Raw genomic sequence first — 72,089 nt, 5'->3', positions numbered from 1 at the left:
TTTTCTTTATTATTAGGGATTTGTCCCTTGCCTTTCCCTTGAGGACTAGTAAGACCCCCTTTGCTGAATGTTGTGATTATAGGCATATTTAGGAGGTTAAGTGTATTTTTCTACGACATAGTTGACCTTCCATTTTGTTTCCCCTTTGAAGGTTTTTCGAAAAAGGATTTCTCTTCCATCATTCTCACCATTCAAGGGATTGTGGAAAAGGATGGGCAAGCTTTTTATTTTGATGGTTTTGAGTATTCTGCATTTTCCTAGGAGACTATATGGCTTTCCTCCATAAGGATTGAGGGTAACAATCTGCCCTCTTCTTGCATTAATTTTGACCATAAGATAGGCAATGGTATTAGTTCTTCATCTTCAAGGTCTAGATTTATCAACTCAATAATTTCAAATGCAAACCCTTGAGTTCCTAGCAGCACTATCAGATGTGGTTCATGCATCAAAATCATGACTCATTCGTGTAATGTTGCTTGTAGTGCATTCAAGCCCAGTGTTGTTGCATCTAGTCATCTTCGTGTTTGCCTTCTGATGGTGTTATATCTGCTCAAATTGAGTGCAATATAAACAAAATTTGCAAGTGTGCTTGCATGGTCCATTTTCCCTTGATGGCTAACATGGCCTATTAGAGTGCTATGGTCTTTATTTTTCTTATATTTAAAGGTGTGGACTCTTCACCCTTTCACCTTGTGGTTTTGTTCAAGACCTATTGCTAGGTGTGCTTGTTTTCTAGCCTACTCTTTTCAAGAGTTCTCTTACTTAGTGTGTGTTTCCTTGAGTGTTCTTGTGGCATCTTTGTTCTTCTTGTACCTGCGTTTACTTCGATTTGGTTTGTTATTCCCTTGCTGTTGATTTGCAATTATGGCTCTCTCTTTTTTCTTATCTATTTTTTTAATACAACCACATATTATTTTCCTCCTCTTGTGTTCTTTTTGAGCTCTTGGTTGAATGTGTTTTTCTTGAAACAACATTAGTAGTGCAAGTTCTTCTCTTCCTAGGATTTTGAGATAAGTGAGTGTGTATATAGAGTGGGTTCACCTTCCCTAGCCAATGTGTTTAGTTGCAATTTAAGTGATTTATGTGTTTCTCATGCTCAATAAGGCCACTTTAGACTTTCAAATCAACAATGTATCAAAGTCATGCAAATTTTTTTATTATAGCATTGTTCAAACAATTTTTATTGCTTTTTAACTAATTGTGACATGTTTGTTAGGTTTTTTCCTTCAATCAACATTCCCCCTTCCACTTAGTATACCTTCACTTGCTATTAACAATTTAGTTTCCCCTTCCTCACAATTTGACCTCTTCTTAGGAGTTATGGTAACACAATTGACATAGAATGTAATCTTGTGGGGCTTAATAGGTTCTTCAACGTGACTATACACAAGTCAGACAAGCACTTGATCTTGACAATTTAGTCATACGGAGTCCCAAAGGTTTAGTTGTCCTAGTTAGCTGATGTGATACTCAAGGGGTTTGCACTAAAGGACTCAAGGTTTGCAAGAGGTGAATGTGCAATCAACTCCAATTGGAATGCTCACACTATAGTGAAAGGATGGAAGTTCCAAGCTCTTACTACACTATGTTCTTCAACATGTTCTCTGGTGTGATCAATAAGGGTTTTCAAGTGTTTTCTCTCAATGGTGACCTGGACTCCTTGTGTCCCTTGCTTAACCTAGCGACTCCCTAGAGCTCTTGGTAATGCACTAGTAGTAGGAACACTCTAAATTTTAATTTATCTTGTGATGCACATGGCAGCTTTTAGTTTTCTTTCTTTTTTTTTGCAGAGTCACCGATATGGAATCCTAGGATTTTTGCAACTGATATATATTTTTGCTACTTTTGGGGGATGGATGCAAGTACAATTATTATAATCACAATTCTCAATTATTAGGCTTGTTTGGGCAATCCTTTGGGTCACTAGTCTTTGCATTCATTTGGACCAATTAGTCTAAGTCTTGTTGTAGGTCAACTTAAGGCATAGTTCCTAGGGCATATAGTCTCCACCAAATCTTTATCTTCTAAGTTGTATACTAATATTTCCCCCAAAGTGCTAGTTGAATCTTTTTTTGCCTTATTTATTTCTTTTTGGTATGCCTAGAGGTGCTTCTCATCTTTGGATTGGTTATTCCTTCCCAAGTGCAATGGCCCTTATGCCAATTGTTGTGCTAAGATGTGGGGGATTTTATTCCTAGGGGGATTCATTCAAGTTCAAAGCGATATTCACTCATGAAACTTGTGAGAGATTTTGGATGAGGAAAGTTGGTCTTACATGGCTTCACCACATATATACTTTGAGGAAAATCCCATGGATGCAACTCAAGTGACTCCAAGTTCCCAAGAGAGGTTTTGTGTAGTTGTTTGAGTTCTAGAAGGTATGCTGGCAATTTCAACTCATCAAGATGTTCATCTTGCAAATATCCATAGGGTATCTAATAGATACCTAGCAAAGATCTCATTGGTTTGCACAACAATAGCTTGGAGAGGCCTAGCCTTAAGATTTTCAAATAGGTTCCTACCAATCCTTCATCGATCTTTCCTTGGGTTGATCATGTGTCAAGATCTTTAGGGGTTTTGAGGCATTTTCATAGTTCTTGATGGTATTATGTTGAGGGTATTTCTTTTGCACCTATGCTTGTCTCCTTTTGGGCTTAAATATGTATGGACTTGAGTGCTTAGTTTCTAGGGTTTGGGAGGAAGGAAAGGCATGAAGAGAATACTCTCAAATTACTAAGTGATGGACTATCTTGATGTGTCTAATGCCAAACATGCTTAAGTTATGTTAATCATGCATCCAATCATAGGAAAAGCACTTTAGGTGGTTTACTTGGATTATGAGCCCACCAAGGGCAAGTGTGATGTACATAGCCAAAATAACCTATGTTGAGTCATTTGGGACCTTTATTATTTAAGGGCCTTAAGGCCTAAAGTAAGGTCATTTCCACAAGGCAAGGCCCCACATGCCAATGTCAAAGGCTAGGTCAATTGATTGTATTTCATTGTGACCCTATTCCCTTTGGAAAATACACTTTTTTAGCCAATTTTATTTTATAAGGCCCCCACATGACTGGTGGTGGAGGAGTAGCAGTAGTAGGAGTAGCAATAGCAGTAGCAGTGGCGGTGGCGGTGGTGGAGGCGGAGGCGGAGGCGGAGGCGGAGTGGTAGTGGTAGTTGTAGTGGTAGTGGTAGTGGTAGTGGTAGTGGTAGTGGTAGTGGTAGTGGTAGTGGTAGTGGTAGTGGTAGTGGTAGTGGTAGTGGTAGTAGTAGCTATATAGGTTAATGCATAGTAGTGGTGGTGGTGGTGGAGTAGTAGTAGTAGTGGTAGTGGTGGTGGTGGTGGTGGTGGTGGTGGTGGTGGTGGTGGTGGTGGTGGTGGTGGTGGTGGTGGTGGTGGTGGTGGTGGTGGTGGTGGTGGTGGTGGTGGTGGTGGTGGTGGTGGTGGTGGTGGTGGTGGTGGTGGTAGCAGTAATAGCAGTAGTCATCATCATCAATATAGCTTATGGGTTGTTAAATTTATGCAATGTTATTGGCTCAATGTGATATGCATGCCATGATAGGTTCAATGTAAATAGAAATCACCATTAAATGTGTCTATCTTTGAGAAATTTTGAGAAATGGTCATAAGGGTTCCTTGGAGATATAGTTTAGTCTTGATCCTGTAAACGTTGTTCTTCCACCCTAGCAGTAGCAGTAGCAGTAGCAGTAGCAGTAGCAGTAGCAGTAGCAGTAGCAGTAGCAGTAGCAGTAGCAGTAGCAGTAGCAGTAGTAGTAGTGGTGAATAACTCCTCAAGGGCAACACCTTGGCTACTGTAAGTTGCTAGGGACCCTTGCTTTTCCACAAAATAAGGCCTGTGAACAGGAAGAATATGATGTGACAACCCATAAAAGCAAAAATTAGTTTGAATAATTAAACCTTGTTTTCGAAGCACAGAGACTCAAATTTATGTCTATCTTACCAAGTAGAAAGTAATATCCTTTTCTCCCTAAGCTTCCTTGATTACATGAACAAGATTTAAAATTGAACGTTTGTACTCTTCCGAATAATTGGATGCTATCTTTTGTTCCTTGAGTACTTTTAAAATATGTCAATATGTCTTCAAACCTCCATTCGTAGGAATGCCACTCGTGGTGTACTAGCACATTTATTGTGATTAGACATAACTCTCTCCAGCACTCCCACAATGCACTCATTTGTTTACCTATATGATTTCCTAGAAATCATCTAGCTTTTGCACCCCCCATAGAGACGTCTACTAAGACATCTCTTGTTTTCCCTGAGGCTATTGGATCCTTTCTCTCAGGTGAACTTGACCTCCATAAAAACTCTTTTTTGAGAGCAAAGCCTCACATTTATCAATGCAATCATATGACAATGATACTGGTTTATTGAATATGCATAGCCAAGATGCAACCTAAGCAACTTATCAATTATTCTAATCTATGCGTGCAATGTACAGATATGAATGTTCCTTAAAGAGATTGGAAGAATAGAATCCCATAAGCCATCCACATTTTTGAACTTTCTCAAATCTATGGAGTTCCTAGTCAGGACTCTTCTTGCTGGCCGCAAAGTACTCCATTCTTTGGATCCCAAACTCTCCATGTAATAAATACAAGGATATTATGCATTGGCCACATTACTTACTCCAAGCATACATTTGATAGTTTTCAAGTCAGCACTCATATGCCACTCAACATTAAAACTACCAACACCATTAACTATTAACATTTTTCTTTCACTTTGAGACTTTATAACATCAGGAATACATGTATGAGAGAACAACCATTTTAGGATTTCATGACTTTCAGGTTAGTACTTGGGCTGCACTAATCCACCAAAGTTCCATCCTGGATTGTAACTTAAATTATTGTTCTTGTCCCCTACCATTACTATAATCCAATGCCTTGTTCATGATACAAATGTTAACTCTTTCTATCTTTTGTCCCTTTTGAATCTGTGCTTCATCTAATTTTAGTAAGAACTTCAAAATACCATCACATTCTTGAATACTAAATTTATACAATACGGACCATTGCAATTTGGACTCTTTTAAGATCAATCCAAATCTTACTAAATGTTTTGTTTTCAAAAAAATCATTTGTTTTACGCATTTCATAGGGCATAGATCCTTCTACATGAATATACTCCCCAAAGACATCTAGAATCCTATGAATCATGGCTGTCCTAGCAATCAAAACTGCAAAAGTCTGAGGCAAACCATGAGGCAAACCAAATGCACCACTATTTCATTTCCTTTCAAATCTTTTACTAACTCTTTCATAGTCGGGCTTCTTAAGTCTACATTTTTAGGTAATTTTAGAATCCTAAAAATGTCCTTCTTTGTCATGGTTTCTTTAATAAGCTTAATTCTCTCATCATTCTCTTGAATATTAATGCATGAAATATTAGATACACATCTCTTCGCAAGATTGAGTCTCCTATACAAGCCCATTATATTTTTTAGTGGTATTTTTCTCTCTCTAAATCCTATTGGAGTTTCCTTCAAGCGTAGTAATTTTTCTTGCAATGACTTGTTAGAATTTTCTAGAACATCATTCTTGTTTGTCAGCTCAGAAATAGTTTGTTGTGCCGATGTTAATGATTCCTTCATTTCATGTATATGTTCTCTAAATGCATAAGATGTAGAACATAACCTCATACAATAGCCAAGCATCCCATCACAACCATCTCCAACGTACCTTATGAAGTTGCGAATATTGTAAAATGGAGGATGTTTACCTATAGAAGGGTTTGGTGAATAAATATTTCCATCCATCCATATGTCTACATGATTCTTTCCTTGTAATCATAACATGTTAGCTTTGTCTTTTTCCAACAATGCTCAATGGTTTATACTCCTCCAAATTGAATAAACAGGATCTAATTGAATAGTAATTTTATACTTGCGTGGTGAGGCTGCGCTTGCGTTGCTAGAAGAGGTATTGGTAAACATTTTGGTGGAGAACCCTTAACGGGGCAATAATGTCGCAGAGAAGGAAAAAGAACAAAGGTGTAGAAAATGAATGTTGAGGAACAAACGAGTGTCTTTTGGTGTGAAAATTCATAAATACGAAATTTTGCAAGTTCCAAGAGAATAAGACTAAAAAGGTGACCCTTAACGTCCATTAAAGAATGAAGATATTTAATGGCTGATCTCTTCAATGAATCATATATTCTCTCATTAATCACATATAAGTAGCTAGATTTGGATTTTCTTTCAAAACCTCCTCTAATTAGCAAATTAATCATTTTCTTACAAGTGCCTTTTTTAAAGCGCTTTTGGCTCTAATGTGGATGAAGGAGTTTCATGTGCACATTAATGCATCTATAGAAGGCTTAGGTGAAATCTTTTGCTAGAAAGGCTCCTCAAAGCTGGACCAACAAATTTATTATGCATGCTGAAAAGTCACTAATAGATAGAGGAACTTTGCAATGACTGTTTTAGAGTGCTTTGCAAAGGTGTTTGCCCCAGAGAAGTTTTGACACTACCTGTTGTCAATGTACTTCAAGTTTCATGTGGATCATGAAGCTTTGTCCTTCTTGATGAATAAGGTAGATGTTAAGGGAAAAATGATGAGATGGCTTCTTCTGTTCCAAGATTTTGATTTTGAAGTGGTTACCAAGCTTGGTCATTCGCATGTTCTAGCCGGTCATCTATCACGGATCCCTTGGATTGCAGAAGAGGGGCAGGATGATCTAGACCTTCCTGACACTCCCCTATTCCTAGTTGAAACTGTAACCCTCTTTTATGCAAACATTACCACCTCTTGGCCGCCCAACACCCCATAACACCATATTGGGGAATATGGGAATTTCCCATAAGTTTGACACACATGGTCAAATCTTTTGATTTGTCATAACTTGAACACTATAACTCCAAATCAAGCGCTCTATAGCTCCATAGATTCCATTTTTCAAGCACTTTCCAATAATAAGTTAGATCATATGGTTTTGAGAAACTTGTGGGCATCTTATCCATGTGCCACCTTTTTAGTATTCAAAAAATGGGAATTGGGAGATTCCCAAACTCACTAATATTGTGTTCCATGGTATCTCTAGTAGAGAGAAAAAGAATCTTCAGTTGGAATCAGTCCCCTACACTCTACTAGGTAGTGTGCTATACAAGCGAGGCAAAGACAAAGTGTTGTGAAGATGTGTTGCAGGAGATGAAATTGAGATCATGTTGTAGTCATGCCATGATAAGCCATATAGTGGACACTTTGTATGAGAAGAAATTGCCAAGAAATCTCTACTCATAGGATACTGGTGGCCAACCCTCCACAAAGATACCTATGATTATTGTAGATGCTGTGATGTTTATCAGCGAAGGGGGAAGCCTACCAAATCTAGTGACATATCATTGTAGCCCATCCTTTCCCTAAATCCGTTCGAGAAGTGGAGCATTGATTTTGTGGGCCGCATTGACCCTCCAACCAAAAGGAAGCATAACAAATACATTCTGGTCTATACTGAAGATTGTGTAATGTAGTGATGTAAAGCCAAATCTCTCAAGCATGATGATTGTAATAACATGGCTTTATTTTTGTATAAGAACATTATCACTTGCTTTGACAGTCCCTTACACCTTGTCAGTGATAGAGGCATTTACTTTCAAAACAAGATCATGGAAGAGCTAATTGAGATCTATAAGATTTGTCATCGTAAGTCCACATCCTATTATCCTAGAGCCAATGGCCAAGTCAAAGTCACCAAATTCATCCTTTGCTTGATCCTGACAAGGATAATTGCTGCACATTGATCTGGGTTTTTTACAAACTGTATTTCTACCACAAAATTTGGCCAAAACCCCTATCAAGAGCCTTACCATATCACTTTGGGTTTACTCGTCAAGCACTAGGTATGCTACATTGCTTCTCGACTATGATAACTCTAGCAAATGGGAGGAACAAGTTCTTAGGAGGGATGTCAATGTAAAGGGTAAAAGGGATGGTTATCTTAGTGAAGATGGAAATGGATTATACCTAGGAGTTAAGTGAGTGCATAGATTTTTCAAAGGACTAGCCTCCAACTACGCGTGGATTTTGCCTGCATCACTAAGATTTGGAATCTATCACCATCATTAGAGGGCACCTTACCCTAGTACACAAGTCAATATCCACATCGTGGTGTCATTTGGATCTTACACAAAAGCTTACAAGCATGGACCCCTTCTGTCACATGCTTATATGTATTTATATATATATATAAGGAACTAAATTCAAAGTAGCTTTTGGAAGCCCTTTTTTATAATCTCAATAACTCCCAAGGGAAAGCAAATTTCAAGAAAATTTCCGTGCAAACCTGATCAGTTTTGACCTGTCTACAAAGTTGCAGAAGAAACGTTTTTCAAATTCTTCACCAATTTTAAGTTACAAAGGCGCAAACTGCTAGCTAGATGCAATTTTCTTCTCTATTTCACCACATAAACTTTCCATTCTATCTTTCTTGTAAATATATTATAAGAATGTGCTTTGGGCACCCACCTCTTGTAATCTAGCTCCCTTTATCTATTTTGTCTACCACTACCCTTGGCTTCTTGCATGATGACCAAGGTGGGGACTTGTCCCATCCACTATTCTCCATATTTTCAAAGATGCCATACATCACCTAGGATTATGTTAATCAAGAAGATTAGCTTAATCTAATCCCACATGGAGGCTATATAAGGAGCCCATGGAGATGTAAAGAAGCATAAAGACAAGCACATGAGAGCACTCTAGAATACCCTCATGCTAGTCCATCTCTTTGAGGTAAGCTATGAGTGAGTTTTTTTATTATGTAGCATAATGGCAAGCTTCCTCTACCTATTATCCTCTTGTCTCCCTCTCTTCTCATCTTCTCATTCCATGAATACATAATAGAAAGGTTCCTCTACCTATTCTCCTCTTGTCTCCCTCTCCTCTCATCTCCCTCTCTCTCATATTCTAATATGATGTCTAGTACATATATTCTCTCTTGTGAAGTTGTGTCTTGGTTCTTTTGATTCTCTTTGAGAAAAGGGATGTCCTAGCCCATCCTCCCTTTGGCTAGGTGGTGCCCCTCTTTAGTTCTCTTCGTGAGGATTGGAGGTTGGATGGATAAGAGGCAACCCATTCATCATTTCAACCCTCATTTTTTGTGCCCCAACTGAGGAGTTCTCAAGCTACGCTCTACAACTTCTATGAAAGAAGAAACATCTAAGGAGTTTTTCTATTCTTTAACGAATGTTTGTCAAGGGATCACTAAGGAGAAATCTTCATCAAACCCTATTCAAGGGATTCATTGCTCAAGAGTACCACTACGGCCTCCAAAAGAAGCTCAAGAGAAAAAGAATCTTTATTGGCAAATGGCACGTATGTGGGTAAAGCAAGTTAATTACACATACCCTTATTTGCTTCAAGAGAAATCTTGCTCTCATCAAGCTCTAGGTCAAGGCATTGTGTTGAGTACTTGGTGTCTAGTGTAAAGACACTCCCTAAGGAGCCTTGTCTTCAAGTGATGAAGGCACTTTCAAATTCAGGGATTAACAAGTTTTTGGAAGGGGAGCTACATATCAATGGTGTGTGGTATTGGCGAGAGGCTACATATGGTAATGTGCTTCAATTACTACTAGCAAGAAGACTCAAAGTAATTGAGAAGGTAGCTATTGAAGCCTATGAACTTTATAAGGCTAATGATGGTCATACCAAAGCTACGCTAATCAGTGGGTGAGAAAATCCTTCGCATCTCTCGAATGGTGGGATCTAAGAGGCCAGAGCTTCAACAACACGCTTCATGAAAGTTTGTAGTGGAAATTTGTAGTTAATGCATAAATGACTACTTCTACTTTCTACAACTTTCAATCGGTTCAAAACATTCAAGTGGATGTATACATTAGTAGAAAGACATATTTTCAGCAAAGATTGGTCTTCTATTTTGCAGCTGAGAGGTTGAGAGAAATCTTGTTGTCCTCTGATCCCATAATATTTCCTATTTTGGATTATAATATCTCATTTAATGTGCACATATTCATTCTACTCTAAGTGTATCCCATGAACCATAGGGATTTGTATGGACCTATCCATCCTCTTGCTAGGCAAACCGTGCATATAATAGTTAGCACAAAGCTCAGGTTTCAAAATATCATAAGGGGCTTATTGGGCCATCGTCGATTTGTTGAGATTAATGCATCTGTGAATCCATTTATTCTACCCTTAATAAGATATGACTTGGGCCTAGACGTGTTCATCTTTATTTTGTATTAAGCTAGATCAACATCTTTCTATCATGGATTTTCTAAGTTTTTTTAGGCACAAAGGGGAGAAAGCTCTAGACTTTCTAGATGACTTAGAAATGGCCTTCCTAGTCACAGGTCAGGACGATAAAGCAACAAAAGTACGAGCCTTCTCTTTAGTTCTAAAGGGTGATGCTCGAGTGTGGTATCAAGCTCTGCCGGAGGCTACAAGGGGTAACTAGGAGGATCTCAAGACCGCATTCATGCATGAGTACCAAGATACAGAGCCTCCTGAAGATATCTTCGTCAAACCTTACCAGGGGAGTACCAAGCATATGAAGGCATGTTTATAAAATTGTGGGATAAATGGACAACCTCCTTAGCAGAGGGAGAGAGAGTACCTGATTGCCTTAAGAAAGATTGTTTTTTGGCCAGACTCCACCCTCTATTGAGGGAGAAGATCAAAGGAAAGTTTCCCACATCCTATGAAGATTTAGTCACTTATGCCAGGGAGAAAGATAGAAAATTGAAGTATCAAGCCCAGTTAAAGGGGGGAGTTGAGCCCATGCAGGTTTTACCACCATACCAAGGCCTAGAGAAATAGCAGAGGCCCCACCCGAACCAGAGATGCCACAGCAAGAGCTCCTACAATGCATTATTAATCAACTTAAAAGCCTTTCATTGAATTTGGTGCAAGGAGTACGACCCCCTTCCCTCACAAATGAAGGCAATCGAGGTCTAAGGAGACAAGAAAGAGTGTATGTTTGCTATAATTGTGGGGAGACTAGCCATGGTATGTACTTTTTTCCTCATCCCAGGTGTTTGCCAGGAAATGGGTTCCAACCAAGAAGGAGGGGACAACAAGTGACACCACTTAGGGAGAGGCTTGTTCCACCGAATCCAGGGCCTCTACCACATCGGCTCAAGTTCTCCAGCATCCTTGACCACTTGTAGAGGTGCCGCCCTTGCCTGTCCAGCCGCCAGAGAATTGTGACGTCAGGATGATCAGTTTGGATGAGAGTGATGTCAAAGGGAAGGCCAAAGTAGCAGAGGTTGAAGCAATGCCAGTGAAGAAAGCCCGTAGAATTGAGAGGATGGAGCTTACACCACTAGAGGAGGTTGAAAATATGGAAGAGGAGGCAGAGTCTTCAAAGGCTGCAAAGACACGCGACAGTAAAAAGAGGAGGGCTCACTCACGCCGACACATTGAGCCAGACGATTTTTCCCTAGGTAAGGGTATTAGAGCTTATGATTTGCTTGCTGATGTGAGGGATCAAGGGCCAAAAATTTCATGGCCACAATTACTACATCTATCTCTAATAGTACGGCGACAATGGTTAAAGATGGTAAGCATTAGATCCATGAAGAATAGACATGTGAATGCAATCCAGGCTAGAAAGACGAAAGATATTGTGCCTCTAGTGGAAGCCGATATCAATGGGTAGAGAGTATCAAAGACATATGTGGATGGGGATGCAGAGATTTGTGTCATGATGTGAAATTTGATGCATCGTGTGGGATTAGAGGTAAATGAAACTACTGAATTTGGGGCCAAAATGGCTAACAGTGTAGTAGTAAGTTTGGGAGTTATAAAGAAAGTCAAGGTAAAGGTGTGTGGAGTGCAATTGGAGCTTGACATGTCTATGATGCCAGTGAAGGGGGATGACTATCCACTCATTCTCGGGTGACCATGGCTAATGGGAATGAAAGCTAGACAAGATTGGGAGACAAGGGCTTTAGAGCTAAGGCCACAGAAGGGGCTGCATAAAAAATGGAAGAGCACTATCTATAACATGAAGGAGGGCCAACAGGAGGATCTTGTGTTAGAGACCACCACTGATGAATGGAGTTCCAGTGAGGATTGGTCATCTACGACAGAGGGGGAGTCTTCTAATGAGGAGGAAGAAAGCTCTCTAGAAGTGATGGGGATTACATTGAAAGGGCCTTCTAGTAGTGAAATTCCACAGCAGCTTCCAAAGGTTGAGAAGGAGAGTTTAGAAAAAATTTTGGCTAACGATCTATCAGTTGAGGAGAAGGTAGCCTAAATGGAAGTGGTGATAAAACACTCTGCACTTTTTATTTCTGATTATGAACACATCACAGGTGTGACAGCAGTATAACATCACATTAATCTAAAAGAGGGAGCAAGGCCAGTGGTGTAGCGACTACAACGGTTGGAAGTAGTTCAACAAAACGCTTTACTCACTAAGGTGTAGCGACTTTTGAATGCAAGTTTCATCTATCCAATAGGGGACTCAGTGTGGGTTTTACCTGTAGTAGTAACACCCAAGAAGAATGGAGGATTTGTGTGGACTACAAGCCGCTAAATGCTGCAACAAAGAGAGATCACTTTCCTCTTCCTTTTCAAGATGAGATACTCAACGAGGTGACTGGGCATGAGAGATACACTGTTTGTGATGGGTATTCAGGTTATTTTCAGATTCAAATAGTTAAGGAGGATCAACGGAAGACCACCTTCATCATGCCTTGGGGGTGTTTTGCTTACAAAGTAATGCCATTTGGATTAACAAATGCCCCGGCTACCTTCCAGTGATTCATGAATTATGTCTTCCAACCATATTTTGGGCATGTTGTAAGTGAGAGGGTCATTGAAGTAGATCCAAACAAAATTAAGGTCCTATTGGCGGTGCCATCACCATCTTTTGTGAAGCAACTAACCTCTTTCATTCAGAAGGTGCAATATATGGGGCGGTTCATTCATCTCCTCTCTTAATTAGTATTTCCACTGCAGCAGTTGACCCACTCTGAGGAGCTCCTGTGGAGTGACAAAAGCGAAATGTGCTTTCACGAGGTGAAGAAGACTCTTAGCACCCTTCTCATAATTTTACAACCTTGCTGGGATATCAAGAGTTTTTTGTCAACCCGAGTTTTGGGGAAGATGCTCTAGGGGGAGCACTAATACAAAAGGATGCTAAAACTGGCCTGATGAGGCCAGTTTACTTTTCTAGCAGAGTAATGACAGCATTAGAACGAGGGTACAAGATGATGGAGGTAATGATTTTGTCTCTAATGTTTACTGTAAGAAAGTTTCGTCTATATCTTCTCCCTATACTGTTCATAGTGATCACGACAAAAGAGCATTTTCCCTATGCCTTACAACACATGGATGTTTCAGCCAGAATCGCTAAGTGGGTGATATAACTCCAAGAGTTTGACTACACCTTCAAGGTGGAGGCCTCTACCAGCCTGCCTAGCTGATTTGTTGACCTATAGATGCCATCAAAAGAAGGAAAAAGAGAAGGAAAAGGTAAAAGAGGAGACACCTCCTCTTGAGGAGCCGCCACGGGTGGAGAATGCCCATGCCCTCTACTTCAATGGGGCCTACAAGTGTATTAAAGATAGAGCGGCAGCAGGAATAGTGGTGTTCAATTCTGAAGGTGACAAACTTTATGGAGAAGGTATCAGCTTGGAGGATGTCCATTCTAACAATGAGGCATAATATCAAGCCTTGCTTTTAGGTTTGGGATGGTGTCTCTCACATGGTGTCACTTGACTTAATGTTTTTGGGGATTCTATGCTAATTGTTAAGCAAGTGAAAGGAATCTAGGCTTGTAAAAATGATAACTTAGCAATGAAAATGAGAGAAGCTAAAACTCTCATGAGGAAGCTACAGAAAGCCCAAATCTATTTTGTGCCAAGGTACACAAATGGCGACGCAGATGCTCTAGCAGCTGAAAATTTGAAAGAGGTAATGGTGGATATCATCGCAGTAAAGCTTTCCTTGTTTTAGGGTAAATTTCAACTACAAGATGTGCTTTATTTTCTTGAGCATGGTGAGGCACCTACACATATGAGTAAGAGTGAGAAAAGGTGGCTGGCTACTAAGGCCACTAAATAACGCTTGATAAATGATGTGTTGTATTGCAAAGGAAAGGATGCAATGCTTAGAAGGGTGCCAACAGCAAAGGAGATTATGGATATGATTAAGAGCTGCCATGAGGGGGTTTGTGGCTGACATTTTGCTCAAGAAATAACCAGCAGAAAGATTCTTCAAGCTGGTTTTGTGTGGCCTAGTCTACATCCAGATGTACAACATTGGTGCCGCACTTGTGATGATTGCCAAATGCCAAAAGGCCAGACCAAGGAAGCTAGTACATGAGGTACAAAATCCCATAACTACATATGGCCCATTTGAGAAATGGGGGATTGATGTAATAGGGCCACTCCCACGAACTCAGTCTAGCAAGGAATACATCATAATGGGTGTGGACTACATGACGAGGTGGGTAGAAGCTTCAGCAACAACTAGTAGGATCACAGCCCAAGAAGTGGGAAAATTTGTGTTTGAAAACATTTGTTGTGGGTTTGGCACACCTTTGGAAATTATCTCTGATCGGGGTCCTGGTTTTAGGGCCAATCTAGTAGGAAAGCTAATGGAAAGGCTAAAAATCAAGCACATGCATTCTACTCCCTACTACCCACAGTGTAATGGTTTGGTCGAAAAAAGTGAATGGGCTGGGAAGGATCACTTGTGCTATGGTATGATAATCGCTTTGATAATAGAAAGGATGCTAAACTTGTGTTCAAGTGGGAAGGCTCATTCACGATCATAAGGAGATATCCAAATAGCAGCTATAAGCTAGGTGACATGGATGGGAGGGTTCACAAGACAAGGGTAAATGGATGGCAACTCAAGCCTTATTTTCAAAGAGACAGGGACACTTTGGAGCAATCATTTGATGAAGAGCCACCAATGAGGGGGTGCAGTCCTTCCTGCTCTATTGGACCATCATTAGCAAGCTAGAGACATGAATGTCTCTAGCCTAAGGGGAGGGCTAATGATCTGGGTTTTTTACAAACTGGATTTCTACCACAAAATTTGGCCAAAACCCCTATCAATAGCCTTACCATATCACTTTGGGTTTACTCTTCAAGCACTAGGTATGATACATTGCTTCTTGATTATGATAACTCTAGCAAATGGGGAGAACAAGTTCTTAGGAGGAATGTCAATGTAAAGGGTAAAAGGGATGGTTAACTTAGTGAAGATGGAAATGGATTACACCTAGGAGTTGAGTGAGTGCATAGATTTTTCAAAGGACTAGCCTCCAACTACACGTGGATTCCACCCTTATCGATTAACAAAACTGGTTTGAAAAGTTTTAAGTATGGGGACATTTCCTTGCACATCTCTTCTACATAGTCTCTTGACAATGCTACTATCTGATTGTTCAGTGGTTCAATGTCTTTTCTATATCCTATTGGGATTCCTTCCCCACCCACCTGTCTTGTTCTACCCATACTTGGGGCCTTACTTTTCCTATGTGTCCATTTCTCTCTTTTTTTCGTCTTTTCATGTGCATGCATCCTCACTTCATTGAAAATGCCTTTTAATGCTATCCTATTTGTCCCTTCAAATTGGACTTTCCCTTTTACAATCCCTTATTTCGGGTCACGGTTCATTCGTTAATAAATTTTGAACCCTTTTACTCTCTGTGGATGTATTTCTATGTGAACGTGCCCTCTGTTTATCAAACCTAAATTGTAAGTTATTAATTTTTGAAGGATTTTATGTGCATCAGATGTATTTCCATGTGAAGGTGTCTTTTCATGCCAGACATGCAGTTTGACCTCATAGCCCCACTCCTCCTCTTCCCCAAGACATTTCTCCCTTTTACCTCTTGTTAATCTAATGTAGGGATTGTCCGTTATTAATTTTTGCGTGTTTTCGTGTATTTTTCATTAGTGTTGTTACCATTTTTTCCATGTGAATACTCCCCTTTGTCATTGGAACCGCGTTTTAATTTTATAGCATGCCATTTTGTCAAAGTAGACATTTTTTCTTTTTATTATAATTCGTTTTGGCAAACAAATTTTTTGTTATTAATTTTTAATCACATTTTTTGTTGTATTTTTTACAATTTTTTCATGTGAATACTTGTTTTGATGCCACACATATCATTTGTTTTCTTCAATCTCTCCCCCTTTCGTCTTGCCCATCTCTCCTTTTTACTACACATCAATCTGATGCCTAGATCTTTTTGAATTAATTTTTTCATGAATTTTTTATTCCATCGTCCATGCATGTTCACGCGAACGATCGATCTTTACCTCGAGACCTGCATCATCGGGTTTGATTTGTCATAGCCCACCTATCCATGCTCCTTCGACTTTCGTTTGCTCTCAGTAATGCAAATTCTTTTACCCACCCCGCACTCGTGCACGGGATGGGGGGTTCCCTTTAAACACTAATAACAAACATTTTTTCAAAATTACCAAAAAAACCATCTCCCCGACCGCTCGCATTCCCTCCCTCCCCTCTCTCTCTCTTCTTTCTTTCTTCTTCTTCTCTCTCCTCCCTCCCTCCCTCTCTCTCCCTGCCTTCTCCAACTTCTCCTCCCTCCACCCTCCTTCCTCCTCTCCTCTATCGCCTCCATTCGCCTTCATCACCCCACCGGCCGTTTTGCCCCTTGATGCCCACCCCACCGCCTACTTTCGCCATGTGGTGCCCTGTCGGCCGTTTTACCCCCTAGTGCCCACCCGCCTTTACCCTCTGGCCCTTTTTTGCGGTCACCGCCTTGCCCCCCACCTCCCTTCTCCAACACCCCACCTCTATCCCTCCTCCTGTCGCCCCTTCTCCAACTCCTCCAACTCTTGCCCCTCCTCCAACTCCTTACCCTCCCTCTCCCACCCTCCCTATTGAGAGTCAAGGTCATTTGATGTGGTGCTTAGTCCTTAGCTCAACATGACAACTACATATCCTAGTTGTCAATAGCCATGTGTGTCTCATTAATAAGTCGGGCAAACTAGGTTAACTAGAGTTAATAGATTATAGTTAAGAAGTAAGACCTAGCTTGATTGACTTCTATTGTAGACAGTGAAGTGTGTGGGTAATGATATAAGAATAATGAAGAAGAAGAGAGCATGCGTGTGTGGGTAATGATATAAGAATAATGAAGAAGAAGAGAGCATGCTGCTCTTGACCCCTGCTCCATCTCTATCATTGCTTCCTTTCTTGCATTTTTATCACTCTCAACCCTCCCACCAAACCAAACCTCCCATCCCTTCCACCTCCTAAGCCCCCCTTCCCACCCGTTTCTGCACCACCCTCTCAAACAGCCCCCCTATTTAACCCCCATTCACTCTACCCCGTCAGCACACCCCCACCCTCGAAACACATAGTCCCTCAGTGGATCCCCTTCACACATAGATGCAGCTCTGAGACCCTCATCCAAACTAAATCCGCACCCTCCCCTTTACTGGATGTTGTTCCCACATAGCCACCCTATGTGTTCCCATTGTTGTCATCACTCGTTCGTGTTCGCGCATTCATGTCTGTGCTTCACGTGTGTGTTGTTTGAGCTCTTGTTCATGCGTGAGGATGTGTGTGGGGTCTTGATCGTGCTGCACAGCCTGTTGTTCACATATAGCGTAGTAGAATACCTGCCTTTTTCTTGCATATTTTTTATTTTAAAGAAAAAATAGTAAAAAAAGAAAAATTAAACAATAAAATTCCATTAAAATTCAAAAAATGTAAAATTTTACTAGAAAATGATTTTAAAAATACTAGAAATTTTGGGACCATCAATCCAAATTGAAAATTCACACAAAAATTTAGAAATAACTTGATAAATCTAATAAAAATTTAAAAATTCTATGAAAACCCCTAAAAATTTAGCCCCCTATTTGGTCACTCCAAACTAGACATTTAAAAAAAACCAAAGAAAAAGATGAAAAAACACTAAAAATAAAATAAAACCTAAAACACCAAAACAGAATCCTAAAAAAACATAACCAAAATCATAGAAAACTCATGTAAAACTCATGTAAAAGAAACAGACAATAAAACAAAATTAAAAAACAATTAAACCCCTAAAAGTTACACTCAAATAAAATGAAAAAAAAAACTCATGCATTCTCCCATTCTTTTGTTCTTATTTGCATTGGTGTTACTTGTTGCGTTTTTTATTTCTTTTATTGTCTAGGAGATCGACTCTTCTATTAGTCAACATGTTGTCCTCTTATTCGTGGATTTTCTATTGTTGTGGATTTTTGGACGTGGGATTTGCGCTCCTTGCCAATGTGTCATCAAACCTTGTAGGTGTCCACACATCACCAGGTTCCATTTCTTTTCTCTCTTTCACATGCACTATAGCACACAAATAATTTGTAAATAAAATTAATCCGACCATTGCACCGACAGAATAAACACATTGCACTTTGCTAATTTTGTAATTAAAAATCAACCCGACTATTAAATTGTAAAATGAATCCCCAGAATTGAACGAGCATATAGCACAATAACCCACATGATTTTGTAAATTAAAATTCATCCATGTTCATAGCACACATGCACACACACTACATACACATTAAATTATAATTAAAAAATAAACCCATATCATCACACATGCATATGCTTTGTGCCAAATATAATGTAAATTGTAACAATGAGATGCATTTGCAAAGACCCATAGTCAAGTCTAAGAGGATTTTGGGTTGCGAAATTCAAATCATCATGTATTAAGGGAGAAATTAATTAATTAATTGCAAACTAATTTCCAACCCGATAAAAGAAACTCGTGTACTTTTCATCCATTCACATCACTGCACCACCATAGATTAACAAAAAGCGTTTATGAGGATGGGGTTTTGTCAGTCGTCAAGCATTGGTCTCATTAGTCCTTGTCTATTCACATCACTGCACCATATGTTGATAAAAAGTGTTTAGAGAATGGGGTCGTGTTAGTTAAATGTTGATCTCATCAGTTAATCCATGCTACAAGTAAGTATTTTTGGTTTTTGATGATTGGTTGAGTAGGAGAAATCCATTCAGTACCTTGCTTTTGATTTTTGCCGCGTTTGGAGTAGGATAGGTAGGAGAAATCAGAGGAAATCAGAGAGGGGAGCTTGAAGTTCTCTATTGTAAAACAGTCCTGAGCAAGGCAATAACAAGGGAAAATGAGAACAAAAGAGTGCTCAGATGTCTCGAGATCAAAGGTCAAGTGATTGGGAAGGCTAAGGTGCAGGCCAGTGAGGGCTTAATGTCCTGGGTGACCAAGGAAAACCTCATTTACAGTCTGGCTTTGATAGGAGAGAGAGAGAGAGAGAGAGAGAGAGAGAGAACTTGCAGGTCCATGTCTGCATCAGATCAAACGGAGCATATCGGGACTTTCAGTGAGATTCAAGTACAGAATGCCCTTGGCCTACACTCCTCCTTGATTCTTGAAAGTTCTGGTAGCTACTAGCAACATCTACATTTGGATTTCTGGCAAATAAGTGATCGACATGCGTTTCAATCGACAGAATCGAATGCCCCCCACAGTGTTCGATTCCCAGAATCAGACCAATCGAACTGTCTAATTCCCAGAATCGGATGCATGAAAATCGGACACATGACAATCAGACCGCCAGAATTGAACCAGCTTCAATTGTCCGATCGGACACACACCTATCCGATTGTGGCAATCGGACCCGAACCTCTAGAATCGAACACTAGTAAATCGAACATAGCTTAAGAAGGAAAACATGGGAATTTGATGAACCCTGGCTAACGAGAAGCGTGACCCGCACTAGAAGAACCTATCAAACCCTCACACGTAATTACAGACCCAGAGATTGTGGTCGAACGGTCTGAAAGTGTGGCTGGTGTTGTGGGCTGATTGCAAGACCCCAACTCAACTTGGACCGAGCTGAACAAGATAGCGCAAGAATTAAATACATGACCTTGTCAAGCCAACCCGTAGACAAGAGCAATAGAGCTACATGCACTTTGTTTTTTTACCCACTCTGATTTCTATCACTTGAAGCTTAATTAAGGAAAGCTAAAAGCCTGATTTCGCACAGTACACAGAAAGGAGCACACACACGCACCCACACACACAGTAAGGATAAGTTGAGAACTGATTGTAAGTAATAAGGAACACATGTGGACTTAAGAACTAGAAGGAACCCACCAGTAAAAGAGAAGACCCAAAGACATAGAAGGGATATCGAATCCCCAAAGGTAGGACCAAGTGGAGAACACTGCCAAAAATCTGAACGCAACAAGGACAAACAATACCGCAGAAGTGGATCTGTCCAGCCTTATCAATTTGATCAACAACTTGGTAGAATAGGAAGTCCTAAACATGAAAGGAGGCAGCTCATGCTGTAGAAGCAATGAGGAGCTTAACCTAGGAGACTTTCTTGAGGTTGTCCAATAGTTAGTGAACCAATATGACGATCAAACATCCGGCTAGAACACCACAGTAGGCCAGTAGAGGATATCATAGCAGACCTAGAGGAAGAGAGAAAACTGGCCCACACGGCTTTGCAATTCCTAGCTACATACAACCAAGATCAGCAAACCAAGAACTTACGCCAGAGCTTAGAAATGTGAGAGATCCAAAGAGTGCTAGCCTTAGCAGGCAGGAATCAATCAGAGAGCGAGAGAGTGCTGGAAGGAGATCTCACACTAAGCGAGCTCCTGACAAAGCGACTGCTAGATAACACAGTCACAAAACAAAGCGTTGTAGCATTGGCAACATCGTTACTTACAGGATTATGGGTCAAACAAGGCTCTAAGAGTCAATAAAAAATCCATGTGGTAGCAAAGCAGCTAGACAAATACCAAGCTATCGATGACCCATACAACTTCGTGGAGTAGTTTGAGTAGGTCTGCGAGGCCAACGGCCTCATTGATCCCACTCAATGCTTCCAAGTCTTTGGACTATGCTTAGGCAACAAGGGTCAGACCTGGTACACAAGTCTAGATGATGCGGAGCATGCCGATTTCAATGGCTTGAAAATTCTCTTCATTAAGAGATTTTTTGAACCTGGATACTCTAATAACCTATTAGTACGGCTTATAAATATCAAGCAGAAGGAGAGAGAGGACATTCAAGATTATGTGACCCACGTAAGGAGCCTCTTCAAGAGAATTCCCTTGGGTGAGAGACCAACAAAAAGGGCGGTATCCACGGTATTCATCAATGGAACACACAGAGAAGAGCTCTACAAAGCCTTGGCCCGCAACTCAAGCTTACATCGAGACGCACTAGCAAGGGTCTTTGAAGAAGCTATTAGAGTGGATGGTAAGGGCCATGTTTTCCTCCTCTTCTTTTCTCCTCAGCTCCTCCTCCTCCTCTTCTGCTTTTTCTTTCTCTCCTCCTCAGCCTGTTTGGACTCCATGTGGGCCCTTTGCCAGTCCGCCCTTTCTTATTTCCTCCTCTCCTCCTCCTGTTGTTCTTGTGCAGTTTTCTTCTTTGTCTTCCTAGCCTCTCCCCGGCTAGTTTTCTCTTCTTGTTTCTTGCCCTCTTCTTCTTCACTCAGTATCCTTTCACTGGATTTTGCCTCCCGTTCTTGGTGGGGTGGCGACCTGCTTGGTGTTTTGTCCTCCCCTTCTTCTCCTTCTTCCTGCTCCTGTCCCAGGGCTTCCCTGATGATCGCAGTGAGACCCCACCGAATCCGATTGTTGTAGCCTTTGAAGACGAAGCTTTCCTTTTAGCCTTGGTGGCGGGAGATTCTCCTCCAGCAGGTTGCCCTCTCATTGCCAAGGCTTTTGCTGAGGTCTCAATGGTCTTCCTCACAAACCCGTTGAGGTTGGCCTCATCTAGCGACCTTGCTGCGATACTCTCTATAGCAGGGGGACATTGATGTGGCTCATTATGGGGTTGTATCTTTGGCTAGAAAATAGCGCATGCACCATCTTGGCTTGGAGTTGGATTTCAGGATCAAGAATATCCACCAAGTTGACACTGTCATTGGTATGGACTTTTACCTTATCCATCCCTAGTAAGGCATATACATCTCTCTTCGGCTTCCTTTCTACTTTGTTTACCATGCCCAATGCCTTTTCCACTAGCTCCAGGGTCAATTTGATCTACACTTGGTAAGTTTCCTCCCCCTCATGCACAGTTATAGTGCCGTGGTTTCAGTGGAAAGTCCTCAAGAACTCTACACAATGGAAGTAGTCCACTCCCTGTCTCACTACTTCCACATATTTCTGTAGGTTGCATTGCTTGATGATCTGCCTTACCACTCGTTCTTCAATGGCCACGTCATCTAGGTTGAAGATATGCTAGAATTTGAACTAGTTGAAGGCTCGCATTTCCACTGAAAGTCCATATTTTGCTTGTTCTTCCTCTGTAAAAGGCAATTTGCTAAGCTTTTCTTGGCATGCCATGGTGGGTGCCTGTCATGAAGCCATATTCGCCATTAGTGGTTTTCAGAGTAATTGCAAGCAACACGAAATGACTACATGCTTGTTGAACTAAAATGCTCACGTGTAGAGGTACACTTTTTCTCTCAGTAGTCTATTGATTTTAACTTTTATTGACCTTTTTCTTAATCACAAGTTATTGCATTTTACCCTTGCAATGTGTGCCTTTCCTTTATTGTTTTCTCTATGTGTTTCCCCCTTTGCTATGAAAAGAATCCTTCCGAGGATGAGAGGGTTAGAGGCCGAAGGGCCTTTAACGCACCATCTTAATGTTTTACTTTCGCATGAGCCAGGAATAGAAACTCTGAATAAATTCTAACTGAGCATAGCTATCCATATCAAAAGGGCGGATGCCCACATGTGTAATGTAAGTGAGGACATAAAGTAAGAAGTCACCAGAGACCACTGTGCTAGCAATGTGCAACTCCTCCTCGGTGAGGATGTGATCTAGATAAGGGTGTTCTTTAATATGGTCTTCCATGGGTCAATTATGGAGAGTAGTCAACACCCTATATGAAGTTGGAGTGGCATAGGTTGGGTCATATTCAGATGCTTTGATTGTACATCGATGTTCAGCATTGGTCATTATTTGGCATCCCTCTAGCTCCCATTGCAATTGTAGAGCGTACCATTTCTACAAGAAGGGGAAATTGTGATTGGCAAGCCGTTGCAACTTTTTGATTTCCTATTTGGTGGCCATGATCGTGCTCTTGCTATACGACGTGATGAGACGCTGTTTGACTACTTGTTCCTTGGATACCTCGGTTGCAATTAACTCCGCGGCTACTTCAAAAGTTTTAACGAATACAAATTCTGACTCCTCCCAAGAGCAAGGGAGTGTTCACACTTTTGTTGCTATAGGTTCTTCCAAGATTCGTAGATCTAGTCGATCATAACTTTTAACTAATGTCATGAAAGTAGCGTCCAAGCATTGAAGGCAGGCAACCAAGTCCTCCCCACTATTTTCAACTAAATCCGCGGCCAAGGTTAGAATTGAGCACCGCTCATAAGAGGGTCTAAGCCTAGTAGATAGTTGAGGTTTGATAAGGCTAGATAATTCAGCTAGTAATGGTTGCGGTGTGGTTTGCTTTTCGGGTTGGAGGTGGGTTTCCGTCTGCTGGTTTTGGTGGTGGTCGCGGTTGTCATGTTGAGATATCGAGCTCCACTCGTGATATGCCAGGGTGACCGTTGTGTATTTATGTCACCGACTTGTCAGTTGCAGACGCGGTTGGTACACCGCCCATGAATAATAGCTACATGATAGCTATCCTTATCTACTCTAGTTTGTGGCTCAGTTAGTATGCCACCTTAGTTAGTTGAGTTTGGTTTTGAGACCCATATATAGGGTTCTTATATTTCTTTGTACTTGAGTTCTTTTGGCTTACACAACTAAGAAGAGGAAAACTGTTTTCAGCCTCCACCCTTGTGTGTATTCCCCCATTGTGCAAGTAAGAAAGCTACAAGTGAGACTCCTTCCTTCTCTCCCACAATCTTGACATGGTATCAGAGCCTTGTTCGTGGTAAGGAGCTCAAGAAAGCAAGCCAAGCTCGCGGTGTTCTGGTAAGAGGAGCAGTGTTGCTTTCATTTTCTGTTTTTGGGAGCAGATCTCTGCAGGTAGCACAGCCGGAAAGTGCAGGAGTGCATTGTCTCAGGTTGAGACGCCCTTCGCGGTGAAGCAAGAGGGCAGTATATGCTGCGGGCGAGGGCTTTAGCCCTCGGCGACCTTGTTTTTTTGATTTGAGGCCATTTCGGGGCCTGTTTTGGAGGCGGAAGTTTTCTGCACGCACTCAGGAAAAGGCCCAGTTTTATGCTGTGCAGCCACTGTTCTACAGGTCGGTGAAAAGTTTCTGTAGAAATTGCATCGTATGCTTGTGCACAGAGACATTGGGAGTTACAGAATCATCCCTGTTGCCTGTTGATGCAAAATCGTCACTAGGAAGTGACTGTGTGGTCAAATACCACTTTCGCCAGTTTTGCAGATTTGCCCTTGTGAGGGTGAAGCTGTGTTTTTTGCAGTGACAGAATTTTTTGCAGTGTTCTGTAATGGCGTCTGATTCTCTTTCACAGATTGTCACTGAAAAGCTTGACAAGAACAACTTTCAAGCATGGAAGTTTAGAATGACGAATTTCCTTATGGAAAAAGGATATTGGGAATTTGTTGCAGGAAATGAAGAAGAACCAGTTCTTCCTGATGTTCCCAATCAACAGCAAATGCAGGCATTCAAAGCATGGCATGAGAGAGCCAGGAAAGTTATGTACTGGCTGTCTATCAGTATTTCAGACTCTATGATTGTGCATATTCAGGATGCAAGTACGCCAAAGGAGGCATGGGATACTCTGTCAAAAATGTATAGCACAAATACGCAAGCCAGGAAAATGCAGCTCAAGCAAGAGTTGCATAACGTGCAAAGAGAAAGTATGAGCATCAATGACTACCACATGAAGGTGAAGAAGATTGCAGATGCACTTGCTTCCATTGGGTCGCCAGTGGAAGATGATGATTTAGTTTCTGTGACCTTGAATGGTCTAGGAAAGGATTATGCGCAGTTTCGGACATCCATTTCCGTCCGTGAAAGATTTCCTGATTTTGAGGAGTTGATTGCTCTTCTAATTTCTGAGGAGCAGAGAAATGGTGGTGCATCTTCTTCAGGAGGAACTTCAAAAGAAGCTGTCTTCTACTCAAATGCTGGAAGAGGTAGAGACAGAGGTAGAGGAGGCCGATTTGGAGGCCGTGGTAGAAATCAGAATATGCAGCAAACTCAAGAAAACCAGTCCTATGGAGGAGGACGTGGTAACTCTAGAGGCAGGGGGAGCCAAAGAGGTCGTGGTGGATGGCAAAGAGGCCAAAATACAAACAGTAATGTTGAATGCTACTATTGTGGTAAAATGGGTCATATGGCTAAAGACTGCTATAAAAAGCAAAATGACATCATGAATGGAAAGCTGCAACAAGGAAATTATGCATCTTCTAGTAGACAGGGTGATGACAGAAATGAGCATTTGTTCATGGTGCAGCACATGAACAATTCTGTGACAAGTGCAGAAGAAAGCAACGATGTGTGGTATGTTGACTCAGGTGCATCAAACCACATGACAGGTCATGCAGAATGGATGGAGGATGCAAGGAAAATGGAAAAACCAGGATTTGTGGAGTCTGGTGATGATACTGCACATCCTATTGTGCAGATTGGAAAAATTCCTTTGTCTATGCAGGATGGGAAAAAGAAATACCTGTCCAATGTATTTCATGTCCCGAATATCACCAAGAATCTAGTTTCTGTTGGTCAAATGGTTGAACAGGGCTTGCAGGTCAGATTTAATCCTCATGGATGCTTTGTTGAGGATATGAAAAATAAAGGTCGCTTGATAGCAAAAGGAAAGAAGAAGGGCAGAATGTTTACATTGGATGCAGACATGTCTGAATTGAGTGCAGCAATGTTTGCACATGGGACCGATGTAGTTGCAGATATTGATATCTGGCATAAACGCATTGGTCATGTTAATGTACAGCGACTTAAATCAATGCAGGCCCAAAATATTGTTGCAGGATTGCCCAAATTCAAGGTTGCAGAAATGCATAAGGTATGTGAAGACTGTCAGTTTGGAAAACAGGCAAGGAAACCATTTCCTAGACATGTTCAAGAGAGTAAGAAGCCATTGGAATTAATCCACTCTGATGTGTGGACTACTAAAGCTGCATCTCTTGGAGGCTGTCATTATTTTGTCACTTTTATTGATGACTATAGCAGAAAAGTTTGGGTGTATTTTATGAAAAAGAAAAGTGAAGTTTTTGGGCATTTCAAAACTCTTAAAGCTATGGTTGAAAAAGAAACAGGCTTGCAAATAAAATGCCTAAGGTCAGATGGAGGGGGAGAGTACCTCTCAAATGAGTTTGCAAGGTTCTTGCAGGAGCATGGCATAAAGCAGCAATATTCATGCAGTCATACCCCACAGCAAAATGGAATTGCAGAAAGAAAAAACAGACATATTGGAGAGGTGTCTCGTGCCATGCTCAATGAAAAAGACCTACCTAATGAACAGGACTCCCACTGCAGCAATACATGGAATGACTCCAGAGGAGAGGTATACTGGTAGGAAACCAGATATTTCTCATTTGAAAATTTTTGGTTGCATTGCCTATGTACATGTGCCAGATGAGTTGAGATCCAAGCTGGATCCAAAAGCTGAGAAGTGCATCTTTATTGGTTACTCTCTGCAGCAAAAAGGGTATAGATGCTATAACCCTTCTACTCGTAAGTTTACAGTGAGCAGAGATATTGTTTTTGATGAGATGAGTAGCTGGTATAAACCAGTAAATGTGATTGATGATGTAGATGCACAAAATGGTAATGCTGCACAGAATTCACAGCAGCAGTCACAAAATATTAGTGGACCTGGAGCATCCTCTAGCAGTGGTTCACATTCTTCCCCATGGACAGGCAGATTGAGATCAGGAGAATCTTCTTAAAGCAATGCAGATAGTGGTATGCAGGTATCACGAAAAGGAAAAGAGAAGGTTGATCAGCCCATGTTTGATGTGAATGCAGGTCACTCTTATGTGGATGGTGAATCCAGTGGCTCAGAACAGAGCATTGATGATGAGTTGGGTATTCCTTCTATTGTTACACCTGGAGTAAGGAAGACCAGGGATGTTTTAAGAGCACCTGGGAGTGAACCTACTTTGCGCAGGTCTACGAGAGCTAGGTATCCTGTGCGTGGATAGGCTGAAATATGATGGATTTACAGCCATTCACTATGCATATATGGTTAAAGTGATACAGGAACCAGAACCCACTTCTTTTGAGGAAGCCATGGGAAAAGAAAAATGGGAGAAAGCCATGGATGAAGAAATGGATGCCTTGGAAGCAAATGCTACATGGGAATTGGTACCTTTGCCTAAAGGTAAAAATGCAATTGGCTGTAAGTGGGTTTATAAGGTGAAGCACAATGCAGATGATTCTGTGAATAGATACAAGGCAAGATTAGTAGTCAAGGGGTATGCACAAACATATGGCATTGACTATGAAGAAACATTCAGTCCGGTTGCAAGGATGGCAACCATAAGAGCAGTCATTGGTATGGCTGCATCAAAGGGATGGTCTTTACATCAGATGGATGTAAAGAATGCCTTCTTGCATGGTGATTTGCAAGAAGAGGTCTATATGGAGCAGCCACCAGGTTATGTGCATGCTGTTCATCCTGAGTTTGTTTGCAGGTTGAAGAAAGCCTTGTATGGCTTGAAGCAAGCACCTAGAGCATGGTCTGACAAGATAGGACAGTATCTTGTCACTATTGGCTTTCAGATTTCCAAGGCAGATTTCTCATTTTATGTGAGAAAAACAGAGAAAGGTATTATACTACTTGTCATTTATGTTGATGATTTGATTATGACAGGTGACAGTGATGAAGATATCCTTCATGTGAAAATGCTATTGAAGCAGAAGTTTGAGATGAAGGATTTGGGAGAGCTGTGTTATTTCTTGGGCATTGAGGTGATTAGATCACCAAGTGGGATACAGCTCTTGCAGAGGCAGTATGGATTGGACATGATGTCCAAATATGGGATGACAGGCTGTAAGCCTATTTCAGTTCCTTTGGAGCAGAATGTGAAGCTGAGCACAGATGCAGGTGAGCTTCTAGAAGACCCTACTATGTATAGACGCATAGTAGGAAGTTTGATTTATATGACTATTACCAGGCCAGATTTGAGCTATGCTGTTGGATTGGTAAGTCAGTTTATGCAGGCTCCAAGGAAACCACATTTGGATGCGGCTAGACGCATACTCAGGTATGTGAAGTCCACATTGCAGTATGGACTATTTTATGAGACTGGGGTTCAGATACAGTTGCATGGATATACTGATGCTGATTGGGCTGGTAGTATTTCTGATAGACGATCTACCAGTGGATATGTGTTCTCTTTTGGGAGTGATACAGTCACTTGGAGCAACAAGAAACAGCCTACAGTTGCCTTGTCGAGCACAGAGGCTGAGTACAGGGGTGCAGCAATGGCTGCATGTGAGGTAGCTTGGTTGCATAAGCTACTTTATGATATGCATCAGTCTATAGATGGGCCAGTTGTCATTTATTGTGACAACATGAGTAGTATACACTTGCCAAATAACCCAGTCTATCATGCTAGAACAAAGCACATTGAGGTGCATTATCACTATGTGCGAGAGAGGGTTTTACTAGGTCTTATTGATCTAGTTTATGTCAGCACAGAGGATCAGGTAGCTGACATATTCACGAAGGCATTGGGCGCAGAGAAGCTGCGCAAGTTCAGAGACCTGCTTGGTGTGCAGGAATTGGGATTGAGCTCGAGGGGGAGTGTTGAGATATCGAGCTCCACTCGTGATATGCCAGGGTGACCATTGTGTATTTATGTCACCGACTTGTCAGTTGCAGACGCGGTTGGTACACCGCCCATGAATAATAGCTACATGATAGCTATCCTTATCTACTCTAGTTTGTGGCTCAGTTAGTATGCCACCTTAGTTAGTTGAGTTTGGTTTTGAGACCCATATATAGGGTTCTTATATTTCTTTGTACTTGAGTTCTTTTGGCTTACACAACTAAGAAGAGGAAAACTGTTTTCAGCCTCCACCCTTGTGTGTATTCCCCCATTGTGCAAGCAAGAAAGCTACAAGTGAGACTCCTTCCTTCTCTCCCACAATCTTGACATGTCATGCCATTAGATGTATTTGAGATCTGAGTAGCATCATGTGCACTAGAACTAGGCATTTTGTTAGTAGCAGTCGGTGATTGTGGGCGATAGATTGGTTTAGGCCTTGCAGAGCTAGGCTTCGGAGGTTCTATGGGCTTAGTGGCTTGATGCACTGGCGGTTTGAGTGTTTCTGGCATGATGTTGCGGATGGTCAAGCCTGAGGGTGGCACTTGTGTAGGGCCTTTGGTCACTCTAGCTTTAGGTATCCAAATCCAAGTATTACCCTCATAGTAGCTGTAATAAATCAGTTCTCATAGCAAATCAATTAATTGAAAATTCATGAAATATACCATTATTACAAAGAAATACAAGAAATACACCATGTTTGTATAGTAGCCATAGCCAAGGTAGCTATGCTTGAAGTAATATTTCCATGGAAGGCTGAGAATCAAAAATGTAAGCTGCAACATGAATATTCACCTCATGTCAAGGTGGGACATGGTATGCACCCCATATCTTGGTGGCTAAGAGCATGCACCCTCTTAGTTGGTGGGAGGAAGGAGCCTCAAAACATGTATTGTTAAAAACTAGCAAAAAAGATCCCCCACATATTACATCTCCACCTTTTATACTTAACCCTAGCCTACTCTAGACTAAGGTGACTTATGCTTTATTATAGTAGCCTTGCATATGCAATAAGGTCTTAGGGACCTATCGTGGCTTGACCGTGCATCGATGTTTAGGGTTCCGCCTTGGCCTCCTAGGTTTTGCGTGTGAATTGTTGGCCTTGCGAGGCCATGGGTTTCTATTTCTAGGTGGCACTCCCTGTTTAGGTAGCCATTTGAACTAGGGTTCATGGGCTCTAGTGGTGGTTTTAGTGGGTTGCTAGCCTCGAGGCTGGATAGGTTGTGACAAGTCATGATCCCCCTCTTGAGACTTGGCGGTGGATTTCTTTACTGGTGGCTTTGTGGACTTGGAAGGAGTCACACAGCCCTTGCTGAAAGCTGTAACTATGCAAACTTCACCCACGGCTAGGTGGATGCACTGCGATTCATAGTCGACATTGCAACGAGCTTAGCTCTTGCAAGTTTGTCCTAACAGAGATTCCATGCCTGCCTCCTTAATGTTGGGAAACACATAGAAAAATATCGGCATGCTCTCAGACTCGATACAAACTGCAACCTTGCACTTTCCCAGAAGTTTGTAGGGTTGGCCTCTATAAGGGTGAGGCTAGCACTCAGGGGGGTCACTCATGAATATATGTATATATAGCGTGAGTTCAAAATAAGGAGTTTTTAAAATACCATTTTTATACAATTTTTACATACAGAAGGGTGTCATATAAAGGGGTTACTTACAGGTTGAATAGAAAAGGGTTATGTTTTATTCAAGAAAAATTCACAAATTAGGATATTTATAAATAAGCCATGAACGCACGTTATATAGAGAATATATACCCCCCGAGGGCTAGCATTAGTAGGCTGCAATGGTGGTTTGCCAATTTGGATCTAATGGTCATGAGTTAAGATATTAAAATTAGGTCTCTCATCAATCAATGCGTTGATGGTGTATGTATGCCTAGTGGTGACCGTCATGTTGAGGTAGGCTAGTGGTACTGCTTCCTCATCCTCACCATCCATTTTAGTGATAGTGACTACTCGTACGTGGACACAGGGAATGCTAGCATCGAGGGCTCATGCAATGGGTGTGTGGGAGGGAAGTACTTTTTTATGTGGCTACCATTGAAGAGGCCTATGCCTTCACCCTCTAGGGTTTTGAGTTCTACATTGCCAGTTCGACTGATGGTCCCAACCTTAAAAGGTCCTAGCCCCTGAAACTTTAGCTTTTTCTTATGTCCTTTGATTGAGTATAGCAGTAGTAAGTCACCCTGTTTGAAGCTATGCTGCTTGATATGCTTGTCAAACTAGCTTTTGCATCTTGTCTTCTCGCATATGAGCGCATGGGTGGCTAGAAAATCCGGGTTTCTGTTAAGCGTTCGAGTTTAATCAATCGTTCCATCCATGCCCCCTTTCCATCCCATCTTTCTTGAAGGGCGATCCTGAGGCTTGGTACAAAGAATTCTAAGGGGAGAATTGCCTCTGTGTCATATGTCAATCTAAAGGGGGTTTGTCCTACAGTTGTTTTGTAAGCCATGTGATAGGCTCATAAGGCCACCATCAGCTTGTTATCCCAATCACTGCATGAAGTAGAGATTACCTTAGTCAAGCTGTTTATCAAGATTTTATTTGTTGATTCGGCTTGAGTGTTTGCTTGTGGGTAATAAGGCGAGGATTTCCAATGGATGATTAGGAAGGAGGACATGAGGTGAGCTATCACTTTGTTGATGAAGTGGGTGCCTTGGTTGCTAACTAGTTCGATGGGGCAGCCAAATCATGAGATCACTTGCTCCCATAGGAACTTAGCGGTGGTCCAAGCATCATTCTTTCTTGTAGCTCATGCTTCTGCCCACTTTGTCAAATAATCGGTAGTACAATAATGTATTTGGCTTGTGAGTACTATGTTTCAGGACTAATGGATCCGATGAAGTCAATCCCCCATTTCTCGAAGGGTTCTCGTGCGATAATTGGGGTTAGCTCCATATGATCCTTATGAATCGGGACTTTGGTCCTTTGGCACTCGTCACAGTGTTTCACGAAGCCTATAGCATCTCGAAAAAGGGTAGGCCACCATAGCTGGGGCTGCAGTACTTTGCGAGCTGTCACTTCTCCATTGAAATGTCCTCTAGTGATTCTGCCATGTGCCTCTGTTAGCACATCATGCATTTCATGTTCACACATGCATCTACATAGTAACCCATCTTGTCCCAGCCTATAAAGTTAGCCTGCTATTAATTGGTATGGTTGGATCTTTAGAATGAGCCGCCTAAGTTGGGCTTTATCTATCGGTCACTCCGACAGTCCGTGCTTAAGCACTTGAACTATGTTATCAGCCCAATATGGCATCATGTCAGCTCTAAACAAATCTTTTTCGTTGGATAAGCGAAATAGGTGTGTGTCAGGCAGTTCATCCACAATGCCTTGGCTAGCCACTTCTCCTATGGGGATACGAGATAGATGGTCCACCATGTAGTGCTGCTTCCCTTTATGCACTACTACGAAGAAGTCAAATTCCAAAAGCAGAAGAAGCCATCTGGTAATGCGTCCTGTAGCGCATGGTTTATTAACCAGGTACAGCAAGGCTTGATGGTCAACAAAGAAAGTAAAAGGCGTAGCCAAAAGATAGTGCCAAAATTTCTTTACAGTAAACACCATGGCCAAGCCCTCTCTCTCTGTTGTTGAGTAATTCATTTCAATCTCAATGAGTTGTCTACTAGCAAAGCTCACTGGATAATCCAAGTTGTGTTCACCAGGTTGGCACAACATGGCTCCTATGGCAAATTTTGATGCATCGATATGTACGTGGAACATGAGTGTCCAATCTAGGACTCGTAGTATCAGAGCGGTGGTTAGAGCCTTTTTTAATTCCTCATATGCACGTTGGCACTCCATGATCCATTCGATACAATCAAGAGCTTGTATAGAGGCCTAGCAATCAGTGCGTAGTTTAACGCAAACCGCCGATAATACCTGGTATGTCCTAAGAAGCACTGAATACCCTTGTAATCAGCTAGGGGTAAAAGATCGACAATGACCTTGATCTTTGATAAATCTGTGGCAATGCCATTCTTTGACACCATATGTCCTAGGATACATCCATGTTTCACCCAGAACTAGCATTTCAAGGGGTTCAATGAGAGGCGGTATAGCCGACATCATTCAAAGACCACTTGGAGCCTGTCTAAGTGTTCTCGCAAAGCAGAGTGAATGTACAAGTCGTCCACGAAGACTTCTAACTCCTTCCTCAACATGCCTTTGAATATTGTACACATCAGTCTCATTGGAAAGTTGTTGGTGTGTTAGTCAATCCAAAAGGCATGACTATGTAGGCAAAGACTCCCCATTTAGTGGCGAACGCCATCTTATGCCTATCGTTGGGATGCACTTGCACCTGATTGTATCCCGAGAAGCCATCCAGGAAACTGTAGGCCTCTTTGCTAGCCACTCTCTCTAACATTGCTCAGTGTACGGTAGTGGGTAATTATCTCTTTTTGTAGCTGCATTTATCTTCTTGTAACTGACACACACTCGAATCTTCCCATTTTTCTTTAGGACGATGACTATGGGCGAGACCCAGTCCGTGTGTTCAATTTCGTAAATGAATCCCGCTCTCATCAATTTTTCAATTTCTTCCTTAACAATGTGAGCATGCTTTGGATTCATGGGATACGGTCGCTGTTTGACTAGTGTTACGTCTGGTGTCATGGGTATGTTGTGAGTCACTACACTCGGGTCTACCCCTTTGAGCTCTTCTAGGGACCAAGCAAAGATATCTACATACTCTTGCAAGAGAGTAATGAGACTTGCCTCATCTTGCTCAGCCAAGTCATCGGCTATAAAGACAGGCTGTGGTATCTCCCCCTCCCTAGCTAAATTGACTCCTTGACCTTGGCAGGTCTCTCAATGGGTTCGCTCATTTGCCCCTGTTGTTTGGCTCCCAGCAAGATCACCACCCTGTCTCCCTTTTTAAACTTCATATATTGTTTTGGTAGGTTTTGCGGTTTTTGTTGTTCTTCTATTCGCATTTCTTTGCTCAGCATTTGTCATTCCTCCCTTAATCATTGGTGACGTAGGTGAATGGGTAGGTCCCCCTTAGTGCATCTAGTCTTGGTAGGCCGAGGTATTTCAGGGTCACTATCTAAGCTGACTTTCGATTCGGAATCGAACTCTCCATTTTCACTGGAAGAGGGGCTCTCTCCTGGTGGTCATAGCTCAGAAGGTGAGTCCGTTCGCAGCAGTGGTGCGTCACTTGGTTGGACTAGGCTTGCCCACTTGTAATCAATTGCACCTGTGTGATCCAACCAAGTTCAATCGCAGTCCTCACGTCGTCTAACTCCATCTCTAGGTACACTCTACTTGTGTAGTCTGGGGTCTGCTTGTGTTTGTTCGATTACAAGCCCCCTAGTGTCATACTCTAGGACATCAATTTCCTTTTCGCTCTCAGCACTGAAGAAACAATAGCCCTCATCGTCGCAGCTATCTTCGTCAGGTTGCTTCTAATTCTCCTGGTTTTGACTATTCCCTTCTTGTTGGTCGAGAAGTAAGGCCCAATTGTATTTCACCCAATATGGGCTAAGTGTCCTTTAGGTGCTCCTAGGCCTCCCTTACCCATTCTTTCACCTTCTTGATGGCTTCGAGTTGGCACTTCCGATTGGGGCACTCTCCAACCTTAGCACTTTCCTTTTTAGCCGTCTGAGACGCCAACATCTCTTATTCTGCATCAATGACTTTCCCTCCAACCGACAGAGTCGTGGCACTTTCTATTTTGAGGGTGACCTTAGCGTCTAGTCTCCTCTTCCTTCGTTGTCGGCTCCTCTTTTCAACTGAGGTTGCATCAAGGTTTCTAGGCCCTGGCAATGATATGTTGGCCTACTTCGTTTGCGCACAAGTCATGATATGCAACAGGATAGGTGTGGCCTCCCCATCGAGTGTCTCGACACCGAACAACCCCAATGGAACCGATGGCTCGTCTACCAAACTAGAGGATGGTCTCCACCTAGGGCAGTCAACTAAGAGATGAGTGATTCCACACTCAGCGCATCTTTGGTCTCTTATCTATGTTTGCTTGTTCCCTCTCAGAGTAGCGTGAAGAAAAGTGTCATGGGTGACTGCAACTCCTTAGTTCTTGGGTTTTCCCTCCTAGGCCTCTGCCTCTTCCTCCACCCAACGCCATCACCGGTACTGATCGATAGTCCATGAGGATAGTGTTTCCTTCCTCATCGTACTACACGTACAGGTTTACATAAGGCTCATCTTTGCTAGGCTTGTCCACATAGTGGATTGGAGTGTCACTCGGTGGATGGGTCACGTAGGGTCCAGGTGGTCTAGGGATACCTGTAGGATTTATTTCCATCCTAGGGATGGTCGGTTTAGTGTCATTTGGTACTGGAAGAGCCAATGAGGCTCCCCTTCCAAAGAAGTTCGGTGGCATGTTCGCAAGTGAGGTTGACCGTAAAGTTGTGGGTATGGGAGCTTGCGATGTGATCGACAATGCATGGTGTCATGACCAAACCTACCACAATTAGCACAAGGCCGTGACCTAGGACCCTAACACTCAGCTGGCAACTGGTTTCCCCCACAATGCACACATTGGATATGTGGGTGCATTGGTCATCTCATCATCTCCTGTAGTTTGGCTATGTCCATCCTAATCTATGCTAACTCTTGTCCTGACTCAATGCCCTTCCCTTTGAGTGCTTGAGTCTATTCTCTCACTCGAACATGGCACCACCCAACCCCCTCATGACATGGCACACCCTCCCTCCTCAGAAAACCCCGCTCCACCAAACCCCCCCACAACATGGCACAACCTCCACTTCTAAAAAACCTCGCATCGTGGGGAGGGGGTATCATGTCAAAGCGAGGCAGAGGGAGGGAACATGCACGGCGTACACAAAGACAATCGCGACGAGGAGAGGAGGCATCGTGTCACAGCAAGGCGAGGGGGTGTCCCACCATGATGTCAGCATGGAGAGTCAAGATGTGATCCAAGGGCATCGCCATGCCATGGTCTCGAAACAAGCATGCAAAAGGGTGCAACACTAGGACTTCCCAGGAAGCCCTATCAGAAACGAAAGGCCAAGCTCAAGTACCTATGTGCCTGAGTTTGTGCCACCTGCAGTGCAAGAAGGCAAGGGCAAGGCTCTGATCATCCCCATCCCTACCCTTCTGATGCCCACTACCACCACCGCCATCTCCACTCCTAAGTCTACAACCCAAGTGGATGCCAGCAACCTAATGTCTTGGGTCCAGTACTTTTTAAATAAGGAAATGGACCAAGGAGTAGGAGAAGGAACCCTCTTGGTAGGGACCAAAAGACCAGCTGTAGCAAATGCCGAGTCGAGGCGAGACCCTAAGAAGAAAAATGTGGCATGCTCTACAACCTCCGTCCCCACAACAGAGAGGCCACCTGAAGAATACAATGAGTACGTCCAAGACCTCCTCTCTCAACTAGAGGGAGCCAAGGAGGGGAAGAGAACTGCGGGCAGAGCTTGAAGCTGAAAAGGAGGCCATGGCAACATTCTAGCTAGAGAGAACATGCCAAATGGCCATGGCCCAAAGGGAATTCAATGAGCTGAAAGAGTAGCTACAAGCTAAGGAAGAGACAAAAGCTGAATGGCAGGTGCGCTTGAATGGAGAAACCGAGGGCACACAATGCCTACAGAAGCACAATTAAGAGATTTTGGCACTCTACGAAGGTCTACAAGCTCAAATGGAGAAACTCACTAAAGCCACAAAAGAGCTGGAGGAGCTGAGGGAGGAAAGAGCTTGTAGGTATGAAACAGAGATGGAGAGACTAACCCAAGAGGCTACCTCGGCATAGGAAGAGCAGCAACAGCTAAGGGAAGAATTGGAAGACCAAGAACGAAGGCTGACAATGCTAGCCCAGAGGCAAGGAAAAGCCTCAAAGACATGAACGAGGGCGGAAGAATGGGCCAATCAGAACAAAAAAAGGGTCAAAGCTTTGGCACATTGCCTCGCTCAAGCCAAAAAAGAAAAGATACTTGCTGAAAGCAGAGAGGAGGCTGCCCAAGTGAGCTTCCATACCCAACAACGTGTCTTCCTAGAAACCCTATTGGACATCACCCACGCAAAGGAGGGAGAGTCCATGGAGGCAATGAAAAAGAAACTGGGAATGGCTCGTAGGGCACTAAAGGCTGGACTGCAGATGCCGCCACAACCTAGTGGAGTTGGCCCAAGCTTGGAAGAATAATGCCATTAGCTCGTCCCGACCCTACCCACCAGCAGGTCTTAAGCCATCCTATGAATGACGATCGATTCTCATGTTGGCTAAAGACCTAGCTGAAAACATAAGAGACGAACTAATCACCTGCATCAAATGCTTAGATGCCACTTTCACCCTACTTGCTAAAAGCTATGAGCGCTTAGACCTAGGTCTACTTGATCCATCCTTAGCATTGGATGTCCACTCCATGCCATGCACCTAGGAGGAATATGAATTCATGATGGTAAAAACTCCCATGGTCATAGAGGAATTGATTGCCAATGCCAAGATATCTTGAGACCAAGCCCTTAAGCAATGGCTGATCACCTCCTATAGCAAGAGCAGAGTTACTGCCATGAGCCAAAAGTTGGACAAACTCCAGAAGCTAATCAATAATGACTCATCCTTCTTACGCAATTGGTATGCTCTAGGACTCTAGTGGGAACAAGAAGGCTACCAAATCATGACCAATGCTAAGCAGCGACATGCCATTAAGACCTCTGAGTATGATCCCACTTACGTAGCTCCTATCTCTTTTAGGGTATTGGCCATCACTCGCAATCGATCATTGGAAGATTATGTCATGAGCCATCCTTACCTAGATCGAGTCCTTATAGAGGAGGAGTTACACATTGCTAGCAGGATCAACTTCGGTGACTTCCTCAGGAATGTTCTCACCTATATCACTCAAGTAGGCACCCGTCCTTTCGACATGGACCGCTATGCTACTCTAGAATACAATCCAAACTTTTATTCTTGGCTCATGCAAAAGTAAAGTGTTGAGTGCACGCACTGAATGCCATTTACCTCTCAAACCTTAATCCTAGGAAGGATTCTTCTCAATTCTAAGGGGATGGAATAAGGTGAATAAAACATGTAAGGTGAATGAAACTTGGAGGAAAAAAAGTCTCAATGAATGTCCAAAAGTAGAAAAGAGTGGATGGAAATCACCTTGTGATGGAGGGGAAAAAAAATTCATAATTTTTCTGGAATGAATGGACTACTTGAAGAAAAAATTCTCTTTTGTAATTTAAGCATTTTATCCTTTCCATAAAAGCATAATCAATTCATGCTTACATTTCAGCAAGAAATCATCTTAAGGACACTAATGGTGAACTATGGTATCATGGCGGGAACTCAAAATGGCAGCACAGTAGGATCGGGCCAATCGGCTCCCATTCACAGAAAAAGAAAGGGCAAAGTACCACATCTCCCTCTATAAGCATACCTACAACTAGCTAAAGTTCAGAACTATTCACAACATTGAAGAAGTCGTGGCCAAGGAGGAGATTGCTGTAGAGGTGAGCACAAGCTCAACTGCCAAGACCCATGGACCGCTTATTGTTCAAGTGTTTCAAGCGAGCACTAATGGCTACCTCTCACATAGCCGACGCACTATCCCTCTATGAGTGTAGTGAGCTTATCTTGATGCTCGATTGAGTTGCTTCCTCTCTCAAGCACTCCTATAGCTCCACGATTCATGATGCAAGCTCAAGTATTCTCAAGCCTCTTCCTCCAAGCTCCATCCTCCATAGCCATACACGAGATAAGAAAAGAGAAGAGAAGAGAAGAAGAAGAGAGGAGATGGTGGAGATCTTCACCTCCAAGATCCCTCACTCTCACAAGCTCACTCTCTCACACTCCCTCCCTCAAGCACTCACAAGCAAGCAAGAGAAGAGAAGGAGAGAAGAAGAAGAGTCCACTTTGACACACAACAAAGAATGAGCTCTCATTCATCTTTTGAACTTTATATACAAAGCCCTAAATCCCATTTGGGTAGTCATCCCCTTTTTACATGGCTGGCCATAGCCTAGGCTCTTTTTTCCATTGTTCTCCTATCTTCCTACCTTCCTTTCCTAACGCCCATCTATATTTACAATTTGGACAGGTCAGAGCCTGGCGCTCTTAAAATAAATCATGGTGCGCCTTGCGCTCTTTTACAAAAGTATTGACTTGTGCTTTTTCTTGAGCACCTCTCCTTGATTTAGGACTTTTTCACACTTCTTGTGTTTCTCGATTTTTCTTGGTGTGCCTTCGTTCTCCATTCCGCTTTTGCCTTGTTTGTCTTTTGCTTTAGATTTTCTGGATTTTTCACCTTGTTCGTTTGAGGGTTAACATTATATACTGGAGAATGAGGTCGATGATCTCTCAAGCATAGGCACCCCAATCTCTCTCCCACAACCAAAACTAAGGGAGGCAATGGAACCACAAGCTGAACCACCTGGACAAAGTCTAACTGACTCAAGCCGGCAAAATAATCAAGGCCATTGGCCAAGAACCATAGACCTACAAGAGAGGCGAGTGACTAGCAACCTCCTCAATACATTGGTGACCACTCCAGTAACTCTGAGCTTAGGCAACCTACTTAGGCAGCACCTAACACTATGGCGGGAGCTTAAGCAGTGGGTTAGTGCCAGTCCCATGGCACTTGTTTGGGGATGAGTCGGACTCTGTTGCTGGAGTAGCCAAGTATCTCTTTGAGTTTGTGTATGAGTCATGTTGGAAGGTGTGTTGGAGGGATTTATGGAACTATAAGGCCCTTGAGTTGGAGATGATCCCTTGTCTTGGAGGAATTTATGGACCTGAAAGGCCCTTAAGTTTGGACTGAGCCTTGGTCGTGGAGAGAGGCTGGTGGGTGGATCTAGCATTTAAATTGAATATTGTATTAGAAGGTGTGTTGGAGGGATTTATGGAACTGTAAGGCCCTTGATTTGGAGATGATTCCTTGTCTTGGAGGAATTTATGGACCTGAAAGGCCCTTAAGTTTGGACTAAGCCCTGGTCGTGGAGAGAAGCTGGTGGATCTAGCATTTAAATTGAATATTGTGTTGGATGGATCCGTTGCCTAGCCCTCTGCGGTGATCTTCTTATGCACTATTTGAAATGAGCTTCTTCATTCACTTTTCGATTGGGATTGTTGTGTCTGCCCCTTGGTTTGTTGGGTCGGCATGGTAGGATGTTTCATAAGATGGGGAGCACATTGCATGGATGATGGGGTCTGTTAACCCCAACACGAAGAAAGCAAAAGGAAGTGGAAAAGGTGCAGGGCAAAGGCGAAAAAAAGGAAGCCCGACTGAAGAAAGAAAAGGAGGAAAAGCCAAAAGCGCAAGGGCAACCTTAAAAGTCCAAGGCAAAGGCAAAAGGGGAAAGGCGCATTTTAAAATGAAAAGGCGCACCCTGAAATCTTGTAAAAGAGCGCCGGGCTCTCACCCGTGCAATTTGTAAATGTAGACGGGCGGTGGAAAGGAAGCTAGGAAGATAGAAGGATAATGGGAAAAAGGGCCTAGGCTATGGCCGGCCATGTAAAAAGGGGAAAAGGGGATGACCGCCCAAAAAGGGATTTAGGATTTTGTATATAAAGTTGAAAAGTGAATGAGAAGCGCATTCTTGTGTGTGGCCAAAAGTAGCTCTCCTCTTCTTCTTCTTCTTCTTGTTCTTGCTTGCTTGAGCTTGTGCTTGAGAGAGGGAGTGTGAGAGTGTGAGGGAGTGAGTGTGTGAGGGTGAGGGACCGAGGAGGAGAAGCTCTCCATCTTCTCCTCTCTTCTTCTCTTCTCTTCTCTTCTCTTGTCTTGCTCGCGGCAATGGAGCTTGGAGCGTGGAGCTTGAGGATGGAGCTTGCTTGAAGCTTGTACTTGGATCGTGGAGCTACTGGAGTGCGCGGGAGAGGAGGTAACTCGAACGGCATCAAGGTAAGCTCACTACACCCATAGATATGGAAGACGCGTCGGCTATGTGAGAGGTAGCCATTAGTGCTCGGCTTGGAACGCTTGAAACAATAAGCGGTCCGAGGGTCTTGGCGGTTGAGTGAAAGCTCCCACATTTTGGTTCCGTTGCCGGGACCAACGGATTCAAGCCTTGAGCGCTTGCGCGCTTCGAATCGAGCATCAAAGTAAGGGTTTCCCTGAACTGGTGCTTGAGATAGGTAGGAAGCGAGGGGGTTGAAGATGGTATTTGATCTCCTTGGCAAGTAGGTTTTTTGCTTTCTGTGATTTATGTTGTGAGTAGTATAGGTATTTATTTTGTGATTTGGATGCATTTAGGATAGGAAAAAACAAAGAAAAGGAAGAAAAAAAGAAACAAACAGTAGGGTCCTCCATTGCTGTATAACATGCTAAAACAGGGAAATAGGGGCACAGATCCTTGGAGTGCCGTTCGATTCGAGCACCACAGTGGTTCCAGGCATGTCTGGCATTCCCTTGTAGTGTCTTGCACCTATCTGGAAGGCGCTGGACGATTCGGTGTGGTGGACGTCAGTCTAGAGGTGCCGCGTGCAACTCGCGGGCCGTCGTCCGCACCGTCGGACTAAGTCGTCCGAGTCCCAGAATCGGACTAGCCTTGTCCGATTTCCAAAATCGGACCAGCCCGATCGGACGTGCCACGTGGCACTCGGACCAACCCGTCCGATTTTGAGAATCGGACTCTCGGACGACTCGGACTCGGACGCTCGTCCGATCGGACCATCCTGTCCGATCGGACCGCTCGGACCAATTCGTCCGACTCGGACACTCGAACGAGTCCATAATCGGACCACTCACAAACAGACCAGGCCGTCCGAGTCCTAGACTCAGACCAGTCAGAATCGAACCATACAGAATCGGACCACCCTGTCCGATTCGATTCCCAGAATCGGACCACTTGAAAATCGGACCACTTGTTGATCCGACTCCTAGAATCGGACGTGACCAAAATCGGACCACTGGGCCGATCGGACCAACCCATAATCGAACGTCTGATTCTGATAATCGGACTCCTGAAAATCGGACATCTGAGAATCGGACCAAAAACTGTCAAAATCGGACATGTATCTTGAACACAGATTCTGATACATCTAAACCCCGAGATTGACCCCTAAGGCTACGTAGAGCTGAAGGCACATCTCAGATCCATAACCGGGCTAAAATTTAGAGCACGTAGCTCAAAATTTGGCTATAAACGGTCCTCCAAATTGCATATGGCGTCTACCGTAACGGCCCTGCAGGCCGGGGGGGACTGCCCCCCCGGACCCCCGCAGAGGGGGCTCTGCCCCCTTCGCACCTCCCCCGAGTAAGTTGGAGAGAAAACGTGCGCTGTGACAGGTCTTCCAAATTCGACTCTAGTGAAGTAATGGCTCTACATGAGCATGGATTCTCACTTGCAAAAGAGCAACCAAAATCCCGTACCCGAATAGAGACAAACAGAGACCCTAGAACCTCAATGGGCCCATCTAGCCATCAAGGGCAAAAAGGCCACATCACTAGAACACAAAGACATTGTGTTCACACCGTGTCTAGTCGGAGCGAAATGCAACTTCAGCAAGCTACAAAGGCCAAGATGACTAGACAGGACACTCTTGACGAGAGATGTACCTTGAATAGCACTGCATTGATGATCCAAGACAGCAGTGGAGAATCCACATCTGGTCGTGCAGTCAAGAACTCAAGGGCATCTATTGGAAGGATTAAATTTACAAGCCAAGACCCGGAAGATAAAGACATAGTACCACCTGCTTATCTTAGGGTCAAACTCACCGCGAAGAGAGAGCATACTATCGATGCTCTAATTGATGAAGGAGCAGATTTTAATATCTTGACATATGAATCATGGACCCTACTAGGCCAACCAGAGCTCACACCGACTAGTGCAACTCTTAGCCCTTATGGGGGACACCCACAAGCACTCATAGGGAAGTGCAAAATCCTTGCGACGATTGAAACGGAAAGCTTGCCTACCCTATTTCATGTTCCTCCAAAAAGTGCTAGCTGTAGGAAAGAAACCCTCCTAGGAAGACCCTTCAAAAGGGCGACCAAATGTGAGGCTGACTATGTAGCACAGAGGATACACCTGACACTACCAGGTGTGAGGATAGTCACAACCTTTAGCAAAGGTGACCTCATCGAACTTCGAGGGAAAGGCAAGGAAGGTGTTGACATAACAACCAAGCCTGCTGACAAGAGCAAGGACTTGTTGGAAGAGTTAATACAAGCACAAGTCGAACATCGAGAACCAGTGAGTGAGGCCATGCCCAAAACAAGGAGGTCCAGTGATAATGCCAAGGACAAGCTTTGGACTTACAAATATCGTAGAAGACCTCAAAAGAATCCCAAGCCTTATAGACAGAGGCGTCAATGGAGAGCTAGCACAACGCCACAATGGATATCCAAGGCGTTGCTACATGCTCAAGGGTATTATGCAGGCAACCGATGGATTTGGGTACCAAAACCTCCTGTTAGACCTCCTTTGTCGACTGAAGGCCAGGACGTCTCAAGAGCAAAGAAGCGTAGGAGGAGATCTAAACGAAAAACCAAGCCCCAAGTCAAAAACAGTGAAGTGACCGAGCCCCTCATGGTCGAAATCAAGAAACCCAATGGGACCAATTGGAGGGTAGATCCTCAGCCTAGTGTGCTTGACAAGCAGAGATCAGATGTAATCGTTGAGGATGTGCAAAAGCCACTAGTGCCCAAGGAGCCTTTGATTCCCCAAGAGGATAGCAGGCATCATAGGCACAACATTGCTCATGGCAAGGTTAAATGCTCAACAAAGGAAATAGCAAAATCATCTAACAGCCATGAGCAAATCTCCAAGCCAGTGTCAAAGCCACTTAGGAGTCCCAAGTCTCCTACACCCTCTTCCCCTAAACGGACATATGAAGCACAGCACTCGTCAAGTGCGGCTACTCAATCCCAATCTCAACCTACATCAAAGCTTCCAAATGTCCAAGAGGCAGGACACGACACCACCCTTAGCCCTCAACCTAAGGATGTGTCTGTGCAATCCACCGTGGCTAGATCAACGGATACTCGATCTACCCAAGTGAATGCTCTGAGGGCAACAAAAAACACGGCCACTACCGATCGCCCTAGGGACTTGACACCGCAATCCACCAAGGATGGCCAGCCCACTAAACTAGCTGCCACTACTTCTAATCAGGGATCACAGCAGTCACAGCCCTTAGCTGTGACAATGTCCCTTGTGGAACGTGTCCTTAGTAGTTTACCTGTAGAGGAGGTGTCGCAACCAAATCCCTCGACAACTCCAGCACTTTCAAAGTGCCTAAAGCCTAGGCTGGAGGAGTTAAACACAAGGGAGTTGGCTGAAGGGCTAGACTCTCCGAAAAGGGAGGCAGTTGTGCTCTCACAACCTAGTGAGGCTGTTCCGCAGACCACAACTAGGTCCCATGAGGACACACTAGAGAAGGGAAATGCTAAGGCTCAACCAAGCACATCAGCGGTCAACCTAGCCCAAGGTCCTGAGCCATTAGATGCACCTGCACTGACCAAGAAAAAGAGGAGAAAACAGCGAAGACAACAACAGTTGCAGGAGGTTGTGAACCCCAAGAACATTGAGACGAAGGGCACTGGAGAGCTGATGAATGAAGCGTCGAGTCCACCCACCAATGAACCCACTGATGCCTCTCTTAATAGCGGTGAAACCCCAGACACATCCGTGTGTTCTGAGAAACCAAAGCAACCGTTGCCATCAACAGTTGCTTGCAACACTCTATCCACTGACAATAGAACTCACATTGGTCAATCAAGAGTGGATACAACACTGTCACAACAGGGTGACAAGTTCATACCAGTCACACCCGAGAAGAACCATGACAAAATAGCAGCAAAACCTCAGGAGCAACGTGAGAACCCCACGAGCATAAGAAATCCTAGCGTTGACCAATCTTGCTCATCCAGGCCTGAGCCCCCAGCCATGCTAAAGCCTAAGGAAACTCTTAGAACTTTGCATGAGATAGCAACCGAGCAAGCCCTCATTGAACATAGAAGTCTCACAGAATGCTTAACTGAGTTGGAGGCTAAGCTCAAAGTGGTCGCGCGAGTCTACGTCCTTGCGGACATGGGCACAATCCCCAAAGAGCAGCTCGGAGATTACTTGACATTTCCTCTAACATGGGAAGAGCAAGAACATCTTGACGGGCACTACGACAGGTTCCTGCATGAACGCATGCGACTCATCCCTGACGAGGAGGCTGACGAACTGCGCTTATCCGTCACGTTCAATGAAGTGCTCTGTCGACCGAATCTCGTAGACATAGAGCTACTGCGACTGTCAGCAGGCCAGAGTCAATTTGAGCGGCGTTGGTGCGAAAGCCGCGTCGTAATGGCCGAACTAGGGGCTCAGATCATGACGGTCTCAGAAGAGCGGTTGGCCAAATGGCGGTCTCAAAGAGACCCAACCTACGTTGCACCAACTTCCCTTCGAGTGCTCACTGACATTCAGGGTATGGACTTAGCTAGAACTAGCCAAGAGAATGCTCTGTCTGATAAGGTTCTCACTGAGGAGGAGTTACATATTGCCAGTAGACTCGGACAAGGTTCCATGCTACTCGATGTGGCAAAATATCTATCGGTATTGAGTAAGCTGCCACGAATACTAGATGTGTGTGCCACACTCCAGTACAATCCTGAGTTCTACAATTGGTTTCTATCCTCGTGAGGTGACATGGATTCGTATATGTATAAATGTATATATAAACAATGATTTTTGTGTCACCCTGTATAGATACTATCAACACACACAAGCAATGATAGTCAAGCGCAGGGAGAAGAGTTGGTTCTAACAGGCTAACTCCTCAAGTCCTCTTCTCATCACACATTTAAAAGCCGTGTGACCACTCCCACCTCCAAGTGAAGGGCATGCAACTGCAACCCATATTGCCACCATAGGAGGCCTTGACCAACAACTCTGATGGTGTAGACAGGGTGTAGTCCCTTTCTATACACCTTCTTCCCTTTTTGGTCTATCCTTCCGAGGATGTGCCCTATCCCACTCCATGACAACCAGTCCACACAACTTAGCATAAGCCAATATTGGCTAATGGCTGGAGGCAAAACAAACATCATCATGGGGGCCATCCCGTTATGACAAAACACTGCATGCCTCACCCCTCCCCTTCTTGTCACATGCGCTTGATAAACCACACTAAAATCCCCTCCATGCAAACAGTTGTATCCTATGTCCAGGTCTGACCCTGGGATTGCATCTTGCAGGCTTCCCTTTGTGGCGGAATGCATGGAGAATCATGGAGAGCTAGCATGCAAAGACGCTCTTCGCAAAAGACGGGAGCATGTGGCACGCGCCCCTCCACCGAAGCACTATGTGCCCACTCTTAAAAGGTATGCCAAGAAACGCGGCCCCAAGCGACACCGCCCCGGACGAAGGCCGAAGAATCTGCAAGCCAGGGGAGTGGACGCTCAGGGAGGCACACAAAAGGTGGCAATGCCAGTTGTATAGACCCCCAACGCACGCTCAGGTGCCAGGTGCTCACGAAGTGACAAGGCGGCCAGGGATAGGGCCAAATTTAATGAATTGTTTAAAGACATTCTGGAAACGGTAGCGGCCCGGGACTACACCATTTATGTCCCGGTCGACATGTTCCCTGCCCAGCCTCACAAGAGCCCTGCACTAGCACCGCCCTGGTCACCTAGCCAACCGGACTCACCCCGCCTGGTACCTATCGACTTAGCCCCTATGATGTACAAGTAACTTGGCAAGTCATCATGCCAGAACTTTTTGTTTTTGATGAGTAAAGGGGCAAGATCCCCACTTGTACACACTTCCTTCACCTACTGTTAATGTATGCGACCTTAACAAGTAATGGGATAGGCATCATAGCATTCAGAAAAATTATGTCTTAACATGATTGCATTGATCCGATGTACTTAACGCAAGCGAGCATATACTCTCACAAAGTGACAAGTGGATGCAGAATGACACAGGTCAAGGGCTAGAAGTGTTTAATATCCAAGTCACCACAAGACCACCAACCCCACAAAGAACCATTATGGAGGAAGTGACAGGATACCAAAAAACAAAAGCCATGACGGAAACGCCACTGGATGGGAACCCAAGGACACCTTTGCAGAAAAAGCACATATTGCAATTGAGCATGGCCAAGGCATAATCATCGATTACCTCCTCCTAGACGGCCAACTCTATCTTCAGGCAGGAGCCACACTCTCAACAAGGGCGAACGTCTCTTCATCATCCAAGATTCAATTCGCAAGATGCTCTACCCTTGTCCATGCACAACTCACTCCAAGTGCTACCTCGATTGTTCGATGTCTCACATGTTACAAAGAGGTTTGCAAAATCTCAAGTGTATCTCTTCATCTCAATAACAGTTCCTCTAGCATCAAGGCTGGTGACACAATCATCTTTGTAATATCCATTCTTCATAGCCTTTGGATCCCAACATTTCTCAAATCCAAATGAAAGGCTAACAGCCTCAATGTATGGCATTGATTGAATTCATTTTTCCCACCAAAAAAAAAAAGAGAGGGAAAAAGGAAGGGGGAAAAAAAAGAGAAAGAAGAAGAAAGAAAGAAAGAAAGAAAAAGAAAAAAGAAAAAGAAAAAGAAAAAGAAAAGAAAAAAAGCACACACAATCACAGCACCGCACCTAGGGGTCCTCAAATTAGATACGTCCAGTGACCTTGGTTGGCTGGCTCCGTCCCTAATCCCCTATCCCTTTGTACATCCCCCACAATTGTTCAGGGCACATCAAGGGCAAGACATACATCGGGAGCTCGCCTCGCCTATGGTTAGACTTGTCACCCTGAACCACTTGCACAATTCTCTCGCACTCATCTCAATGCCATTACAATCAATAGTGGTGAGCAAGGTATGAAAGACACCGGACAAGTACAACATACTTTTCTACGAGTAGCCACTAGCTACCAAAAGCTAAGACATCAAGGAGCTCAATTATGCTACATGGCCTTGACAAGACCATAATGATGTCTCAAGCAATATTCAAGTGTACTTTTCCCATCTTCATCGACAAATTTTTCCATCAACTTAGCCCCTTGCTACACTAACCCATTGCTATACAAGGAACCAGTTCGACAGTCTTCTAACTAAGTATAACCTAAATACTCACGAGCACTCACATACTAATTGCACCAATGCATATACACGGTTTGGGTCCTCAAGTGCAGGACAATACTCCAAGATTACTTAGAGTTCGACCTGTCTCCCAAACTAATCAAAATATGTCTTGTGCACGATAAGAAGACTAGCACTACCCCTTAGGAAGAGACCACAGGAGAGGTTTTCAATTGCAGGTGTTGAAGACTCCAACGCAAGTGTCGTTCGCTCTTCATCAACACTCAACTCTGAATGCTTGTCCCTTACCATCCGACAAGCCCGCAAGGAATCGTCATGCGTAGAATCCCCAACAAACCAACACTTGTGCTGGCCATCAATGCAATTCCCAACACAGCATAGCCCTACCACCAACTCCAACAACCTTCCACCTGCCACCTTGGCCACCAACAGGCCCCCAGGACGACCTTCTCCCACACCACCACCAACACTCCTCCACGGAAATCACAGGCGTCCTTGTCACCCACGTCTTTGGTGCATGCTACAGCATGCTACCTACGACGGTGAGTGCCATGGGACCGGCACTCGTCTAGGAGGGGGGTAATGTTAACCCCAACACGAAGAAAGCAAAAGGAAGTGGAAAAGGCGCAGGGCAAAGGCGGAAAAAAGGAAGCCCGACTGAAGAAACAAAAGGAGGAAAAGCCAAAAGCGCAAGGGCAACCTTAAAAGTCCAAGGCAAAGGCAAAAGGGGAAAGGCGCATTTTAAAATGAAAAGGCGCACCCTGAAATCTTGTAAAAGAGCGCCGGGCTCTCACCCGTGCAATTTGTAAATGTAGACGGGCGGTGGAAAGGAAGCTAGGAAGATAGAAGGATAATGGGAAAAAGGGCCTAGGCTATGGCCGGCCATGTAAAAAGGGGAAAAGGGGATGACCGCCCAAAAAGGGATTTAGGGTTTTGTATATAAAGTTGAAAAGTGAATGAGAAGCGCATTCTTGTGTGTGGCCAAAAGTAGCTCTCCTCTTCTTCTTCTTCTTCTTGTTCTTGCTTGCTTGAGCTTGTGCTTGAGAGAGGGAGTGTGAGAGTGTGAGGGAGTGAGTGTGTGAGGGTGAGGGACCGAGGAGGAGAAGCTCTCCATCTTCTCCTCTCTTCTTCTCTTCTCTTCTCTTCTCTTCTCTTGCTCGCGGCAATGGAGCTTGGAGCGTGGAGCTTGAGGATGGAGCTTGCTTGAAGCTTGCACTTGGATCGTGGAGCTACTGGAGTGCGCGAGAGAGGAGGTAACTCGAACGGCATCAAGGTAAGCTCACTACACCCGTAGATATGGAAGGCGCGTCGGCTATGTGAGAGGTAGCCATTAGTGCTCGGCTTGGAACGCTTGAAACAATAAGCGGTCCGAGGGTCTTGGCGGTTGAGTGAAAGCTCCCACAGGGTCACTGAAGTTGGTGGTGGGGCCTTCAGTTGTACCTGGAAGGAAAAGAAATGTGCATTACGTGTGGGTGTGTGCCATTGTTGTGTGGTGCATTGTGTGCATGCTAGTGGGATGGAGCTTAGGGTGACATGTCTAGTGTTACCTCCTTGGGTGTGTCCTGCCCTTGATGTGCCCTAAGCGAAAAGTGTGGGATCAAAATGAGGCTAGGGGGTTAGGAACAGAGCCGGCCAACCGGGGCCACCGGATGCACCTAGCTTGAGGACCCCTAGGTGCAGTGGCTATGGTGGATGTGCAACTTGCGGTGGGGACGTGTGATATATTTTTCATTTTTAAAAACATAAATAATAATAAAGTTACATAGTCGTGACAAAAGTTTAATCTTTGTCATCGGAGTGAGGTGAAGGGGGCTTAATAGATTTATTAAGGAATCGGTGGCTTTAGAGATACCCCTTGAGGTTTAGGCAGACTTGAAGGGTGGTGGTGGAGAGGAATGGATGATTGCAGTAGGTGAAGTAGCTATCATTCATATCCTCCAGCAAAGCTAAGCAAAATGAAGGCAATAGAGTGGCTCGCATCATTAGTCGAGCCATCGCGCAATTGTCTATAGCGTTAAAATCAAAATCGAGCACTGGGAGGCTGCGCTCTTGCAGGGTGGGGTCTTGCCTAAGGAGTATCCTAAGCAATCTAAGGTAATTACAAGTGGTAATAAAGGCGGGGTTAGGGCATGAAGAGAATTGGTTAGTGAATTGGATTAGAGTATCATACAAGTTTTCTGATTTGAAGACGAGGGCATCTTCATATGTAGTACGATGAGGATTATAGATTACATGGAAGTCATAACGGCCGTGGACACTAGAGTCAAAATCCACTCCCACCCTTCGAGGGTAGGGCATCAAGGCTGGGTCATTTTGCTCGAAGGGTTGAGTGTTGCAAAAGGCCATCCAAGTGTCCAAGTTGGTGTCGTAGACCCTTCTTCTCCATGTAGGTTGGCATTCGTAGCTAGGCACAGACTGTGATACTTCAAAAAATTTATTTTACCAAAATTTGGCATCTTCTATGGCCCATAATGTGGGATTTTGCTCTCTCTTCTCCAGCCATCTTTGTCTGAGCCTGCTTCTGATGTTAATCACCTCCTCCACCACCTTGATAGGTAACACTCTATGCACGGTGCTGGGGAATTGGAAGTTGAGGTCGAAGGGGCTCTGGCCATTTCTTGCCTCTCCTAGATTATGAGGTCAGCGTGGAAGCTTTCTGGGGTGTCGTCCGCACATGCTGGGAGATAGGTGCCTGGGGTGCCCTCACTCCTTTGGCATTCCACTTTCTCCTTGTCTTCTCCACCATTTTCTTTCTTCTTTATCTTAGTGCCACCTTTCATTTTACGGAGGTTTCTGCATGTTGTTGCTCTTCAGGCCTCAGGGAAAGAGGCAGTGGGACAATCTCGTTTTCATGTGGTCCCATTTCAAAGTTCACATCCACCTCCCTTTCCCTGCTTGGCTTTTGCTGCTCCTCTTTGACTTCTAGTGACCGACCCACAGGTGGGTCCTTAGGAGTACTAGCATTCTTAGGGACCATCAGTTGGGCTTGCCACTCAGAGGATTTGCTATGCTCAGCTTGAGAAGCACATAGGTCACTGGGCTCCTTGGGGGTGGTCGAGCCAATGGAAGTTGGCTACAGCTTTGGTCGATAGACTTGCTATAGCACCTGTAGCTTAGTGATCTTAGGCTCTATAGGTTTAGTAGCTCTGGGCTTTGCAGGCTTGAGTATGAGGGTCTCCTAGGGCCTTGCTTCCTTAACTATTGTTTGATCTTTTATGGATGAGTTTGAGGGTGGCATTTGAGTAGTGTGCTTGACAGTTTTGGATTTAGGCATCCATATCCATGCATCGCCCTCATAATAGCCATATGCTTGCAACAAGGTTTTGGGAACCCATCATGGCTTGGCCATTTGTCTTCTCCTGTATTGCCTGTTGTACAGTCTCCTAGCTCTTGGGTGTGAGTTTCTAGCATTGTGAGGTCATGTGTGCCTACTTCTAGGAGGTGAGCCTTTGTACTGAGGCATCCATTTGAGTAGTGGTTCCTGGGCCTTAGCTCTGGTTTCTATGGTTTGCTAGCATTGAGAGTTGGTGGGTTGCGAGAAGTCACGACCCCCCTCCTTAGGCTTTATGGTGGGTTTCTCTACCTGTGGCTTGGCAGACTTTGATGGAGTCATGCAGCCCTTGCTGAAAACCCTGACTATATATATGTTTCCAATGGTTAGGTGAATGCCTTGTGACTGGTAGTCAACATTACACAATGCCTGCTTCTTAAGTGTACATCCTAATAGTGATTATGTACCTGCATCCTTTTTATTTTGCAACACATAAAAGATCATGGGCAAGCTTTCCGACTCGATAGAGATAACAGCCTTACACTTCCCTTGAAGTGCATATGATCGGCCCCTATATGGGTTGAGTTTGACATTAATGGGTTGTAATTGTGGTTTGCCAATTTGAATCCAATGATTGCGAGTCAAGATATTAAAATCAGCACCCTCATTGATCAATGCATCAAATATATGTGTTTGGACAGTAATAGTCACTTGTAGGTAGGCCAAAGCTACAGCTTCCTCATCTTCATCTTCAATTTCCGTGATAGTGGCCACTCATACCTTGACAGGGTATTCTAGCAATGGAGGCTCATGTAGTGGGTGTGTGGGAGGTAGTACTTCTTTATGAAAATTTCATTGAAGAAGCCTATGCCCTCACCCTCTAGGGTTTCAAGTTCTACATTGTCGATTTGGTTGATGGTGCAAACTCTAAAAGGTCCTAATTCTCTAAACTTCATCTTTTGTTTATGACCTTTGATTGAGTACAACAATACTAAGTCTCCCTGTTTGAAATCTCATTGCTTGATGTGCTTGTCAAACCAACTCTTGCGTCATGCCTTCTCACATATGAGTGCATGGGTGGCAAGAAGTCAAGTCTCTGATAATTGTTCTATCTCGATTAAGCGCTCCGTCCATGCCTCCCTTCCATCCCATCTCATCCTACAACCATTTTATAGGTTGTCCAATAGGCCCACAAGGCTACCATTAGTTTGTTATCCCAGTCGCCACACGAAGTAGAGACTACTTTGGTCTAGACGTTTACTAGAATCTTGTTTTGTGGACTACTTTGGTCTAGACCTTTACTAGAATCTTGTTTTGTGGACTTAGTCTGGCCATTCACTTGAGGATAGTACCATGAGGATTTTTGATGGATGATTAGAAAGGTAGACAAGAAGTGAGTGATCACTTCATTGATGAAGCACATGCCCTGATCACTAATCAGTTCAATGGGAAAGCCGAATCATGAGATGACTTGCTCCCATAGGAACTTGGTTGTGGTCCTAGCGTCATTTTTCATTGTAGCTCATGCTTCCACCCATTTTCTAAGATAGTCGATGGCAACAATGATGTTCTTGGCCTACGAATACTGTGTTGTCAGGCTAATAGGCCCAATGAAGTCTATTCCCCACTTCTCGAATGGTTGTCTTGCAATAATTGGGGTTAACTCCATTTTTTCCTTACAAATAGGTACCTTGGTCCATTGGTACTCGTCACAGTGCTTTATGAATTGTGCTGCATCTCGGAAAAGACTAGACCACCACAACTGAGACTGCAGCACCTTGCAAGCTATTGCATCTCCGTTGAAATGTCCTCCTGCAATTCCTCCATACACCTCTGCAAGCACATCATGCATTTCATGCTCACACACGCATTTTCACAACAACCCGTCTTGCCCTGCCCTGTAGAGTTGTTCTGCTATCAACTAGTAGGGATGGACTTTAAGAATGAGTCACCTAAGTCCGGATTTTTCAATGGGCCTTTTAGGCAATCTATGTTCAAGCACTTGGACTATGTTGTTTGCCCAATATGGTGTCAAGTTAGCTCTAAAAAAATCTCGTTCACTAGATAGATTAAACAGATGTGCATCTAGAAATTCGTTCATAATGCTCTGCCCAGCAGCTTCTCCAATGGGGTATGCAAGACATATGGTCAACCATGTAATGTTGCTTCCCTTTGCGTACAACCACGGAGAAATCAAATTCTAAGAGCAGCAGTAACCATCAAGAAATGTGCCCTATAGCACAAGGTTTGTTAGCGGGATACATCAAGCCTCAATGGTCAACAAAGAAGGTAAAAGATGTAGCCAAAAGATAATGCTGAAATTTCTTTACAGCAAACATCATGGCTATCTCTATTGTTGAGCAGTTTATTTCTATGTCTATGAGTTGTTTGCTAGCAAAGCTCACTAGATAGTCTAGATTATGTTCACCAAGTTGGCACAACAAAGCTCCCATGGAAAACTTCAAAGCGTCAATGTGATTGTGAAAGGTCATGGTCCACCAGTCATGCGCTTGTAGGATTGGTGCTATGGTTAGAGCCTTCTTCTATGCATGTTGGCATTCCTCGGTCCATTCAAATATTATCAGCAACTTATACGAAGGTCTAGCAATCAATGCATAGTTTAGTACGAATCGCCGTCGATAATACCATGTATGGCCTAGGAAGCACTGAACTCCCTTGTAATCAAATGGTGGTGGTAGATCGACAATAACCCTAACTTTTGAAAAGTCCACGGCAAATTCCGTTCTTTAATACCACATACCCTAGGATGCATCCATGTTTTACCCAGAACTGGCACTTCAAGGGGTTCAACAAGAGACGATACAATCGACATTGTTCAAAGACCGCTCGGAGTTTGTCTAGGTGTTCCTTCCAATTAGAGTGAACACACAGATCATCAACGAATACTTCTAACTCCTTCCTAAGCATGCCCTTGAATATGGCACACATGAGTCTTTGGAATGTGGTTGGTGCATTTGTCAACACAAAGGGTATCACTATGTAGGCAAAGACCCCCCACTTAGTGCCGAATGCAATCTTGTGCCTATCGTCAAGATGCACTTGCACCTGATTGTATCTCGAGAAGCCATCCAAAAAACTATAGGCCTCTTTACCAGCTACTCACTTGAGCATATGCTCAGTGTACAGAAATGGGTAATTATCTCTCTTGGTAGCAGCAGTGACTTTCTTGTAGTTGATGCACACTCTGATCTTTCTATTTTTCTTCAGTACAATCACTATGGGTGAGATCCAATCCATGTGCTCAATTTCGTAAATGAATCATACTCTCAACAGTTTATGGATTTCTTCTTTGACAGCATGAGCATGTTTGGGATTCATAGGATACAATCGCTGCTTGATTGGCGTTGCATTAGGTGTCATGGATATATTGTGAGTCACTACACTCGGATCTACCCCTTTTAGCTCATCGAGGGACTCGAGGGACCAAGAAAAGACGCCTATATACTCCCGTAAGAGAGCAATGAGACTGGCTTCCTCCTTCTCGGTCAAGTCATTGGCTATAAAGGCAGGTCGAGGCATCTCCCCTTCCTTAGCTAGATTAACCCTTGACTTTGGCTGGCCCTTCTATTGGTTCACTTGTCTACCCTTGTTGTTTGGCTCCTAGCAAGATCACTACTCTATCGCCTTTCTTAAACTGAGTGAATTGTTTCGGCAGGTCTTGTGGTGTTATTTGCTCCTCAACGGTTCATTTGACTATCCCCTTAGTTCCTCCTTTAACCTTCGGTGCCGTAGGTGGACTGGTAGGTCCCCCTTGATACATTTGTTCTTAGGCGGTTGAGGTATCTCAGGATCACTATCTAAGCTTATTTTCGATTCAGAATCAAACTCTCCATCTTCACTAGAAGAGGGAGTCTCTCCTGGTAATTATAGCTTAGATGGCAACTCTATCCTGAATAATGAGACAGCACTAGGTTGGGCTAGGCTTGCTTGCTCATAGTCAATTGTACCTATGTGCTCCAACCATGTGCGATCACAATCCCTGCGCATTACTCCTCTCTCAATTCTAAAAGTGTTATTCTTTTGAGGTTTGGAGTCTATCCATATTTTCTCAATTACATGTTCGTCAATATAGTATTCTATCATGTCAATTTTCCTTTCAGTTTCCTCGCTGGTAGAACAACAGTCTTCATACTCATCATTCAAACTATTTCCCTCTGATTGCTCGTCGTCTCCTAGGAGTCTCTAGCCTCACTCTCATCAGTGATGACTAGGACCCAATTATACATCAATTTTAGGTCGTGCACCTTAGTCCACTTCCACTTAGGTTCGTTCATGAGATCCTTGAGAAGTTTCAAGTTTTAGCGGCCAAGCTGCCAGCTAAGTTGCCCGTCATATACTCCAAGATGGAGTTCTAGCCTATTGCTAGGGACATGGAACGTGATAGGTTTGGATCGGCTACAAGAACTTCCGGCCATCATGCAGAGTGGCATTGTAGGCTCCTTCTTAGGCACTCTCACTTAGGGTTCTTGATTACCCATTTAAGTTTCAGGGTCTTCTCCTACTGGTGGATTCATTCAATTTCTTAAGTTTGAGTGAGTTCCTTGTTATTTGCAGACAGTCCTCCATTTATCATCACTTTGTATGTGTGTGTGTGTCTATGCGTGTACTCTTTTTCATGCACTATGCGAAATCACGCTTTTATCTTTTCTTCAGGTGCACTTCAAGTGACAAAAAACAATGTGGGGTGCAATGTAGAATGATAAATGCAGCTTCAACACTCCCGTCTATGTTCTTGGCCTGATAGGGCTTTAAGCTTGGCCGTTGGCCGCTCTCACTGGTCTCTAGGATCTGCGTTGCATCTTTTCGCTCAGTCAAGGTCTAATTGAGGGTCTATGACTCAGTATGGCACTCTCAATGGGGTGGACAACTAGCAAGTTGGCTAGTGTCATTGCTAGACCTACAATTCATTGGTTCTATCATTTCTTGTGCCAAAGGGTGTAATGTTGGCTAGCGTCATTGCTAGACCTACGTTGCTAGACCTACAATTCATTGGTTCTATCATTTCTTGCACCAAAGGGTGTAATGTTCATCTATATCACTCCCGGAGGTTTGTCTTGGCTATGGTCTAGGTTAGTCAAGGTCTACAAATGTCAAATTTGAAAAATTCTAGATTCAACCCAACTGGTTTGAATTGCAAGGTCCGAGTGTCAGGTTCGGACTGTCTGAGTGACCTAGGGCCAAATTCTAGGGCCAAGTGTCTAAAGGCCAGTCATTCGAATGCTACGTGGCAAGGTGAGATGAATGGCCATTTGTCCGATTCGAAGGGGCTGAATACTATGGTCCGAGTGGGTAGGGTCGAGTGGTTAGACCAAATCAGCCAGGTCGAATGACCGAGTGAGGTGGGGTCGAATCGAGTTGGGCCGAGTGGGCCAAGGACTCGCCAAAGACCAATTCTGGGGTTTGTCCCAAAGTGGCCATCCGAATCTGGCAATGTCCAAATTTCACGAATCGGATGTTCGAGTGTCCGATTCTAAGAATCAGATCCCCTGTGGACCATGTCTGATTCCGTCAGTACACAAACAGCGGCAACAAAAAATTGATTCGTGGCAACGATTTTGGCCATACCCACAAAGCAAGGATCACCAGAATCCAAGGGTAGATACATAGGAAGGTTTCTACATACTTGATCTAAGCAGAAAACTCATGGGAAACCCGATTGATTCATCGAAAGCTCAAACTGTGTGTGTGTGTGTGTGTGTGTGTGTGTGTGTGTGTGTGTGTGTGTGTGTGTGTGTGTGTGTGTGTGTGTGTGTGTGTGTGTGTGTGTGTGTGTGTGTGTGTGTGTGTGTGTGTGTGTGTGTGTGTGTGTGTGTGTGTGTGTGTGTGTGTGTGTGTGTGTGTGTGTGTGTGTGTGTGTGTGTGTGTGTGTGTGTGTGTGTGTGTGTGTGTTGTAGACACTAAAAATGAGCCTTTCAACCCCCTTCCTTAGTTCTTGAGCCCTTGGCCTAATGCGCAAATGCTACCCTGTTAATGCTCATGCCTTGTCAATGGATTGCAAGCCCATTTTTTACCTGATTTTGCCCTATTTTGATCTGTTTTCCAGCAAAAACCCTAAAGCTTTTTCCTTCGATTTCTTAATCCTATCCTACTCTAAATGCAATAAAAATAAAAACCCCAATATTCAAATGATTCATCCTACTTGCCTAATCATGAAAAAACTAAAATATTTACTTGTTGTGAAGATTAAAACCCTGAAATCTCCTACCTATCTCAAGCACCAGTTTGGGGATGAAACCCTTATGTCGTCGCTCGATTTGAGGCATGCAAGTGCTCAGGCTTGAATCCATTGGTCTCAGCAACGGAACCAAAATGTAGAGGGAGCTCATGCTCAACCGCCAAGACCCACCAACCACTTATTGCTTCAAGCATTTCTCAAGCGAGCACAATTGGCTATCTCTCACCTAGCCGACATGCCTTCGATCCTACAGGGGTGTAATGAGCTTACCTTGATGTCTGAACGAGTAACCTCCTCCCTCAAGCAACCAAGTAGCTCCACGATTCGTGATGTGAGCTCAAGCATCCTCAAGCCTGCATCTCTAAGCTCCATCCTTCATAACCACATGTAAGACAAGAGAAAAGAAGAGAAGAGAAGAAGAGAGGAGATGATGGAGAGCTTCTTCTCCTTGATCCCTCATCCTCACACACTCACTCCCTCACACTCCCTCTCTCAAGCACATACAAGCAAGCAAGAAGGAAAGAAGAAGAGAAGAAGAATAGATCATGTTTGCCACACACCAATGAATGAGCTTCTTCCTTCACTTTTTTCCTTGTATACAAATCCCTAAATCCCTTTTGGGTGGTCATCCCCTCTTTTACATGGCTGGCCATGGCCTAGACCCTCTTTCTTATTGTCCTCCTATCTTCCTAGCTTCCTTTCTACCGGCCATCTACCTTTACAATTTGCACATGAGGGAGCATCGTGCTCTTTTATAAGGATTTGGCAGCACCTTTACATTCAAAGGTGCGCCTTCTCTTTTTTAGCATTTTTTGGGCTCCGATAGCTGTGCCTTTGACTTCTTGTGGCCATGCCTGTGCTTTTGGGTGCTTCTAGGTCTGATTTCCTTTTGTAAAAATTACACGGCGTAGCGAACAGAATTTGAGAAAGAGATAGAGATAGAGAGTACACAACAGATAAGAGGAGAATTAGAAAATTTCTTTAGCTCCAAACAATTGATACAGAGATGGCTCTGTCCACCCGTGTGCTTCCACAGTGAAGCTTAGATGGCGATCTAGACAAAAGATAGGTGAAGAGCTTAAGGCTAGCTAGAACAACTCTGACTGGGTGAAAGATAGATGATCGATGGCTGTGAAGGGGTTTAGCTTTTATAGCCCGTGAAGGCGATTAGGTCGGCATGACCGACCTACCATATGAGCCTCCACTAGTCGGCCAAGGAATATGAGCACTTTTTCATTTTTTTCACTTTTTTTAATGCTGAGGTTAACAGTAGTCTTCAATGCTCCTGCACTCATCAGCTCATTAATGCGCCACTAGTGGACTCGGACCCACAAAATTTACTCGTTGATGTCACCATCATCCTTTGTGTCAAGCGCATTGTGATCTTGGATCTAGTCCCGAGGGCGGCTCTAGGGCAATAAGGGCCAAGGGTGGAATGAGTTAGCTTCTTCCATATATCGAGCCACTCCGCTTTGTAGTAGTGCTGGAGTTCCTCGATGACCTCCAGGTTCTCTATTCTAGCCCTGCGAGCTTGGAGGAAAATGTTTTCTTGCTCCAACTACTGTGCTTTGCTCTTGATATCATTAGCAAAGGCAAGCTATGCATGCTGGCTCACCTCCAGCCTTTGGCAATGCTCCTAGAGAGTAGCATCCTTTTGCCACAATTGCTCGAAGAGGGTAATATTGGCCTGCTTGAGGCGATCCACTCGGCCTTGAGGTCCTACTAGTGATGCTAGTACCTGATCAAGAACCCATTGATGAATTTTAATGATTGATGGGCCATTTCTCAAACTGAACTCGGATGGAATTAGCATGAGTTGGGACAAGTTAGCAAGGAGGGGTGTGGCCATAAAGGAGGTGCTATCTAGACTGGTGAGGGTAGAAGTGAGAGTGGGGGGCTTGTTATCATCAATGGCCTCCTCCTCCCTGGCCTCTTTTGGCCCTTCAACTTGAGGAGACTAGCTTGGCACAACGCTGGCGAAAGAGGTGGATTTCTTGGGGGACCGTGGAGGTTGGGCCTCCTGGGGTGGCAGGTCATGGTGGGCGAGATGTTAGGCAGTGGTGCTAGTAGGGGAATCCTCCTTTTTGAGGACTTGTCCTTTGGCACTCTTGATGGCATCCTCAGTAAGATTGGGGGTGGGCTTTAGCATGGTTCTTATCTCAGGTTGTTGCGACTAAGGAACCTTTGCCACCAATGAGAAAAGTTGGTGAGGAGGGTCGACAAGGGTGGATAGGGGAAAGAGGAGGGTAAAGTGTTGGTTGCACATAAACTTGATGGTTCTGATGGATGATAGCCTCACTTATTAGAAAGATGCTTTGCCTTCACAAAGAGGTGGTCTAGAAGTACACGGACCCAAGCGATAGGGATATCAGAAGGAGAGAAGAAGAACAAGGCTACCTTCTTGGAGATGCTGAATGCCTTAGCCTATAGGTAGCGGGCCTCGAGCATGAACCTAAGGGCATTGAGCTTCTATTTGGAGCTGCCGACAAGGTTTCTTAGTTGGTAGTCCTCATTGAGGATGGGGCTGAAATATCTTTCATGGTGATGGTGGGGAGAGTTGGCGGGTCAACTTCACCATGGGCAAGTAGGCATAGCTTCTCTTACACTCTCTTTGCAAAGAGCTTATATTTGTGGCCCTAGATGTAAATGGTAGAATTGGAGAGAAGCTGCTCCAGAATGGTTTGGGTATTAGGGTGGACTGGGGTGGCGCTCTATGGGAGGTTGGCGAAGTTGGTGAGTTGCAAGAAGTCCATCCAACCTTTGGCATATGCAAGAGCCTTAAAGTTGGGGGGTGTAACTTCATCGGTGGTGAGTTGGAAGGATGACATGGCAGGGAGATGGAAGGAGGGCAAGAGACAAAGAATGTGTGAAGAGGGAAAACATGTTTGTACACAAGTGTTAGACAAAAAATAAGGATGTTAAAGAGGAGATTCTTTTTTTAAAGATGGTGTGATTAATGCAAAAGGACAAGGCCTTAATCACACCATCTACAAAAGGATTATGTTTTATTCATGAAAAATTCACAGATAAGGATAGGCCTTGAACGCACATGATGTAGAGGATATACATATAGTAACTTCCCCGAGTAACCATGGAGGGTTTGGTGGCTCAAGTGTTGGTGCATCCACTTCTACGGAAAAATTGTGCATTCGAGAAGTCATCTTTGATACCAATTGGTGGTTCTTCAAAATCATAGTAGGATAGGAAGTCTGTAATCACATGCTAGGTTCTGCGGTGATGTATTATTGTGTATTTGAATTCTTATAGCATCAAAATCCATCTGGCGAGTCACCCAATGACATTTTGCTACTTGACTAAGTAGACTAAAGCTGAATGATCCACATGAAAAACAAAAGCATGCCTGAGTAAATAATGTCAAAAATTCTTGATTGAGCAGATCATACCAAGACATTCTCGTTCAGTTGACTGAATAGTTTTTCTCCCCATTGGACAAGCTTTTGCTTGCATAAAACACTTGTCAGAACCATCAATTGGCATCCTACTACATAAGCATAGTTCCAATAGAAATGTGAGAGGCATCAACAAATACATGGAAACTTTTCACCCAATTTGATGCGATCACAATTGGGGCCCTTGAGAGTAATAGCCAAAGGTGACAAAATGTCAAGTTAGCTTCTTCATTCCACTGGTAGATACGTTTGGCTACATGTGCTAATTTATTCTGAGGAATAGCTAAGTGTGCCAAAAGTTGCAAGTGGCAACCATGCCACCGGATTTGGCCCAAGAATCCGAGTAGCATGGATGGTGAATCTGATACTATGGCTTGCATGATTGATGCAACCTTGGTGGGGTCGGCAATAATGTCATTTGAGAAATAATGTGGCCCAATAAAATGTCACCTCGAATAGCAAATACACATTTTAGGGGATTTAAACTTAAACTTACCTCTCGATAATGTGTGAGGCAAAGCCAAAGGTACATGATTGTGTGGGATACTAATTACATTGTGATTACTTTGGGCTTCCGATGCACTTTCTAGGTTTAACATTTGGATTAGAGCTTTGGGCTGAATATTTCATTGCCATCAGCTCACATGGTGCCATCATCTTGCCTGATAGCAAGAGAAGTTCTACCACTTGATTGGCAGACTTTCTCTTGCTTGGCCCACGAAGTGCCTCCTGGGTCGCAATGCAGCATCTTTATAGGTTTTTTTTGACCAAGTAATCACGTGCACCTCTGGATCTAGCAATTCTTTGATGTCCACTATATTAGCATTGGCCATATGTGACATGCCTTGTCCTTGTCTTTTTTGAGTATCATAGGCGTGGGTGTTTGTCCTTCCTGCATACAAAAGAAGCAATGTTAGTGAAAGGCCAAAAATTTCCTCGGCCTCTTCCACCTCTACCACACGCACCATAGCCACCACTGTTGAGTTGCTGATACTCCTATTTGGTATAAGGAACAATGGGGGTAGGAGGAGCTGGATTTTCCTAGAGTGTTGTCCATTGGCCGGAAGTGTTTGCACTAGTACCTTGTCATCCTCTGTAATGGGCCATCTTGTACCGACCATTGTACCAGCAGTACTCAGTGCTTTGTGAGTAGCCATGTTGCAAATATTGCACCATCTTTGGTTGAGGCCATATTCATAGTCTGCTCGGGATTGTTGCACTGTGTACACACTAGAGGTTTTTGACCTTATCCTTCTTAATCTTGTCTAATGTTTTCTTGCCTTTGTCCTTCTTCTTACTCTTGGTTGGCTTTTTTTTCTACCTCTTCTTTGGAGTCAAATTCTTCACTGTTAAATTCTATCCCTAGGTCAGAATCAAAAGTGGAATCACTACTATTGTCATTTTGATGCTTTGGAGTAGGGTTACTAGATTTATTCCCTTTTCTTGACTTTTCTTTTGACAGAATTCATTGTTGGAATTTGTCTCCATGTCAAAATCAGAAGTGGAATCACTACTATCGTAATTTCGATGCTTTGGAGTGGGTTTACTAGATTTCTTCCCTTTTTTCGACTTTTCTTTTGATAGAAACTACTTTAACCAAAGAGGTTCCTTATAGAATGGGTCGATGCTATTAACTAATAAATCATAAGAAGTAAATGCTTTTCAAATAGATTTATTGAAACCTTAAACATAGAGGGTATTCAACATTTCATCTTTTGGTTGAGCATTGGGATCAATCCAATTGTTAAGGATAGTGAACTTGGTAGTATACACATGGACGGATGGATCACTCTACTTAAGGTGGTGAAGTATTTCAAGTTTCTAGGCATCCATTCGGTCTGGTTGGAACCAGATACGAAAAGCAATGAGTGCTTCATTCCATGATGGCCATCCATGTTCTAGTGCTAGCCAGGTTGTAGTCTTTTTCCTCATCAAGGATTCAAATACTACGACCTTATGGGCCTCATTGACCTAGCCAAGGTAGTTGACTGTGTATGCCACATCGAATTGGTGGATAATGGCATCTGGATCCTTATTAAAATATCCAAAGAATTTTGGAAAGGAGATACTGGGTGGATGAGCCATTAAGATCAGAAGAGAGGGTGGGTTTGGGGCTATTAAGGGGACACCAACCGCATTGAGTGAAGCCAAGAAACAACTTGTTAGATTCAGTGGGGTAGTGGGAGGAATTATGGAAAGGTCAGATTTGCTACCAATGAAGAAAAAGGACAAAGCTTCCATACAGCTGGATTTGCTCTGGTTTTAGCCATTTTTATAACTAAAATATGGAGAAATCAAGCACTTTTTGTGAAGATTACTCCAAAATTTGTTCAGGATTTCTCAAATTTTGCCTTGAGAAAATACACGAAAGGCCAGATTTTCATGAGCACTAGGTCACATGTCACAAGATGCTTATGTTTTGTTCACCATTGCTCGGACCTTAGTGCATAGCAAGGTATACTTTAACTAGCTAGTGGATACAATGTAATGCAAACTAGAGGACATATCTCTAGTAGACATTTATGGCACATGGAAGGTAGACATATCTATCCATCTAGCTAAACTATTAGAGACATTGATGATCATCGATGACACATCAAATGGTAGTAGGTGGGCAGAAAAGTGCATTCTAATGAGCACGGCACCAGCCTCCTTAGACCTAGTCTCCTAGCTGATGGGTCAACCTGGACATATCTATCCACCTAGCTAAACTATTAGAGACATTGATGATCATCGATGACACATCGAATGGTGGTAGTGGGCAGAAAAGTGCATTCTAACGAGCACGGCACCAGCCTCCTTAGACCTAGTCTCCTAGCTGATGGGTCAACCGTCAAATACACGGACGCACCGACCCCGGTCTCGTAGTCTCCCAGAGAGCGTGACCTGGGAGAATTTTCTAGCACGTGATTGGTAAAAAAAAAATTCCCGACTGGGCGACGTCCACGGTTCTGCTATATAAAGCTTTACGAATTTTGGGTTACTGGAGGTGGTCGACGACGTTGCCTTGTGCTGCATGCCATTTGTTGTGCAACCAGCTCAGGCGAAAATTAGCGATGCATTTCCTCCCGCTACTGCTGTTGCTGATGATGATTCTAATGGGCAGTGCGAGGCCTTTCACGTCGACGCAGCAGGACGGGGGGCATTATATTCGCATTGCACTAGCTGCACGTGATGATGATGCTGACGATGATCATGATTTAATCACCCGACGGCAGGAGCGAGCAGCCCTGCTCGCCTTCAAAGCCAGCATCTCTGCAGACCCCCTGCACGCCTTGGCCTCCTGGCATGATGCCACCAACACCTCCTCCTCCTCTGACCCCTGCCGGGACGCATGGGCTGGCATCGCCTGCGACGCCGCCTCCCGTATCGTCTCCCTACAGCTCCCTGCCAAGAACCTCTCCGGCACCATCCCCTTCAACCTCTCCCACCTCCCCTTCCTCTCCCGCCTCAACCTCTCCATCAACAACCTCTCAGGCCCCATACCCCCCGAACTTGGCCGCCTCTCCCGCCTCACCCACCTCGACTTCAAAGAGAACCAACTCTCTGGCCCCATCCCCCCTCAATTGGGCAACTGCTCCCTCCTGTATTGGCTCGATCTCAGCCACAACCTCCTCTCGGGATCCATTCCACCCTCCCTCGGCCTCCTCTCTAACCTTTACATGCTACAGCTGCATGACCTTCCCACCTTGACAGGAGCCATCCCCCCAGAACTTGGAGACCTGTCAAACCTCACCTACCTGTATCTGGGCAAAAACAACCTCACGGGTTCAGTCCCACCGCAGCTCGGGAAGCTGTCCAAATTGAAAGAGCTTTATCTCATCATAAACCAGCTACAAGGTGCCATACCTCCAGACATCCATCAGCTCCAAAACCTCGAGACCCTTGCCATAATGATGAACAACTTTGACGGGGGGATTCCACCAGAGCTCGGAAATCTCAAGAGCCTCAAACATTTGTGGGGCTATTCCTGCAACCTGAGTGGCCCTCTGCCACCGCAATTGGGCAACCTCTCCAATCTCATAGACCTTGACCTTTCATCTAATCACTTGTCAGGTCCCCTCCCTCCAGAGCTTGGCCGGCTTCAACACCTTAAGACCTTGAAGCTCTTCCAAATGAATCTTAATGGCAGTATTCCCGTGGAGTTTGGCAATCTCACAAGCCTCCAGGACGCCTTCATGTTTAGCACCACTCTCTCTGGACACATTCCACCTGCTTTAGGAAAGCTGGAAAACCTACAAAACCTTCATCTGTATTCCAATCAGCACACAGGCTTGTTACCATCAGAGCTAGGGGATCTCAAAAACCTGCAGACCCTTGTGTTGTTCAACAACAAACTTCATGGTGAAATCCCTCCCGAACTTGGTGAACTGAAAAACCTGTTTGCTGTTTTGTTGGGAGTTAATGGCTTCTCAGGGATACCTTCTACCTTTGGAAACATGCAAAGCCTCCAATACTTAGCCATGAACACCAACCATATGAATGGAGAGATTCCTGCCTTCCTTGGAAATCTCAGCAATTTGATTTACCTCGATCTATCCAACAACCAGTTTTCTGGTGGCTTACCTGCAGTCTTGGCTGATTGCACCAAGTTAGAATGGTTGAAGCTTGGGAATAATTCTTTGTATGGAGAGTTCCCAACTGCATTCGGCTCACTCAGGCATTTGCACACACTCTCGCTTGCATACAACAGCATGACAGGAGCTCTTCCAGGATCCTTTGCCAATTACACTAGCCTGGTAGTTCTGGATATACGCCACAATCAGTTTCAGGGAACTTTACCAGATTCCTGGGCTCAATTTGAGAATCTCAGAGTGCTCAGTTTAGGTTATAATAGACTCACTGGATCTTTACCTTCTTGGATACCGAAGCTTGACAAAATTCAGCTTCTGGACTTATCGAATAACAATTTTTCAGGCACCATCCCAAAGCAGATCTACCACATGGAAGGTCTTAAGATTCGTGTAGATGTAACTGGCAACAGTGCTCTGTCGCAAGACAGTGTATATGTTGAGGCAAAAGGGACAGAGATACTGTATAATAACTTCCAGCTGGTGGTAGTCACATCTTTGGATCTTTCAGGCAACCGCATTGGTGGCAACATACCTGAGGAGTTAGGCTCGCTCACTGGGTTATACAACCTCAATCTTTCAAGTAATTTGCTGACAGGGACAATCCCACCTAGACTTGCAAATCTACACTCCTTGGAGTCCTTGGATCTCTCGAACAATGCTCTCACTGGTTCAATACCGGCTCAATTCTTAGAAATGACATATTTGGCAGTCTTGAATCTGTCTTATAATCATCTATCTGGTCCAATACCTAGAGGTAATTAGCTTTTGGCCATTCTGTAACATTAATTAGCAGCATATGTTATACGAATGGAGTGTAGTGCTCATCTTTGTATTGGGTGTGCAACAGGAAATCAATTTGGCTCGTTCAGCAATCAGTCATATCTGAACAATACAAACCTCTGTGGTTTTCCATTGACATTGCCATGCTCAGAGCTGCAGGCCAATGGTGCACCTCATCCAGCAACAAGTCACTATGTACATACGACAGCCAAACTCAACATCATTGTCAGTTGCATAGCTGCTCCAGTGGGAATAGGCGCCATCGCTTTTGTTGTGGTGGTGATTTATATGAAAAGACTGAAGAGGATGGATAAGGACGAAAGGCATGTTCAACTTTTTATGAAGCGGCACACTTTGCATCCAAAAGAACTCTTCGAGGCAACGAATGGATATTGCATTGACAACATTATCGGCCAAGGTGGCGTCAGCACTGTTTACAAAGGTGTGCTGAGAGATGGAACAGCAGTTGCTGTCAAAAAATTTAAGATGCTCAGGGTGTATGAGGAAGAGAACAGCTTCAAGGCAGAGTGTACAATCTTGGGCAAAATTCGCCATAGAAATCTCGTAAGAGTTCTGGGTGCCTGTCAATCAAACGATATCAAAGCTCTGATTCTTGAGTTCGTAGCAAATGGGAATTTAGAAACACACCTATATGAAGATCGTTGCAACCTGAATTGGAACAAGCGTTTCCAAATTGCATTGGGAGTGGCACATGGCCTGGTTTACCTGCATAATGACACAGGATTCGGTCAAGTTCTTCATTGCGATCTAAAGCCAAGTAACATTCTTCTGGATGTAGACTTCCAACCGCACATAGGTGATTTTGGAATTGCGAGACTGATTGCTCCAGAGGAAGATGCAGCATCAGTATCTGTTTTGAGAGGCTCGTTTGGATACATGGCTCCAGGTGAGAGTTATCATGTTTGCTGTTAGTAGTCTTTAATTTAACTCAAGCTTGAGCTGCAAGCTGGGAATGTGGAAACTGTACATTCGTGAGTGCTTTGATAATTGGTAGAGGCTTTACTACTGATCACAAAACACGTCTTAGATTGAGTTTATCTAAATTGAGACATATCGTGTGGGATTTGTAATGTGTGATCATCAGAGTATGCGTGCGGGGGAAGGGTGACAGACAAAGGGGATGTGTACAGTTATGGAGTGGTACTTCTGGAGTTGCTCACAAGGAGGAGACCGACTGCTCAGATGTTTAATGGTGATGAGAGTGAGAACCTGGTAGGATGGGTTCAGTCGGCATATAATGCAAAAGATTGGCGGAGAGTGATAGATCCAGCTTTGTTGCTCCATCCCAATGGATATCAAAATGATTCATCAGCAGAACGTCTAGATGAAGTTTATGGAGTCCTGAAAATAGCTTTGCTCTGCATGAACCACATCCCAAAAGATCGTCCATCGATGAGGGAGATCCTGGATGTGCTGTGCCTGCTCTTGGAGAAGCGAAAGGCTCAACATATAATAAATATGGGCTCAGCAGCAGCAGAAGCTCAGGGTAGTCCTGACTCCTGTCTCTGATAGTCTGCCAGCTTTAATGGGCTCAGCAGCAGCAGAAGCTCAGCTGCTCAGGATAGTCCTGTCTCTGATAATCTGCCAGCTTTAATGTAATGGTCTTGACTCTTGAACACGCACTCGTCTCTCCGTCTCCAAGCTCGGTTATAGCCCTTCAGCTGCCAGCAGTACCAAGCCAGCGTCCTCTACCAGCCCATATTAACAGCAATGCTCTCTATTATTAATTATGCTAAGAACCGGTACATAAGCACCGAGGCACCTCGTATGATGTACGATGTGAGAAGTTATTATATTAGCACCGCTCCACTTAGCTGGTGATTAAGATGGATGATCCAATAAAACCATTTGTAACATCCATTGTCAATAGTTGGGCGCCCCTTGACTTAGTATCAATATAAGCCTCGTCATCAATGAATACATAACCATTTCATGTCTAACTTGTAAGGCTATCTATCAGCGCTTTTTTTCATTTTGAAACCATAACTCTTTAAATAATTAGAGACTAACAAATGTGATTTACCCCCATGTGAAGAACAAAGAAGATCTCAAAAACACTTCGTGCATATTCCAATAGGAGTACACACTTGTTCAAATACATGACTAGATCACGAATATAATAATGTAGCTTATCATAGATCAACATCTCCAAAAGAAGGTACCGTTAAGGAATGATCAAGAATCTCATGCTCCATGGAATAAATTTGACAGTTGTCATGCTTAGTTTTGGCTATTTTGCCCATCAAAATAGGTCACATTTTTTTCATCTATCAAGTGGCAAGTCTTGTTAAAGATTGTGCCTACGATTTCTCATTGATATTATGTATAACTGAGAGCGGAATTTTGATGCCGAGAAGTGCTTAAAAATAGCTAAAAATTATGAATGTCAAGAGAAAAATATTAAACGTCGAAGGCGGCGGCTCGATCTAGGATGATTTTAAGCGCCAAAGTGCTTTAGAGGCGCCCGAGCGACACTTGTTGATTTTTCATAATTTTTCAGACAGTTGTGTGGGTTGACACAAGTTACCGGCCAATGCGGGATGCCAAGTCGGATGCCCAAGATTTTTCAAAGCTCAATTCCGAGTCCGGACGGGGAAAAAGCCAAGAAATGGTCAAGATTTGAAAGGGTGGCCACAACATGGACCAAAGGGGGGGTGCCCTTTGGGGGAATTTTAACCCCCCAACCAAAAGGCATGCAATATGAAAAATCGTGGGCATGAGAGAGAGGAAGAAAACGACGTCTGTGTGGCACCGAAATTTGCGCCATGGGAGGATGGGAGACATCATGCAGCTTACAAACACCCTGCCTAATCGATTATGGGGCTTCATTCCCCTCCACCTATGGACTCTATCGCCTGTCTTCGCTCCTCCAATAGTGGCCTGAATGCAAAGATGGAAATCTAGTATTTCTCTCTCCTCCCTCTCTCTCCCCTAAAGGCAGATTCATGTGGTGAAGAAGAAGAATAAGAATGGATGATGGATGCTTGTCCAATGAAGACCGGATTGCTCCATGGTGTAAGAGAAAGGAAGATTGCTGATTGTGGACTGTCATGAGCATTAATGGTGGCAGGAAATCAGTCCCGAGATATGGCAAATAAAAACCCGCAACCCGCAAAGAACGGTAATCTCATTTTTACAAAGGAAATTGATGGTTTATTCAATTTGCTTCATGAATACTTGTTCCCATGGAATGATTATGCATTATGATGTTGTTTGCAATGTCTTCCAACTGTTTATGCTCAAAAAATCAGAAAATCATAAGTGTTGTGGATAAAATTAGTAGTGTAAAAACTGTAAAATACACGAAATATGGAAAAATTGGGTGTTTTTGAGATATAAATGGAAAATATAATAAGACACATCAACTAAACTTGTGTTTTTGCTGCAAATGAACCTAAGGGCCACAGCCCACAACTCATTTTGAATTTTCAGTCATTTAATATTGCAAAAAATACGAGAAAAATAGAGAAAACCACTAAAAATAAGGGAAAAATAGATTTTGAGTGCCGAAAATTAAGGAAAAATAAGATTCATGTTTGTGGATGTATGGGGGGTCTGAAGTATGAGGTTTAGCCTCAGTTCAACCCTACCTTTATGTTCTAGTGAGTTTTTATGGCTTTTTATACAATAAAAATGTGGAAAATGAACCCTAAACCTATGCACCATGCACAACCTAAACGGGTGAGGGGGTAGAGTGTATGAAATGTGTTTAAATGCTGAATGAAATGATGAAAAGCTTGCTGGTTTTTATGCATACCATTTAGGTTGGTCGATAATTAAAGATTAAGAACCTAGTAGCATGAGAGTTTCTCGGTGCTAGGTTCATGCAATGCCGCATACGAGCAATAGTCAAAATCATTGAAAGAAATGTTTTCCACATGTGCACCAATGCTGATTTTCTTAATTGTTTGAGCACGTGGACATTCACAATCTGCATGAAGCATAAAATGATAAAAGGTATCAGACACTACCTCCTGGATGCATAGCAATTGCTTTCTAGAGACATGACCAACGTTGAGTGAGTAAGGTTGCCCAAGCTATAGGCTAGGCGTTGGGTCTAAGGGAAAGTAAAGTGAGGAAGCATGGTATATCTCCTGGAAATACGCGAATCATAAAAGAGAGAAGTTTGTGTTCGTATGTTATGTATGTTTAGCGACGCATCGAGGGGCCAATCCCCAAGGTGTAGGAGAATCGCAGTGAGGTAGCGGCAGTCAGCCATGGGAGGGCCTCCTATGTTTGTACTTCATGCTATTTGGCAATGTGTTGGGACTCCCTCTGAGGAGTGTTAATTGGAATAGAGTTGGACTACGAGACGTGATACAAACGTAAGATGTTTAGGAAGATGATGTATGTGTCATCCACGCTCCTTGCCGCGAGGTCGTGGGGTTGTTGAGCGCATGATAGAGGTCCGGCTAGTGCATGAGCCAGTGCCGGCCCACTTTAGGTCCCATCAGTGGTGCGTCTGCCGGGAGCCGCTTAGAAGTGGTCGTCCTTGAATCCTGGTTGTCTAGGGACTTGTTAGCATTTTATGCCAAAGAATACTGAGATTGACCCGTTATTCATCGATAAGCATCGTCTAGCCGAAATCCAAAAGCAAGAGAGAGACGAAAGAGCTAGGCGACGTGCTGAAATTTTTAGGAGGTATTCCCCTAAGCGTAGCGGTGCTGAACCCCTACGAGGGAGTGGATCTAGTGGTCTTGGTGCCACAAGCAGTAAGTCGGGAGAAGGTGGAAGCTCTAGTGCTCCCCTTTCTTCCATAAGGCAGTCTACATCAAGTGCAGGAGGTGTAACCTCACCGTCCCCTATTTCTAGTGCAAATCCAATTCTCGTCATGGCGCAGCCTATTGCAATTCCTACAGGAACGACGGATTTGCTTGCTCTAGGTTACCCGCTACCCATTTTTAATGGGCTAGTTGAGGAAGATGCGGAACTCCACATCAGGGAGTTTCAAAAGCTGATGTTTAACTGTCGCATCCAAGAAGAAGGACATTTAATGATGTTCTTCAACATGACTTTCAAAGAAAGAGCTGCCATATGGTATCATGGTTTAGAAGCCGGAACCATATTGAATATTGATTCATTTTATGGAGCTTTTCGAAGGGAGTTTGCCCCTGAAAGGGGTGGGCAATATTGGTTGCGTGTACTTAACGTGACCCGCCAAGAACCACACGAGGATATTCGTGCTAATGCGAAGAAACTAAAAGAGGTTTTCCGTAAGTTCGACACCTCTATTCCTATCCCCGTAGCTGCCCAATTGCAATATTTTCTGCATGGCTTGGACTTTAATATCCAATTGCAGTTGAGTAGTGTCCCTTTGGGGGATATTGACACTGCCATTACACGAGCACAAGAAGTGGAATCCCGACTACAAGCAGCCTATGCCTCTCGAGGCAATTCGAATATGGGTCTAGCATTGGAAAATAACATGGCGACGGCCAATGGCAGTAGTAGCCAAGGGATAGCGATAACTAATCCTAATGGGAGAGGGAACATGATGCAGAATGTGCCTTTATTACCAACTCCCCCTAGCATGTCGATGCCTACGGGAAGTCAAATGGCTCCAAATGGTGGAGGCCAAGCAGTTAATCCTAATACCATGCCTGTGGTTCAACAACCAGTGCCTAATCGAATTGTTAGGCCGATGGAACGACACGGTAATGATCAAGGCTACGAGTCGAGTGCTTCCAATGTTCTTAGCGAGGTTAAGGACATGATGAAGCATTATACTAACATGATTACGAAGCAGTATCGACAAATAGCCATTGATGTCAACTTCCTTAAAAAACAACAAAATTTGATAGGAAGTAGATACCCAGATGAGGGTGCACCTTCGAGGTTTAGCTGCAAATGGTGTGGTGGGCAACATTATCCACAAAATTGCCCAAATGTCAAGTGCGACATCTGTGAAAAATCCGGCCATTTAGCAGCCACTTGCTGGAGTAAGATTAGTTCTCTCCAACGAGGTAGTCGGCAACCAGGGTCTGTTAATCATCGTGCGCAAGGAAATGATTCCCAACGAGAAGACGGGCCTAAACAAATACTCCAACAACCAGAGACTATAGTGGAGGAGCTGCCTAGTGGTAGTGGGGTTAGTTTTGATTGAGGCTGTGCGCGTTAATGACGCTGAAACCTCT

General features: G+C 43.8%; 1 protein-coding gene across 1 annotated transcript; it reads left to right on the top strand.

Annotated features, from left to right (window-relative positions):
• Positions 1 to 59,205: 59,205 nt before the first annotated feature.
• Positions 59,206 to 67,908, top strand: LOC148026549 (uncharacterized). Its single transcript, XM_087690324.1, has 5 exons — positions 59,206 to 59,293; positions 60,229 to 60,326; positions 63,799 to 65,908; positions 66,002 to 66,841; positions 67,040 to 67,908. The coding sequence occupies exons 1-5, from the start codon at positions 59,206 to 59,208 to the stop codon at positions 67,462 to 67,464; spliced, it is 3,561 nt and encodes a 1,186-aa protein (XP_087546450.1). The 3' UTR covers positions 67,465 to 67,908.
• Positions 67,909 to 72,089: the final 4,181 nt, after the last annotated feature.

Source organism: Lygodium microphyllum, chromosome 13, assembly GCF_053477565.2.
Source record: "Lygodium microphyllum isolate KBCC chromosome 13, Lygodium_microphyllum_v1.1.10, whole genome shotgun sequence".
NCBI classification, from domain to species: Eukaryota; Viridiplantae; Streptophyta; class Polypodiopsida; order Schizaeales; family Lygodiaceae; genus Lygodium; species Lygodium microphyllum.
Note: the sequence above shows the minus strand (reverse complement) of the source record. Positions and strands in the feature narration are given on the sequence as shown.

Bases quoted from the DNA above. Each gene is read 5' to 3' on its own strand.
- LOC148026549 (XM_087690324.1), top strand. From the start codon at position 59,206: ATGGTGGGCGAGATGTTAGGCAGTGGTGCTAGTAGGGGAATCCTCCTT. The intron at 60,327-63,798 runs GTCATCTTTGAT...ACCCGACGGCAG, and splicing joins AAAAATTGTGCATTCGAGAA to GAGCGAGCAGCCCTGCTCGC. The intron at 66,842-67,039 runs GTGAGAGTTATC...TGTGATCATCAG, and splicing joins GTTTGGATACATGGCTCCAG to AGTATGCGTGCGGGGGAAGG.